This window comes from Phoca vitulina, unplaced genomic scaffold (assembly GCF_004348235.1).
Source record: "Phoca vitulina isolate PV1807 unplaced genomic scaffold, GSC_HSeal_1.0 scaffold22, whole genome shotgun sequence".
NCBI lineage: Eukaryota > Metazoa > Chordata > Mammalia > Carnivora > Phocidae > Phoca > Phoca vitulina.
In genome coordinates, this window is record NW_022589725.1 from 14,350,482 (window position 1) to 14,421,653 (window position 71,172).

General features: G+C 43.7%; 2 protein-coding genes across 6 annotated transcripts in view; both read left to right on the top strand.

The window, feature by feature from the left end:
- Positions 1–2,335: 2,335 nt before the first annotated feature.
- On the top strand, positions 2,336–43,137 carry KIF3B (kinesin family member 3B). Of its 2 annotated transcripts, none has more exons than XM_032419437.1 (9): positions 2,336–2,429; positions 23,809–25,276; positions 28,772–28,873; positions 29,084–29,206; positions 29,314–29,432; positions 34,829–34,942; positions 35,508–35,613; positions 37,962–38,140; positions 39,482–43,137. In XM_032419437.1, exons 2-9 carry the CDS (start codon positions 23,873–23,875, stop codon positions 39,576–39,578), a joined length of 2,244 nt encoding a protein of 747 aa, XP_032275328.1. In that variant the 5' UTR covers positions 2,336–2,429; positions 23,809–23,872; the 3' UTR covers positions 39,579–43,137. The 2 variants fall into 2 exon arrangements, with proteins under 2 accessions (XP_032275328.1, XP_032275329.1); XM_032419438.1 differs by lacking the exon at positions 2,336–2,429 and adding an exon at positions 21,267–21,413.
- A 17,676-nt stretch (positions 43,138–60,813) lies between these two features.
- Positions 60,814–71,172, top strand: part of ASXL1 (ASXL transcriptional regulator 1) — a 72,608-nt gene continuing 62,249 nt past the window's right edge. For 2 of the 4 annotated variants that reach the window (XM_032419294.1, XM_032419296.1), the window contains exons 1-4: positions 60,814–60,892; positions 66,576–66,658; positions 67,625–67,627; positions 68,943–69,051. In XM_032419294.1, coding sequence (XP_032275185.1) covers positions 60,836–60,892; positions 66,576–66,658; positions 67,625–67,627; positions 68,943–69,051 — 252 coding nt within the window. In that variant the 5' untranslated portion in view covers positions 60,814–60,835. The remainder of the gene's footprint in view (positions 60,893–66,575; positions 66,659–67,624; positions 67,628–68,942; positions 69,052–71,172) is intronic. The other 2 variants (XM_032419295.1, XM_032419297.1) reach the window with 1 other exon arrangement.

Genomic DNA, 71,172 nt, shown 5'->3' on the forward strand with positions numbered 1-71,172 from the left:
TGTGCTACACAGAAATGAAGGAGTAAATCCTGGAATTCCAGTAAAACTGGAAGACACTGGGTCCAGGGAACAGGGAATCCAATCCAGGAGAAAGACGTAGGAAAGAGCAAATGTGACAGTTGTGTGTTAGGTTTGGAGAGCACCAGTCCAGATTGGAGCTGAGGTCTTCAAGAGAAAAAAACAAAACAAAACTCATGGACTATTTGTTGTGCCTAAGCATCTGGAAAATTCACTGCTAAGCATTTGCCTGATTTATTGACCCTATATAAAAAAAATTAACAACAGCTACAAAGAAAACTAGTGAAAAAGAAAAAAAATCAAGGCAATTATTAATCTTAGAAAATACCAAAAGATGTGGAAGAAATGAAACGTAAACATAAACACATTATTTGATTCAATAGAAAATGTATTTTTCTTTTTCTTTTTTAAGATTTTATTTCTTAGAGAGAGAGTGAGCACGAGTGGGGGGGAGAGGCAGTGGGAGAGGGAGAAGCTGACTCCCAGCTGAGCAGGGAGCCTGATGCAGGGCTTGATCCCAGGACTGGGAGATCATGACCTGAGCCGAAGGCAGCCGCTTAACCATCTGAGCCACCCAGGTGCCCTAGAAAACAGTATTTGTAGTCATTATAGGGTAAACATGATTTACTGACTTAACTATATTGAATAATGGGTACGATAGTAGGGTAGGTTAATAGGAGAAGGGAAGTAAACTGGGGCCCAAAGGATGAGTCAGAGTTAGGTTTCTTAGCTGGGATCAGCTAACTACTGTGACAAAAAGCCTCCACATCTCAATCACTGAATCCAACAAAAGTTTCTTTTCTTGTCCATCTTAAATGATGGAAGTTGGCTGGCTTCCTGGCCAGCTGTCCTTTAAGGGGTGTCTTATTGATCTCCTAAGGCCTTGGAGTCCTTCGCTTTTTTTAAGTTTTTATTTTAATTCCAGTTAGTTAACATACAATGTTATGTTAGTTTCAGGTGTACAATGGAGTCCTTCACTTGAAAGCAGAGAAAGTGTGAACCAGTGTATGGGAAGTTTTTATGGGCCAGGCCTGAGAATGTACACATCATACTCAATTGGCCAGAAATTGGTCTTAAGTGCAAGGAAGGCTGAGAAGTGTAGTCTAGTTGTGTGTTCAGGAGGAAGGAAATAAGTTCTGGGGAGCAAGTAGCAATATCTGCTAGAATAGGCAAAAGTAGGGTGTGGGGTAAGGAAGAGCATCTCAGGTATCCATTCATGTAATACTCAACACATATTTATTGAGCAACTACTATAGACTACGCAAGGTTTTAGGCATGGCAGCTATAGTGGTAAACCGAGACTCTGCTCTCATGGAGCTTTCTGTTTGGTGGGGAATGGCATATGGATTTTATTCTTTTTTTTTTAAGAAGGCTCCACACCCAGCATGGAGCTGAACATGGGGCTTGAACTCATGAACCTGAGATCAAGACGAGCTGAGATCAAGAGTGAGAAGCTTAAGGTCGAGTCACCCTGGGGCCCCCAGCATATGGATTCTTATGGGGGCGAGTAGAACCTGGCCTGAGACCAATGTGGCTGGAACAGACTTAACAGCAATTTTGTAGGAAGCCATAAGGGTTTTGGATTTGATTCTAAGAGCAGTGAGATTCCATCAAAGGATGTTAAGCTAGGAACATGACATGTTTTGTTTTACCTTTTGAAGTGATCATTCTGGCAGCCTCAGGGAAAAATGGCTTGGCAGGGCAGGGCTGGACATGAGTAGAAGCAGATATTTCAGGCAATCTAGAGGTGAGGGGAGACCGGCCTGGCCTGGTATGGTGGCACTGAAGATGGAGAAATGTGGAGAGACGAGAGAAATATTTGAGAGGTAGATTAAGAGATATAGTGACTGAGTGGGTGAGGGGGTGAAAGAGAGTGAAGAGACAGGAATAATTCCTAAATTTTTTGGCTTGAGTGACTGAGTGACCCGAAACGGGAGCAGTCTCAGTAGCAGTTCGGGACTTAAGTCAGGTAATGTGAAAGCGCTTTAGGAAAGGTCAAACGGCGGCTGAAATCACGTGGCGCGACCAAGGCAGTGAGTTCCATTTTACAGATGGGGAAACTGAGGCACGAGAGTCTGGCAGATGGGGGCAGGCCACGACGCGCTCGCCTCACACCTCTTGGGTAGGTGAAAGGACTGAGGCGCGTTGGGGACCTACTAAGCGCCAGTACCGTGCCGGGCAAGGCTCCGCTCCGCGGGCTTCCCTGTTCACCGCTCGTGTTCCAATAAAGTTATTGAAATTGACACCGGTTGCTAAGGAAGTGGGTCGCTGAGCCGGGTTGCTAAGGAAGTGAGCGGCCGCCGTCTCTCCCCATCCGGGGCAGCGGGGAATGGCTGAGCCCGGGGCTTGCCGCCGCCCCCGCCGCCGCCGCCGCCGCCGCCGCCGCCGCCAGCTGTCGGCTCGCGCCGCAGGTGAGTCGGGGAGGGGCCGGGGCTCCCGCGGGGCAGGCCCATCCTGTCCGCCGCCCGCGATCTGCCCGGAGGCCCGCGCGGGCGCCGCCGCCTGGCTCTGCTGCTTCGCGAGCGGGAGCATCCTCTGCCCTGCCTCCCGGGCATCCTCCAGCGGTCCGGGCGGCCTCGCCCCTCGTCCTTCGGGCGGAGGTGCGGCCCGACCGTCAGACCTGGCCGCGAGGGGTCGGGGTCCATCCGGAGGGGTCTGCGGCGGTGGTCAGGGACCCAGCTCTGGAGAGAGGCAGGGAAGCGAGAGCCTGGGGTCCGAACCTCGCCGCTGCCCCAGGCTCACCGCGTGACCTTGGGCAAGTCCCTTCCCCTGTCAGGCTTCAGTCGACTGTTCAGGGATCTCCTAACACTTGCTGCTCGGAGTAGTTAAGATGATGAGGTGTGTACGTGGAAAGTGTCCTAAATGGGGAGAGGGAGAATTCTTAGGGCACCCTGACATGGGGACCAAGAGTCCAGTTTCAAGTCGAGAGTGTCTGAGTTGGAGACTCTGCATCTCCATTTAGTAATTGTGTGGCCTTGTCTTGGGCAAGTTAATCTCTGAGGCGCCTTTTCTTTATCTGTAAAATGAGTTAATGAACCACTGCGGAAAGCCAATGAAACAGGGTATGTCAGGTAGCTTGGCACATAGTAAGTGTCCAACAAGCTATTATGAGGCATATAGGGTGGTTTGGGCGAGGCTTCCAGGAGATGACTTTAAGACTGGTGGGATTTAAGTGTGCAGAGCACCAGCTCATATGTGTATCCTTTCGCTGTTGACATCCCACCGCCCCCAGTTTTCCTTCTCCATGCTGCTGGGAGCAGGGGAAGTGATGTGGACCGGCACAAGTAGCCCTGGTGGTGGAAACCCTGAGGTCAAGTTCATGTAGATGACTGAGGTTATGGTCTCATTTTCAAATACGTGGGCTTTGTTGACCCTTCCAGAGCCAAAGGGTATGTCTTATGTCTTTTGGAAAGTGCTTAAAGCTTAATCGCTATTTTCAAGTATGTGATTAAGAAGCACTTTTCGGTACATTATCTCACTTAATCTTCACGTAGACTTTGCCAGGTAGGTGGTGATGTTATCCCCATTTCACAGACGAGGAGACTGAGGCTCAGAAAAGCGAATGACTTGCCTAAGAATCTTATCTCTATAAAATGGTGGAGCTGGACACATTGCCAGGTAAATCCTGTATTTTCTCCCCTGTACCCTGATGTCTCTGCTTTCTCAACAATAGCTGTTACAAAGCCACCGGGTATTCTTGTTTCTTCTAACTGCTATGGCTAGAGCCTTTTTTCTCCAGTGGCAAGGAAATAAGATCTTATATAAAGCTTCATTTAAATAGATACCATCCAAAGTGTGGACTTCAAAAAAGAGCTGGCATATTTAAAAGGGGGCTTCTCTGTCCCTCAGTCCCCTCCTCTTTAAAACGAAAGAAGAGGGCTAAATGACATCTGAAGGCCCTTTCAGTGCTGTTGTGCAATTCTGATTGCAAGCTATGGAGTCGGGCTGTCTGGGTTCAAAGCTTGCCTCTGCCACCTCCAGATGCCACTGGGCAATTGACTTCATCTCTGTGCTGTGGCTTCCTCATCTGTAAAATGGGGATAATAATAGTATCTACCATGTATGGCTGTTGTGAGGATTCATTTGAGCCTAATACATGTAAAGTGCCTGGCATGTTTGATAAATGTTAGCCATTATTATTAGGGCTTAACATAGCACCTATACTATATTTTATATTCTATTTATGGTTGGTGAGTGACTAAATTAAAGTATGTGCTCATAGCACCAGGTTTGTCAACCTCAGAAGGTCACTACAAGCTTAAAACAGTAGCTGTCACAGTATAACATGAATGTTAGTGTTATTACAGGGTGGCTCCAGGAACCTGCAACGCCATGCCAGATTGGGTTGCTAAGAAAGATGAAAGCTGATGGTAGGAAGTCAGGTTTGGTAGCCCAACTCCCAGTTCAGTAAATGTGCACTAAATTCCTCTGTGCCAAGCACAACAGAAGATGTGGAAATCAGTCCCCACGCCATATATTTCAAGAGCCTCCAAACTTAATTTGCGTATTACTGGCTTTGGAAATAATTTGACTTTTTTTTTTTTAAAGATTTTATTTATTTATTTGACAGAGAGAGAGACAGCGAGAGAGGGAACACAAGCAAGGGGAGTGTGAGAGGGAGAAGCAGGCTTCCCGCGGAGCAGGGAGCCCGATGCGGGGCTCGATCCCAGGACCCTGGGATCATGACCTGAGCCGAAGGCAGACGCTTAATGACTGAGCCACCCAGGCGCCCCATGATTTGACTCTTTAAATGAATTCCTATCTTGTGTTTACCCCTACTGCAGGATAAAGCTGCTGGTTCACATCTCTTCTTTTGTGTCCCTAGGCTTCTGTTGGGTGCTTGAGTTAGAAGTTTCATTTTGACAACTGATGTGTGGGTCCCTGAGAAAGAGCCTTCTCTTGCGTTGGTTAATAATACGTGCTCTCTGTACGGTGCCTAGTGATTTACAAAAGTGTTTAAGTGTGCCTTCACTCATTTGGTATTATTAGTAGCCCTGCGAGGAAGATAAGGTGCAGATTTAAGATCCCCATTTTGCAGTCAAGGGACGTGAGGTAAGAGAAGCTGTGCTGCTAGTAAGTCGCCCATTTCACCTGGGCATTGGGTCTTCCAGCTCCAAGTTCAGTGCTCTTGCTCCATGCTGCCTCAGTTTTATTCATGCCGCATTTGCTGAGCATCTCATATGTGTCAGGCCCTGTTCCAGCCTGGAGATATGATGGTTAAGAGGTAGATGAGGTCCTTGCTTTCATGCAGTTTACATTCCAGTGGCAGCAACAGAAATAAACCAACAAATGAACAGGTAATTTGGATAGAAATAAGGACTGTGAAAACACTAAAACAATGATGTCAGAGTAACTTCTTATGGGGATTGGGGTGCTGCTACTTTGATTGGATGGTCAGAGAAGCCCTCTCCTAGGGGGTGACTTTTTTTTTTAAGATTTTTATTTATTTAATTTAGAGAGAGCGCGCAGAAGAGGGGGAGGGGCAGAGGGAGAGAGAATTTCCAAGCCGACTCCCCACTGAGCACGGAGCCTGACATGGGGCTTGATCCCAGGATCCTGAGATCATGACCTGAGCCCAAATCAAGAGTCGGACGCTTAACTCACTGAGCCACCAGGCACCCCTAAGGTGATGACATTTTGCGGAGATTTGCTGCCGGAAGGGGCCAGCCATGTGGAAATGTGGCCGAAGGAACCGCAAGGGTGAAGGCTCTGAGGGAACAAACTTGGTAAGTTCTGGGAACTGAAAGAAGGCTCAGAGTGGCTGGAGCAGGTGAGTTGGAGATGAAAGGAGAGGGAGAATGGAGAGGTGGACTGATGGGGAGGGGTGAGGTCTCAGATCATACAGGGCTTGTAGGCTAGAGTAACTGATTGTGATTTGATTTTAAAAGCGTGGGAAGCCATTGAAGGCTTTAAGAAGGGGAGTGACAATAGTTTATTTTTTGTTTTTTGTTTTTTTTTTTAAGATTTTTATTTATTTGAGAGAGTGTGAGAGAGAGAGAGAGAGCATGAGCTGAGGGGGGGGCAGCGGGAAAGGGAGAAGCAGACTCCCCGCTGAGCAGGGAGCCTAAAGCAACTCGATCCCAGGACCCTGGGATCTGATCTGAGCGGAAGGCAGACACTTAACCTGTTTTTTATTTTTTAAATCACTTTGGCCTCTGTGTGACCAATGAATTTTAAGGGGGATAAGCATGGCAGCCAGAAGGGTAGTTAGGAGGCCAGTAGAGAGGTGATGGTGGCCTGCTAGAGGGGTAGCAGTGGAGATGAGTACAAGAGGGTGAATTGGGGATGTGTTTTGGAGGCAGAACCAGCAGGAATGTGGTTGGGAGAAGAGCCGAAGGAATCAAGGATGACTCCTGGGTTTTTGGCCTGAGCAGTTAGGTAGATGGTGGTGGTGCCATCTGCCGCTAAAATGATGAAAGAATTTTTTGGTAAGGTGCCCTGTGAGGAAGAATTAGCAATGGCTTACTCAGAACTTGCTGGAGGGGCAGAAGGTACAAACATCATACCTTGTAGTCCTTGGGGAAGAGATCCCAGCTTATGCTGCAGGAAGACAGCCAGATGCGTCTCATTGAAGTCCCCACCTTGGACATCCACACGCCCTGCTTTTCTTACACTCTGGCTTTTGGCCAGCTTGTGGAGTGGCAGGCGTGGGCTTTGCCAGGGCAGTGCCCATCTGTCTCAGGCTGTTGGCGTCGATGTCCTGACTCGAGATCTTGGCCGATGAAGGCTGGAAGGAGGCTGGCCAGCTCTGGGAGAGAGAATGGAATCATTACTAGTGAAGCTCACTGTCGGTGCCTCACGTGGCCACGGTTTCCCTACCAGAGTGGTTCTTTCCTTGGCCATCAAATGACATTTCTAAAGTTTCAGGGCTTTTGATTTGGGGATCCCTTGAAAAGCTGTTGTGTTCTGCCAGAATTCCTAGAGGATCCTTAAATGGAGTGTCTCTTCTGAGCAAGAGAATTCAAGCCTTTTTTTCATATATGCTAATAATTGCTCTTGTAAATTTAGGCTTTACAATGTTGTAAGTTCCATACTAGGAATAGTAAGACTGATAATCCCACCACCTCCACTTATAGAGCAGTTCAGAATGCTCTTTCCTATGAATTCTTATTTACTAATGCCTGTCAGTGGAGATCACGTGGAATATGTACTGTCCTCAGTTTACAGATGAGGCATTGAGATGCTAAGAGGTCATTTGTTTTTGTCCATAGTGTTAGCACCTGCTAGGTGCTGGGTTAGGTAGATCCTTGCTGCTCAGAGTGTGTTTTGCGTGACAGAATACCCATGTCCCCTGGAAGCTTGTTCGAAATCTGGGCCTAGATCTAATACACCAGGCTGCATTTTACCAAGACCCCCTGGTGTGTCCTGTGCAAGCTAAAGCTTCAGGTGCACTCATTTGGTAGTAAGTGGCAAAACTAGGCCTTGCCCATGATAATGATAATAAAAGTAGTAGGAATAGCTACCGTTTTTTGAGCCAAGCACTGTCATTAAGTACTTGAGACAGGTTGTCTCATTTAGTCCTCAAGGCAACCCCGAACATGGGTACTGTTATGAATCCCACTTTCCAGAAGGGGAAAGTAGAGGCACACAAAAGTAAAATAACTTCCCCAGATCTGCTGAGTCTGAGGCCATTGCGCCTTCTACCACTGAGCTCATTCATCTTTCAGGCGGGCAATATATCCCTGCTGTGTTGTCGAGAGCCCTTCTCTTCTGTTCCTGGGTAACCAATGTCAAATGCTGATGAAAAAGTGACTTCAAAGAATGTTTGAGGAAATCAGGGTAAAAACCCTTGAGCTATTTTAACTGAACCTGGATGTCAATCACTTGACCGATAGTCAGTACACAGATACCCAATTTATAAGATAAGCCACCTCTCACACTTCTTAGCAGTCCAACACTCAAGGCCAAAACAGCTGACTTGGGGAGGAACTGTGAGCTTGTACTGAGTCATTCGGCCCTACACTGTTTCTTGATGGTGGTGGTAACATCTGTACGGCTGAGAAGAGGGCAGCCCAAGTCCCATACCACCCACTGACTGCCTGTGAAGGATTGTTTTGTGGTGCCTCAGTTTTCCCTCTCTGCCCCGTGAGCTCATTATTTTCCTTTCAACATCTCCTGATCTCCCCAGAGTCTTAGAAAGATTTCTTGGTCGGGGTGTGCCATCACAGGAAATTCTGGTGTGAAAAGAGGTAGGATCTGGGCGGTTGGGGCAAGAATTTTAGTAGCAATTCTGCCACTTGCTGTGTGATCTGGGGCAAGTAACTCAACCTCTCTGGCCCTCAGTTTCTGTATACACAAAATAAGGACCTGGGACAGCCTTCTAAGGCTCTTCCAGCCCTGCCTGGAAGACTGAGCGTGGAGTCGAGTGGTATTTTCTTCTTCCTTGGTGACTTCATGCTGGGCTTTCACCCAGACCTTCTAGGGTGGGGCTTTTCGAGCGTATTTCTTGGCAGCCAGAGATCATTGATTGCAATCAGCTCATCTTATCAGCGTCACACATCTGCACTGCAGCTCGGCATGTTCATTTTTTTTTTTTTTTTAAGATTTTATTTATTCATTTATTTGAAAGAGTGAGAGAGAGCACATGAGAGGGGGGGAAGGTCAGAGGGAGAAGCAGACTCCCTGCCGAGCAGGGAGCCCGATGCGGGACTCGATCCCGGGACTCCAGATCATGACCTGAGCCGAAGGCAGTATCTTAACCAACTGAGCCACCCAGGCGCCCTTGGCATGTTCATGTTTAAGGCTCAATTAGTCATGGTGACACATTGTGTCTCCTCACTGTCACACTGCAGGCGTTGAGCTCTTCACACACAGGCAGATCTATCTTTAGTGTGCTGATTTATTTAAATCAGGGTTTGCATTAGAGAGCACCCAGTGATAATTGTGGTGGGTGTGGTTTTATTTTTAAAGTTTTTGGCAGGATATTTGCAGCACTTGCATTTTGTCATATTTGAACACGGTGTATAAATGGAAGCGGGTCCAAGGGAACTAGAAATTGTAGGAGATTATTGGGAGTTGAGACATGACATGCTCTTACCTACTCTGGGGTCCTTCATATCACCTTCAGCAGTGGTTCCAGGAACTGCTTGCTTTGGGGCTTTTGTGTGGGAATAAAGTAAATAGAAACTAAAAGCTCATGGCATGGTTTCCAGCAGTATAGTGGATTGCAGTAATCATTACTTTATAACACATTTCAATAACCTAAGCAAAAAAATCTAGCTAGTAAATCACAAAAGATTCCATTCACGTGAGATGAAATATCACTTTGGGTTACTTAAGATAACCGCAAGAAGATAGTTCTTGGTGGAAATAGTTACTGGTTTTGCAAGATCTGCAGTAACGAGTCAGATTCTAGCCTAAGAAATATATCGTGTTTTTCCTTCCTTATTTCTTCAATTGCCAGCATTTTAAATTAATTATTTATGTATTTCCCAGCATTTTTTAATAGAATTTTTTTCCTCATTATAAAAATAATGAATTTCTGTTGAGGAAAAATGAGGAAAGTCCTGAAAAGATTAAATAAGAGGGGTGCCTGGGTGGCTCAGTCGTTAAGCCTTCGGCTCAGGTCATGATCCCAGGGTCCTGAGATCGAGCCCCGCATCGGCTCTCTGCTCCGCGGGAAGCCTGCTTCTCCCTCTCCCACTCCCCCTGCTTGTGTTCCCTCTCTCACTGTCTCTCTCTCTCTGTCAAATAAATAAATAAAATCTTAAAAAAAAAAAAAAAAGATTAAGATTCACTTTGGGACGCCTGGCTGGCTCAGTCAGTGGAGCGTGCAACTCTTGATCTCGGGGTTGTGAGTTTGAGCCCCATGTTGGGTATGGAGATCACTTAAAAATAAAATCTTTAAAAAAATGCTTTAAAAGATTCACTTTAAATCCTACCACCCAGAACTAATCACTGTAACATTTTACTATCCAAAGGCAAATATATCCTAAATATATTTTTTCTCCTGGATGTACAATTGTTACCTGTTTCCCCTATTGTTGTCATTTAGGCTAGTTTCAATATTAAATATTATAAATAATGCTACAGAGAACATCTTGATTGTTTTTGCATAAACCTTTGTCTGCATTTCTGACAATTTCTTTAAACAAGATGATTTAATTGTTAAAAAATTTTAATTATAAAGGCAGCCTCCTTCAATAATGTTTTTAACAAGGCAGTGTCTAAATAAAGTTGCAAAAGCAGACATTATTACAATTTGGTGGGGAGGGATTACCTGTGAAAATGTATCCTATCTCAATTTCAGCACACTTGTCTACTTGCAGGTATATTTTTAGATAAATGTACTCAAAGCAGACTTTTCATTTTCCATTTGGAAATGTTCATTTAACATTTCGTGACCCTGTTTTCCATGTTTATAGTAAACTCTCCCTAGCATTGGGCATTTGTTTCCAGCTTTTTATAATCACGTATAGTGCTCTAATGAACATCTCTGCTTCTCTCTCAGCCTCATAAGAGAACAATTCTAAATAAATGCTTTGGGGAAAGTTAGAACTTGAAAAAGTTCTAAAGGAGAAGTGTACATTTCCTTCTTAAAATTTTATTAGGAGCTTCTAAAATAATTTTTAAAAACTCCAGCTTTATTGACACATACCATAAGGATTTTTGAATAATTTTTCTCAGCCTTCTTTGCTGCTTCTCCTTAATCCACTTTTCTTTTTGATACAGAATTCCCAATGTTTAAGACCCAGAACATGGGCCTATTTCAACCCTCCATTCCCTGAACAGGCTGTTGTTGGTGACATTAACCAGAAATGCTCTACATACATTGTCAGGTTTGTGCACTGTGTGAGCTGTGAGAGCACGCATACCATTGTGGAACTGGACAGTGAACCATGACAGTACTGGTGGACTTTTGGAGAGGGTTTTTTAAAAAGTATTTCCCTCGTCATATTACTGCAATAAATCCTGTAATTTATAGGAAATTCTGCTTCATCGACTTTGGGAACTGTTTACTATAGAGGTAGCACATGTAGGCAAGAGCCTCTCCAACATTAATGTACACATGAATCACCAGAAATTTTGATAAAATGGGATTCTGATTTGGGGGATCTAGATGGGGTTAGATTCTGCAGAGTTAAAGTAGGTGGAACAGGAGAAGATTTTCGGTGGCACTCAAATACAACATCCTAAATTACATTGAATGGCATGGTGAGCGTTATTCCCCCCCCCTTTTTTAAAGATTTATTTATTTATTTGAGGGGAGGGAGGGGCAGAGGGAAAGGGAGAGAGAAACTCTAAGCCGACTCCACGCTCGGCATGGAGCACGGAGCCCAAGCAGGGCTCAATCTCAGGACCCTTAGATCATGACCTGAGGCAAAACCGAGTTGGATGGACGCTTAACCGACTGCACCCACCCAGGTGCGCCGAGCATTATTCCCTTTTAAGCTCATTTGTTTCTTCTTCTAAGTATGTCTAGAAGAATATTTGTTTGGTTCCTATCTGTTTCTTAACACTTGCTAAGCTGGCTTTCTAACCAAGAGAGATCAGACCTCAGCCCTTAGGGAAGCTGCAGAATCTAGCTAGAATTGAGTAACATTGTTGTGTGTCCTTGTATTTATTTTCATAGTTACCTTCTATTTACAGCAAGTGATACTGATTTTCTATTCATGTCAGTGATATAAAGTTTCTTTTAAAAAATAAATTTGGGTTAGCGGCGCCTGGGTGGCTCAGATGGTTAAGCGTCTGCCTTTGGCTCAGGTCATGATCCCAGGGTCCTGGGATCAAGCCCCACATTAGGCTCTCTGCTCAGTCGGGAGCCCCTTCTCCCTCTCCCTTTGCCTCCCCCCTGCTCATGCTCTCTCTCTCTCTCTGTGTGTGTATCTCTGTGTCTCAAATGAATAAATAAAATCTTGGGGAAAAAAATTGGGGTTAAAAGAAAGTAGACTTAAGGAAAAACCTTGAGTAAATAATAGTACAGGTGATGCCTGGAAATGGTAAAAAATGTGAAGAGACAACCCGATGACTGATATCTCGGGCTGGTGTGGAAAAAAGGCCATGAACTTTGGAGTCAGGTAGACCTGGTTTCTGCGTATTTTGCCACTTATTAACTTGGTGTGCCATGTTACTTCCCTCTCGCCGTCTCAGGACTTTTGTCCTCTAAATTGGGTCAGGGCAGAAGCACCTCCTGCGGGCCAGGCACTGTAATGCTTGTCTCTGATCCTCACACAGCCCCAAGCAGCAGGCAGGGTATTGGTGGTCTTCCCATTTTACAGACAGCAGATAGGCTGCAAGCGGTGAAGGAACCTGTGCGGAGCCCCAGAGCTGGGATGGTAGGACTGGGTTTCAATCTCAGGTGTGCCTGAATCTCTCTCTCCTTATTCCAGGCCACTTCCCTCTTTTAAATGTAGTTTTTTGCTGTGGCTCTCTACCCAGCTGAAAGGCAGTCTGATTAAAATGAAAAGTCATTGAGGGGCGCCTGGGTGGCTCCATCGGTTAAGCATCCGACTCTTAATTTCAGCTCAGATCGCGATCTCGGGGGTCCTGGTCTGCTTGAGATTTGCTCTCTCCCTCTCCCCCTCCCTCTGCTTGTGCACCACACTCTCTCTCTCAAATAAATAAACAAATCTTTTTTTTTTTTTAAACATTTTATTTATTTATTTGAGAGAGAGAGAGAGAGACAGCGAGAGAGGGAACACAAACAGGGGGAGTGGGAGAGGGAGAAGCAGGCCCCTGCTGAGCAGGGAGCCCGATGCGGGGCTCGATCCCAGGACCCTGGGATCATGACCTGAGCCGAAGGCAGACGCTTAACTGACTGAGCCAGCCAGGCACCCCAATAAACAAATCTTAAAAAAAAAAAAAAAGTCATTGAGCACACCCATGTTCGCTGCAGCATTATTCAGAATAGCCAGGAGGTGGAAGTAGTCCAAATGTCCATGGACAGATCAGTGGATTAAAAAAATGTGGCGTATACCGCACAATAGGATATTATTTAGCCTTAAAAAACAAGGCGGTCTTGTCACATGCTACAACACGGAGGTGGAGTGGTGGTTTCCAGGGGCTGGGGAAAGGGGAAAATGGGGAGTTTTTGTTTGATAGGTATAGAGTTTCAGTTTGGCAAGATGAAAAAGTTCTAGAGATCTGTTACACAACAATGTGGATGTAATTGACACCTACTGAACTGCGTACACTTAAAAATGGTTAAGAGGGTACATTTTATGTAAGTGGTTTTTTTTTTTTTTACCACAATTAATTTCTTTTCTTTCTTTTTTTTTTTTTTTAAAGATTTTATTTATTTGTTTGACAGAGAGAGAGCACACAAGCAGGGGGAGCGGCAGGCAGAGGGAGAGGAAGAAGCAGGCCTCCCACTGAGCGGGGACCTTGACCCAGGGCTTGATCCCAGGACGCTGGGATCATGACCTGAGGTGAAGGCAGATACTTAACTGACTGAGCTACCTAGGCACCCCCACAATTAAGAATTTCTTAAAAGTAGAAAAAAAAAAAAAAAAAAGAAAGAAAAGCCATTGGTCAGAAGGCATTTTTTTTTCATTTTGGAAAATTCCAACCGTACATAAAAATAGAATAGTACAATGAAGCATAAACCCATTACCCACCTCCAGCAGTTATCAGCACATGGCACTTTTGTTCTACCAATAACCTCCCATCCACCCCGCCCCACTCTGGTTTATTGTGATCCCAGACAGCACATAACTTTATCTGAAAACACTTTTGTGTGTATGCCTAAAAGTAAGAACTTTATTTAAAGAACACCATTTTCATACCTAAAAAAAGTAATAATTCTTCAACATCATCTAATATCCAGTGTTCAAATGTCCTTGATTGTCTCATACATTTTATAAGTTGATTCGTATGAATTGAGATCCAAAAAGGGCCCCAATCAAGAGCCAAATGTTGTATTTGGTTGATTTAAGTGTTTTACATCAACAGAGTATACATTTTTAGCAGGGAAACAACTTTGTTTCTTTCCTGGATTAGTACATGCAATGAGAAGTTCCTGGCAGGAAGGCTCTTCCCGCTTTGTAGCCTCATGGTGGTTGAGAGCGTAAGTTCTGTATGTTGGGCTGGAGTGGGCAACAGGGTGCACTGGTGGTGGGGGAATTAGTGAGACAGCGGGGGGGCGGGGGGTGGGGTAAGACGGCCCCCTCTGTCAAAAAAGGAACATGTATAGCTTTTACACCTCTAGGAATGGATCCTGCTCCTTACTCCTACCTGTAGTTACAAGTGTACGCTCAGGATATTCACTGCAGCATTGTTTGCGGTAGCAAAAGACCAGAAACCATGAGAAGATCCCTCAGTAGTTGAATAATCAAATACTTTATAAGTTTATCTTATTTTATTTTTTTAAGTGAACTCTATACCCACTGTGGGGTTAGAACTCATGACCCTGAGGTCAAGACTTGCATGCTCTACTGACTCAGCCAGTCAGGTGCCCCATCAAATACGTTATAAAGCAACCACACCATGACATCTGGGCAGCTGTTTAAAAGGGGAGATGGTGCAGAAATTGCCTCAAAGATCTATAAAGTAAGATGGAGAATGTACATAGTATACTTACGCTTGAGTTTAAAAAAAAAAGAAAGAAAGGTGGGAGAGCAATACAGATACATTAATGCTTGCATATGCACTGCATATCTCCCCAAGGGGTAGGAGGAAGATTACTTGTTTACTGTATACTTACCTATATAACTTGAATTGTTTTAATCTATGCATATATTGATACATACATGTACATATACATATGTGTGTGTGTTCAGAATAAGTTCATATTTAGGTCTTTAAATAAGATAAGCCTAGTTTTGAATCCTGACTGTTCCACTTAATTGCTGAGAGACCTTGAGCAAATTAATTTCTCTGAACCTCCCATTCTTATTTTTAAAATAAGGCTAATACCTATGCCTCCTAAGGTGATTTTGAGGATTAGAAGAGGAATATACATTAAACTTTTTAAAAAAAAAAATCTCTTTTTTTTAAGATTTTATTTATTTATTTGACAGAGAGAGAGAGACAGCGAGAGAGGGAACACAAGCAAGGGGAGTAGGAGAGGGAGAAGCAGACTCCCTGCTGAGCAAGGAGCCCGATGCGGGGCTCGATCTCAGGACCCTGGGATCATGACCTGAGCCAAAGGCAGATGCTTAACCAACTGAACCACCCAGGTGTCCCTACGTTAAACTCTTGATAAACTATGAGTTGTGACTATCGAATACAACAAAACCCCAGATCCACACTGATTCTAATGAGAAGTATCCTCTAGATTTGAATATATTTTTATGAATGTGTTTTATGAATGCTTCACAATTGGATACAAAAAAAAAAAAAAGATTTCTTTCCCTCTTTTTCCCCCTAGATAAATGCTTTCTTTGTTTGCCTGTTTGGGTTATCAAATGATAGGGCATGCCTGGCACCAATTTGAATTCAGGGCAGGAATTTATTTGTTCACGTTTCTTGTATGTGACCTTTGTAGGTTTCTTCCCAGATAAGTAGCCTGTCTTCCTAAGACACTTAACCTGAAATCAAGGTGCTAGACTTTTTTCCCCCAAAGAAGAAATAGCTTTATTGCCATCCTCCCACTTGATTATAAGAAACAAAATATATGCACCTATTGAAAAGGCCAAAGAAAGCAAAAAAAAATCGCTTGCAAGCTCACTTCCGAGATAAATGTTGCTTGCATTCCCTGAGTGTTCATTACACATCTTGCACTAAGCTAAGCATTGAACATTTTATTACTTTATGTAATCCATAGAACAGTTCTTTTTTTTTTTTTTTAATGATTTTTTATTTATTTATTTGAGAGAGAGAGAATGAGAGAGAGCAAGCACATGAGAGGGGGGAGGGTCAGAGGGAGAAGCAGACTCCCTGCTGAGCAGGGAGCCCGATGCGGGACTCGATCCAGGGACTCCAGGATCATGACCTGAGCCGAAGGCAGTCGCTTAACCAACTGAGCCACCCACGCGCCCCATAGAACAGTTCTTTAAGGTAGGTGTTATTAACTGCATTTTAGGTAAGAAACTATGACTTACGTAACTTTCTCAAGGTTTTGTAGCTAAGTGGCTGTGCAGAAATTCAAACCCTGTCGAACACTAAAGCTCATGCTTTTAACCATGACTTTACACTGTTTCCCTCACATCTTTCTCTGCACATGTGCACATACACATGTAAACATAAATCACATCATAATAACTCTTCTGTTTGGTAGCCTGCATCAGCAAAATGTCATGAACATCTTCCTATAAGTAAATACCTGGAGGGGTATTGCCATTTTAATGACTGCATAATTTCCTATTATAGAGATGTGTTATAACCAGTCCTTTATTGATGAGTATTTAGGTGGTCAGAGATGGTACTGTAATAATTATAAACATGTACATCTTGCACATATATTCAGTTACTGATGCCCTTAAATGATATCCTTAAAATAATTCCAAGAAATGGAGTTGCTGTTTCAAGGGATTATAACATTTTGAGTATTACATTTCAATGAAATGATTGATTGATTCAAGATATTGATTACTCAACTCTTGATTACTCGATGCCAGTTTGAGAAGCTGTGGCTCTCATATGTACTATAAGGAACAGTTTAAAAGTTTTTAGATAGTTCGTACAACTATCTGGCTATAAACATTGCCTGTAATAACAACAAACTATATTTTATTAGTCTGGTATTTTGACATCTTTGCGCTAAATGCCTTTAGGGCTGAAGCTACATGACAAGCTACAATGACATTAGAATGTTAAAGATGCCATTACCGCAGACCTCATGGAAGCTCTTTTATGACACTTCACCAGAAAGTTGAGATAAGTACTTTTACTCTTAGGGCCGTTTGTTCATCAATTAAAACATTTTTTTCCTTTTTTTAAAAAAAAATAGTTATTTATTTATTTTTATAAGTAATCTCTACACCCAGCGTGGGGCTCAGACTCACCACCCTGAGACCAAGAGTTGCACGCTCCACCGACTGAGCCAGCCAGGCATCCCAAAACATTTTTATTACCTTATATTCATGGTGGCCAGTGAAACTAGATAGATGAAAAGAAGAAAAGAATGAGTTTTAACACCTGGATATTAGTTTACTAATCAATTTCACAAAAATTCTCCATCTCCTTTTCCCCTAATTTTATTTTTCTGACCACACAATATACTTCCACGATTTAAAACTCAAGAGATCTAAAGGGCAGACGTGCAAAGTCTCCCTCCTACTCTTGGCTCTCATCATACAGCTCTTTCCCTACAGGCAACCAGTGTTGTTTTCTGACTCATGAATATCCCTTCAAATATATTTTATGCATATATAAGCAGATATAGAACTGTTCCCTCAACACAGATTCAGTGTCCTTTGAAAAGTTCTGCAGCGGGGCGCCTGGGTGGCTCAGTCGTTAAGCATCTGCCTTCGGCTCAGGTCATGGTCCCGGGGTCCTGGGATCGAGCCCCACATCGGGCTCCCTGCTCCACGGGAAGCCTGCTTCTCCCTTTCTCCTGCTTGTGTTCCCTCTCTCACTGTGTCTCTCTCTGTCAAATAAATAAATAAAATCTTAAAAAAATAAATAAATAAAAGTTCTGCAGGGCAGTGATGTTATTTTTCAACAGGAGCTGAATAATCCTGCTTTGAAAATTGTGTAACTCCCGTTGTGATCACTGGCCATTATGAGAACCAGAGGCCCAGAATTGGACTTGCTCTCTTGGGGTGGTTCAGGGATTGCAAACAAGGAGCCCTGGTACTTCAAAACACTTAGCAGTGGTTGTGAGAGAGTGGTGTTGATGGTGTTGAGGTGGATACAGAGTAGAAGCAGCCGCTTCCCCTGAGAGAAACTTGCACGGGCAGTTGTTTTGGGCTGCTTAATAGGGAGTTGCTTTATCTTCTTGCCTGAGAGTTGCATGTTTTTTCGGATAGCCCATGTGATCTGTGGCTTCAGCTGTCTTCCAGATACTCTTGAGTCCTTGAACTCCAGGCCAGGCAGTTGGCAGGTGGTTGCCTGGTCTGATCTCAGAAGACACTGCGTTGGAATGCATTGATTAAAGATGCATTAGTGTGCACTCTGTGTGCCCGCAGATTGCTCCTCCTTGCAGGCCTGTTTCTGGTAAATTGCCAGACCTTTATTTTTTTCCCATTTGAAGATACCACATACTCATTAAAGTATATTCGGAAAATATAGGAATGTTGAGGAAGCAGGGGAAATCACCTCTAGTCCCATCACCCAAAGTGGACCACTGTTGATGTTTTGATGTGTCTTATATAATTGTGATTGCATGCATTCAGTTTTGTAAACTGCTTTTTCATTTATGATAAACATTTTCCGTGTTATTACAGAACCTTGGTAAATGTCATTTAAAAAGATGGGCTAGCATGGCAGGCCTTTCTAATCAGATCATGTGTACGTGAATTTGATTATAGACAGAGATGCCTATAGGAGCCAGGCAGGAAGTACAAATGGGCAAAGCATGCTGGGAGTGAGACAGTAGGGAGCGGGGTTGGGGAGGATTGGAGAGGTCAGGTCCTCCAAAGAGGCAGCTTTCTCAGCTCCCATTGCTGCCAGTTAGGGCACAGGCCAGGGGCTGTCAGATACTCTCATTCTTCAAGAGAGGCAGAAGACCTGTTTTTTTTTTTTAAATGTGAAATTGGTGGTTTTGGGGGGTTTTTTTTTGAGAAGATTTTAAACATTCAGAGAATAATATGAGAAACAATCAGGATTTACAGCTGTTAACATTTTCTCTTATTTTCCTCAAGCCTCATTTCCCATTTTTGTTTTGTTTTTTGTTTTGTTTTAAGTATACTTAACTCCCAATGTGGGGCTCTAACTCACAACCCCTGAGATCAAGAGTTGCTCACTCCACCAACTGAGCCAGCCCAGTGCCCCTCCCTGCTTTTTTTTTTTTTTAAGAGAAATGATAAAGTATTACAGATAAAATTGAAATATCCTTCCCAGTTTTAATCCCATTCTCTACCTCTCACCCTGCCCAATTTGGGCAGCTGCTATCATAAGTTGTTGTGTATCTTTCTATCCCATTTTTTACTACTTACATATAAATAAATGCAACTCCATGAGCATCATATTTTTATAAATTTTTAATCATAATTATCGCTCTGCACTTGCTCTTTCACTCAACTTGTTTATTTATCCATGTAAATATATATAAGTCTGATTCGGGGTTGGCAGACTTTTTCTGTAAAAGATCAGGCAGTAAATATTTTAGGTTTTGTGAGCCAGCCTGTCTCTGTTACAGCTACTCAACCCTGCTATTCTATAGCTAATGCAGCCATACATAATATGTAAACAAGGGGGTACGGCTGTGTTCCAATAAAATTTTATTTACAAAAAACAGGTTGTGGGCTAGATTTGGCCCATGGGCTATAGTTTGCTGACCCCTGCTCTAATGCATTCCTTTTACCTACTGAATAGTATGGTGTCTATATGATTACACCATATGTTATATTTTCAGTTCCCCTGAAAATAGATGTGTAGGTTGTTTCCCATTTTTCTATTTTAACATGCTGCAGGAAGCATCCCTGTCCATGTCTCCTTGTGTACATGTGCAAAGGTTTTTCACTAGGACATACACATACATAGAAGTGGAATTGCTGAGGCTTTTTTTTTTTTTTTTAACAAATAACATGGTCCAAATAAAATGCTTCAGGTAGAATGTGACCAGTTTGTGACCTCTGTCCTAGAATCTCTATAGGAAGCCCGTAGTGAGAATCCAATCCACACCTAGTTCTATAATTTGAGGTAAGACTCCGTGACAACTAGCAAAGGTGAGGGTGCATTAATCCAAATAGAAGAGCTGGAGAACGATCTGGAAGAGAGTCATTGCCATGAGAAATGTGTAACTGACTTCCTCAGTGGACAAAAGAAGTTGGGGGAGAAACTCAGTTTTTCATGTGTAGTGGCCATTCAAACTGTGGTTGTTAATGTTAGAATGACAAGTTCTAACAGAAAAGGTATTCAGGATGAAGGTGACGAGCTGCTGACCTGTGGTTGCTTCTTTCCTGGCAATGCTGTGAGTTCCTTTAAAGATTTATCACTGTAATTAGACCGGCTAGAAGGAGAGTAAGGAAGGTAATAAAGTAAAGAAAGAGTGTCAGGGCATCCTTCCAAGAAAACCCTCTCCTTTGAGGAGGACCCAGAGCAAGTTTTTAAGCCCTGGTGGCAGGAAATTAAATTAGCCCATCTTCCTGAAGTACTACGTTAATAATACATGACTAGTTCAGTCGAGCTCAGTGGGTTCTGAAAAGAAATGGTGTTCTGTGTTCTGAGTTGAGATTTAATTAAGGGGATGCAGGCTTTGGGAATTCCTTCTTTTTAAAACATTTTAAACATTGTAGGCCATTATCATTCCTTTGTTTTTATTGTTTTGGAGCGCTCAAAAAATAGACGGTGCTCTAACACAAGCAGCTGAACATCAAGGTCACCCTGCCGCAGGCTTTTTTTTTTTTAAACAAGCTTGGGGCCACATTGTTTTGATAGGTAAAAGCTGGACGGCTCTGCCTCTTCAGGGATATGCAATGCAGAAAAATTGGTCTCTCCACTGACGCATTCTCCACTTAACCCCCCACGTTATTGTTGTTGTGGTTTTTTTTTTTTTAAGTTTTATTTAAGTAATCATCCAATGTGGGGCTCGAACTCATGACCCCGAGATCAAGAGAGTTGCAGGCTTCACTGGCTGAGCCAGCCAGGCGCCTCCCCACCCCCACCCCTTACGTTTCTTACTCCGAGTCTAGGACCTTGTGTAAACCATCCCACGAGCTGCAGCAGAGGCTTCCCCACAGGAGGCGCAGGGGGCGGGGGTTTGAGCTTGCACCTGGACAGCTTTTGCAGGTCTCTGCTGACATGGAGGTAGAGACCCGCACCGGTAACGGGTGCAGTGGTAGCTTGGGGGCCATTGCCCTGGAAGAGAGAGGGAGACGCAGTAAGCAGACTGGCCATTCTAACATCTAGTTCTTTCTTCTCATTAGGCAAAACTGTAGTAGCACATAGAAGGTGGGGAATGAGGGAGGGACTGTCTTTTACATGGTTTTCCTTAAATGGGTTGAGCTTCACTTTTTTTTTGTTTTTAAGATTTTATTTATTTATTTGAGAGAGAGAGAGAGTGAACGAGCACAACAAATAGGCGGAGCAGTAGAGGGAGAGGCAGAAGCAGGCTGAGCAGGGAGCCTGATGCGAGGCTCGATCCCAGGACCCTGGGATCATGACCTGAGTTGAAGGCAGAAGCTTCACCGACTGAGCCACCCAGGTGCCCCTTGAGCTTCACTACTAATTGAACATTGATTAGTTTAATCTGATTTTTTTTTTTAGGGTGACGACTCCAAACTGAACAAGAGTATAAAAGTTAGGGCTCACCAGTAATCTCTGGAATGACCCTTTGACGAGGGTTTTGGATGAATCTGCATCAGTTTATTTTAATCCAGCTTTATGTTAGTTCATGACGTACTTCCACCTTTGTAAGTACCCCTTAGTCTCACAATCATCCATAAAGAAGGAGAATTATCCCTGTTTTACCAATTTTATAGAAAATGGGTTAGAGGCCTTCTAGCTCTTCATTCTAGACATTATTTTATTACATGTAATGACTAGAAAGTATAAAAAATAACTTTTCATGTTTCCATGTACTTAGCAGCAGCAGAATTTTTTATAAAAGCTTAATGGGAGAACATATTGACTCTATATTTATTAACGTCCAGTCCATAAGCCATAGACTGGCCCACCACTGCCTCATGTTCTCCCGCTCCTTTGTTGGCAGGGAATAGGTCACCCTCACAACTAAAAAGAAATTGTTAGCACTGTCCTAAGTGTCTATTAAAATTACATATGCATATATCCTGTGAGCCAGCAGTACAGTTTTAGAAATTTATCTTACAGATACACTTTCCCACACGTGAAAGGATGTGGGCCTAGTTTTTTCACAGTAAAATATCAGAAACAGCTTAAGTGCTGGGATTGTGGTTAAATAAATTATGACGCTTCCATGCAGTGGGATATTTTGCTGCTGTCATAAAGAATAAGGCAGCTGTATATTTATTGAGGGAACAAATGCCAAGATATGTGGTTTAGTGAGGAAAAGCAAGGTGCAGGACACTGTGTTATTACTGTGTATAACATTCTACACTTGCGTTAAAAAAGGGGGGGTAAGTATGTATTATTACATATTTGCTTGCTATGCATAAACTAGCTCAGGAAGATTAAAAATCTAATAATACTTGCCTTGTGGGCAGGGACCTGGGCGGCTGGAGAACATGTGAGGGACAGGGACCTATCACTGAAGAGGTCACTGAATCAAGAAGCAGGAGAATCACCTACTTAAAAGAAAAGCCGGGGCGCCTGGGTGGCTCAGTCGTTAAGCGTCTGCCTTCGGCTCAGGTCATGATCCCAGGGTCCTGGGATCGAGCCCCGCATCGGGCTCCCTGCTCGGCAGGAAGCCTGCTTCTCCCTCTCCCACTCCCCCTGCTTGTGTTCCCTCTCTCGCTGTGTCTCTCTCTCTCAAATAAATAAATAAAATCTTTAAAAAAAAAAAAAAAAAAAAAAAAGAAAAGCCAAAACCACCCCACATTGAGGTTTTTAGGAATTTGGGGTCCTCGTATGTACTTCTTCACTCTGATCTGCTTGCTTGCTACCCCTTCCCAAAGGACCCATTTAATCATCCTTTCTTCTGCTCCCTGAGTTTTCTGGCACCAAATGAAGTTCTCTTTTTTGTTTTTACTTAAAAAAAATTTTTTTTAAAGGTTTATTTGTTTATTTTAGAGGTGGGGAGGGGCAGAGGGAGAAGAGAGAGAGTCTCAAGCAGACTCCGTGCTGAACATGGAGCCCCACGTGAGGCTTGATCTCACGACCCTGAGATCACAACCTGAGCTGAACCCAAGAGTCAGTCACTTAACCTACTGCACCACCCAGGCGCTCCTATTTAAAAAAAAATTTTAACACCTATTTTTTTATTTGCATTCAAATTGTATTCAATCTGTTGGTTGAATAAGTGCTTTCTATGTAATGTATTACACCACATCCTCATTTATTTGCATACGTTTTGCATAAGCCATAGTTTATGATTTTAGAATGGAAGAGTATTATTGGCACAAGATAGGAAATTCAAACAGTACAGACGAGCATGAAGTGAAGTTTTTTCTCTCTCTCTTGACCTGAGAGTCCTCTAGGCCCACAGTTCCCCTGCTGAGGCTGCCACTGTTACCACTTTGATATGCATACTTCTAAGAATATTGTTTTGCATATCAAACATAAACATGAGTGCATATATCCACCTGCTTACACACCGTGTTAACTGTACTATACACACGGTTCCTCATCTACTTTTTTCACTTAGCACTGCATCTCAGTATGGAGTTACATTTAGATTAGCACGTTCTTTTCAGTAACTGCTGTATATGTGTTATTACATATATATTTAATTTATTCCATCAGCCTCCTCAGTCTGTTGCTACCACAAATGATGCCACAACGAATATCCTTGTATCTGTGGGATAAGTTCTTAGAAATACAACTGCTACGTCAAAAGGTATTGATAGATAGTTCCAAATTGCTCTCTGCAGAGGTTTTAGTAGTTCAACAGGACAGAAGATTATCCAGGCTTTTAAAAGGTTTCTAGCTGCTGCAACCTGGGGTATAAGATAAAGTATCAGTCAGAGGGAAGACAGGCTCGTTCACACTACTGGGAGACTAAAGGTTGTACTGTTCCCACTGAAGCTCGTTAAGATCCTATGAAGAGGTATAGCGTGCATTACAGTTATTTAATGTAGCCATCAGAAGGTGACATGGGTGTGTCAGGTGCTATTGAGCAGCCTTCAGTGACAACTGTACTGTCCTTATTTACTTTTGCTTTTTTTCTAGGACCTTAGCATCCTGAGACATTTTGGATTCACAGCCCTCAAGGTTGACCCGGTCAGAGTTCATCATGTCAAAGTTAAAAAGCTCGGAGTCAGTCAGGGTGGTGGTTCGCTGTCGGCCCATGAATGGCAAGGAAAAGGCTGCTTCATATGATAAGGTGGTGGACGTGGACGTGAAGCTGGGGCAGGTGTCGGTGAAGAACCCCAGAGGAGTGGCCCATGAAATGCCCAAGACCTTCACCTTTGATGCAGTCTATGACTGGAATGCCAAGCAGTTTGAACTCTATGATGAGACATTCCGACCGCTCGTGGACTCCGTCTTGCAGGGTTTCAATGGGACAATTTTTGCCTATGGACAAACCGGGACTGGGAAAACCTACACGATGGAAGGAGTCCGTGGTGATCCTGAGAAAAGAGGGGTCATCCCTAACTCATTTGACCACATCTTCACCCATATCTCTCGATCCCAGAATCAACAGTACCTGGTCAGGGCTTCTTACTTGGAGATCTACCAGGAGGAGATCCGAGATCTGCTCTCAAAGGATCAGACCAAAAGGCTAGAGCTCAAAGAGAGGCCTGACACTGGCGTGTACGTGAAAGACCTGTCTTCTTTTGTCACCAAGAGCGTGAAGGAAATAGAGCATGTGATGAACGTGGGGAACCAGAACCGCTCTGTCGGCGCTACCAACATGAACGAGCACAGCTCACGCTCTCATGCAATTTTTGTAATCACCATTGAGTGCAGTGAGGTGGGCCTTGATGGAGAAAACCATATCCGTGTAGGGAAATTGAACCTTGTGGATCTTGCTGGCAGCGAACGGCAAGCCAAGACCGGTGCACAAGGAGAAAGACTGAAGGAGGCCACCAAGATCAACCTGTCCCTTTCAGCCTTAGGTAACGTCATCTCTGCCCTGGTGGATGGCAAAAGCACTCACATTCCATATCGGGACTCAAAGCTGACCAGGCTCCTCCAAGATTCTCTTGGTGGCAATGCTAAAACTGTGATGGTAGCCAACGTGGGACCTGCCTCGTACAATGTAGAAGAGACTCTGACCACTCTGAGATATGCCAACCGTGCCAAAAACATTAAGAACAAGCCAAGGGTCAACGAGGACCCTAAAGATGCCCTCCTTCGAGAATTCCAGGAAGAGATTGCTCGGCTCAAGGCCCAGCTGGAAAAACGGTCCATTGGCAGGAGGAAGAGGCGAGAGAAGCGGAGGGAAGGTGGTGGCAGTGGTGGGGGCGGGGAGGAGGAGGAGGAGGAGGGAGAAGAGGGTGAGGAGGAAGGGGATGATAAGGATGATTACTGGCGGGAACAGCAAGAAAAACTGGAGATTGAGAAGCGGGCCATTGTAGAGGACCACAGCTTGGTTGCAGAGGAGAAGATGAGGTTGCTGAAGGAGAAAGAGAAGAAGATGGAGGACCTGCGGCGGGAGAAGGACGCTGCCGAGATGCTGGGCGCCAAAATCAAGGTACCACAGCCTTCCTTGGGCCTTTGTTCTCTCAGTGCTTTCCATTTTATCCAAAAAATGATATGATGGATGATGTCCTTTTCAGTTTTACATTCCCAACAGCCCCATGGGATCTAGTGTCCAGTAAACATTTGTTGAATTGAAATAAAAACCATTTCTTCAAGTTTATATTGAACTCATAGGAAGAATAATTATTACATATGTGCAAGGTATGAAAAGCAGCAATAAAACGGACACCCAAGGGCCCCACAGCCAGTGTGAGAAATAGAACATAATCCATATCTTTACAAGCTTTGTGTCCTCCTCCCCCAGAGCTAACCCTTGTTTTGAATTTGGTGTTTATTGTTTCCTGAGTTTTCTTTACAGTTTTCTCATATACGTATATACCTCTAAAAAAAGATAGTTCCACATAATTTTGTACCTTTATATAAATGGAATCCCACTGCTGCAGTTTGCTTTTACTTGCCCAATCTTATGTAATGAGATTTGTCTAGGTTGATGCTTGTAGCTGTGGTTCATTCTTTATTACTGCTCTGAGAAGTGAGTGGTATTCCATTCTCCTGATAGTGGGTTGTTTCCATTTTTTGCTATGTACGTTTTTGTACTTGGCTCCAGGAGAACACGGATGAGCAAGAATTTCTTACCTGGCGCCATTAGGTCCTCGGGTATGTGCAGCCCCAATTTTACTAGATAATAACAAGTTGTTTTCGGAGGTGGCCATATGAAGTGAAGCTTCTACCCGCACATATGAACTCTGGTTGCTCCTCGTCCTTACCAGCGCTTATGACTATCCGATTTAATTATCATATGTCTGATGTATATAAAATGGTATCTCATTGTGGGATTTTTTTGTTTGTTTGTTTGTTTGTTTTTAAGTAGGCTCCATGTTTAGCGTGGAGCCCAACTCAGGGCTTGAACTCATGACCCTGAGATCAAGACCTGAGCTGAGATCAAGAGTCGGATGCTTAACCGACTGAGCCACCCAGGTGCCCCTCATTGTGGTTTTAATATGCAGTGCCCCGACCGTACAAGATACAGAATAGTTCCATTGCCCACAAATGCTCCCTTGTAGTCAGCCCCCTCCCTCAGCCTCCAACCCCTGTGAGTCAGTGGCTGACTAGCATTCTAGAGCGTGGAGACTCCTATGTATTTTCTTTCTGGTGCCAGTGTACTATCCCATCAGGTGCCTGGACTCTGGGCTGCCACAGGCCTTTACTGGCGGAGGAGAGGACAGGGCTAGCCCTGGCAATCGGATCCCTGCCCACCAGCCAGAACGGCTCTGAGGTGTTGAGTTCTTTCTTAGTGAATTTATGAAAACTGATTTCGATGCTCAAATGTATCCTTGTTTATTAATTTAAAAATGACCAGTCATCGCTTTCTCGCCTCCGCTTTCCCCACTGTATGAAGCTGTGCTTTATCTCTGGCTTCATGGTAGCCCTTTCACAGAGCTGGGTTCTGTTTTACTTCAGAGGCAGGGGTCCGTTCCAGAGCTTTCAAGACCTGAGGTGAAAATGGAGTCCTATACAACACAGTTAGGACGTCACTTTGTTTCAGGGAGGGGCTTACTCTGGGATTCCTGAATGTCAGACGCCACTTCACCCCTCCACATTCCTGCACTTAAAGTGTAACAGAGTGTGCCCCTGTGTGATGTGCATGCTGGTTTTTAGGATCACATCTATTATTCAAGCCCAGGAACACCTAGACTCTCTAAACGACCTGGGTTATTTGGGCAACTCTCAGAGGCCAGGTGTGGCAAGACTCAATATTACCTCAAGGTCACTGAATCTCTTAGAAGTTTTGTTTATGGGAGAATGATATTACTTCTGTCTCTCAAAATCTCGGATGCTGTAAAATCATAGGACAAAAGTATTTTACAGCTGGAAGGAGTGTGTGTGTGTGTGTGGGGGGGGAAGGGTGGTTAGTAATCCAGTCCAACCACTTCATTTTGAGAGAAGAGGAAATGGGCCTAAGGGCTCACTGAAAGATGGCAGCAGAGGGCTACTATTAATGTTCATAAGTTTCTTAAAAACAAGGTCGTGGAGTTTTTGGATTCTGTGCTTTTCAGGTGCAAATCATTCCCATGGCTTTAGCCACCATCTAAATGCTCAAGGTGTCCCATCTATTACAGCCAGCCCAGAGCTGTCTCCTAACATTCAAGCCTGATAGTTTCTGCCTACTGGACCATTTCCAGGGATGGCCATGGCCACCCAGAACCTGTTCCTGCCTTCCTTTTCTTTTCTTTCTTTCTTTTTTTTCCTGCCTTCCTTTTTGCAGTCAAGCCAGAGCCCTAGGCGTTATCCCTGCTAGCCGTGCCTCCCTCTCCCTTACCGCCCAGTCAGTCCCAAGGCCTCTGAATCCTGCGCCATCGGATCGGATCTCTTGGACCCATCCACTTTGCTCTGCCCCGCCATTACTGCCCTAGCCCAGGCCTGAATCCTCAAAACAGCCTCCTGGCTGGTCTCCTTCTGCCCGGCCTGCCCTTGTCCAGTCATCCTTCCTGTGGTGGGTGAAGAATGTTTCTAAAACACAAATCTGACTGTGTACCCTTATGCTCAAAGAACAGCCAGTGCGATTCCTGCGGTTCTCAGATCAACTTTAGTTTCCCTTAACAGGGCTTTGATGTTTTTGAACTGACCCCTGATTCCTTTGCCACCTTCATGTATCACCACTTCCTATCCTACCCTCTCACACACGATGTTTTTTTCTTTTAAGATTTTATTTATTTATTTATTTGAGAGAGAGCGGGAGGGCTTGTGTGAGCAGGGGGAGGGGCGGAGGGAGAAGGAGAGAGAGAATCTCAAGTAGACTGCACACTCAGCGCTGAGCCTGATGCGGGGCTCAGTCTCACGACCCCGAGATCATGACCTGCGCCGACATCATGAGTCGAACGCTTAACCGGCTGAGCCACCCAGGCACCGCTGCATTTCTTTTTTTTTTTTTTTCTTAGCTAATTCCTATTTTTACTTCAGCACTCTGGAGACAGGAAGCTTTCCTTGATTCCCTCCAAAAGCCTGAATCCTCCCCTCCCGTATGCCTCTCCCATTATTTCTCTGTCTTTTCCTTACGATGGTGGCTGACTCCGTAGCGTAAGAGCCTGCTTATTTGTCTGTGGGCCACAGCGGAGTCTTCAGCTTTGTGGTTCATATTCAGTTGCATTCCTAGTACCTAGCACATGGAGGTACTCAATATGTTTTAAGTAGGGTCAATACTTTGTACATACAAACAAAACAAAAAAAATTTTTTTTTTAAGAGAGCTGAAATTCCTATATGGCTGGGGCAGCTGTATCTTCAGTGTTTCTAAGGTAAAGCCCCAGTGGGGCCACCTCAGCCCCACCCTGGTGATGGTAAGGACACTGCTGTGCACAGTCTGTTTTCCCCCAGAGTTCACTCCTTTGGCTCAGTCCTGAGCTCATTATGTTTTACAGGCTTCCCTATGAGGAGATATGTTCTGAGGGAGATCATTCACGAGATGGATTCTACTTTTTTCTCACTCAGGCCATGGAGAGTAAGCTGCTTGTTGGAGGAAAAAATATAGTAGATCATACGAATGAACAACAGAAAATCCTGGAGCAGAAACGGCAGGAAATTGCAGAGCAGGTAACTTTTCATTCCCTTTTGAGAACAGGGTGGGATAAGGTGCACCAAAGCTACAGAGCAAATATCTCTTGTGTTAGATTCTTCAGAGGGAATGAAAACAAGGTGTTCAGCCCCTTCCTAGTGGGAGACTTTGGTCTGGAGCACCCAGCTCTGTATCCTTGTATAGACATTGTCTCTAGGCAAGCTGATGAATTATGTGATGTTGCTCAGAAACGTCGAGAAAGAGAGATCCAGCAACAGATGGAAAACAGAGATGAGGAGACCTTGGAACTTAAAGAGACGTACAGCTCATTGCAGCAAGAGGTGGACATCAAGACCAAAAAACTCAAGAAGGTATAAAGGAACGAGGCCAGGCAGAGGTGTCTTGAGACTTGGGGGAAGGGAAGAACTCTGTTGTTTGGAGGGCTCCCCTCCTCACCTGCCTTTCCCCTCGGTTCCAGCTCTTCTCCAAGCTTCAGGCGGTGAAGGCAGAGATCCATGACCTCCAAGAAGAGCACATCAAGGAGCGTCAGGAGCTGGAACAGACTCAGAACGAGCTCACAAGGGAGCTGAAACTCAAGTAAGTTCTGGACCTTTCATGGCACCGCCAGCCGCTTGCCAGGTGGTTGTTTGTTGAGTAAGAAACAGGTCTCTAAAGACAGGGCCCCTGCCTACTCCCCACCTTGTCTGTTTTTTGTTTATTCTTGAGAAAGTCACTTTCTGTCTCTGGGTCCCATCTGTTAGGTGAATGACTTCACCAGATGATCTCCAAATTTCCTTCCACCCTACCTGCTTGAAGTTTTTAAAGGCTCCAGCCTCTATTGATAAGAGGGAATCTATTATTAACTAGAATTTTCTGAATGGTATAATGAACATCCAAATGCCCACCACCCAGATTCACTGATAAACAACCTTTTGTCATTTATCTTTCATAGAAATATTCTAAAATCTCATGTAATGTTTTTGTTTTTTTTTTTTAAATATTTTATTTATTTATTTGACAGAGAGAGAGAGACACAGCGAGAGAGGGAACACAAGCAGGGGGAGTGGGAGAGGGAGAAGCAGGCTTCCCGCTGAGCAGGAAGCCCGATGTGGGGCTCGATCCCAGGACCCTGGGATCATGACCTGAGCCGAAGGCAGACGCTTAACGACTGAGCCACCCAGGCACCCAAATCTCATGTAATGTTAACGTCATGTTATCTCATTCCTGCATACTTACATACATGATCATAATGCTGTTTTAAAACGTGCTTTACTGAGGTATAATTTACATACCATACAATTCACCTATTTATTTATTTTTATTTATTTTTTTATTTTTTTAAAGATTTTATTCATCCATTTCAGACAGAGTCAGCGAGAGAGGGAACACAAGCAGGGGGAGTGGGAGAGGGAGAAGCAGGCTTCCTGTGGAGCAGGGAGCCCGATGTGGGGCTCGATCCCAGGACCCTGGGATCATGAACTGAGCCGAAGGCAGACGCTTAACGACTGAGCCACCCAGGTGCCCCACAATTCACCTATTTAAATTAGTATACAAGTCTGTGGGCACCTGGGTGGCTCAGTTGGTTAAGCATCCAACTCTTGCTTTCGGCTCAGGTCATAATCTCAGGGTTGTGAGCTCGAGCCCTGTGTCAGGCTCCCCATTGGGCATGGAGCCTGCTTAAGATTCTTTCTCCCTCTGCCTCTCCCTGCCCCCTAAATGAATAAATAAATAAATAAATAAAGTATACAAGTCAGTTTTAAAAATATGTATTTACAGGGTTATAAAACCATCACCACAATCTGATTTTTTTTTTAATTATTTTTTATTTTTTATTTTTTTAAAGATTTTATTTATTTGACAGAGAGAGCACAAGAGCACAAGCAGGGGGAGTGGCAGGCAGAGGGAAGGAGAAGCAGGCTCCCTGCTGAGCAAGGAGCTCAATGCAGGACTTGATCTCAGGACCCTGGAATCATGACCTGAGCTGAAGGCAGAGGTTTAACTGACTGAGCCACCCAGGCGCTGCTACTACAATCTGATTTTAGGACATTTTTTGTGTCTCCCTGCCCCCGCCGCAAGGAAACCCTGTACTAGTTAGCAGTCATTCCTTATTACCCGCCACCCTTAGCCCTAAGTACCTACTAACCTACTTTCTGTCTCTGTAAATTTGTCTGTTCTGGACATTTCATATAAATGGAATCTTATAATATGTGGCCCTCTGTGACTGGTTTCTTTCACTTAATATGATGCTTCCAAGGATCATCCATGCTGTAACATGTCAGGACTTCATTCTTTTTTATGGCTGAATGATACTGCATTTTATGGATATACCACACATTTTATTCATTTATCAGTTGATGGACATTTGGGTTGTTTCCAGTCCTTGGCTATTATGGATAATGCTGCTATGAACATTCAGGTACAAGTTTTTAGATGAATGTGTTTTCATTTCTCTGGGATACCTAGGAGTGGAATTGCTTAGGTCTTATGGTAACTCTGTGTTTGACTTTTGGAGGAATTGCCAAACTGTTTTCCAGAATGGCTGTATCATTTTACATTTCCACCACCAATTTTTCCACATCCCGTTGACACTTGTAACTGTCTGTCCTTTTTATTATAGCCATCCTAATGGGTGTGAAGTAGTGTCTCATTGTGGTTTTGATTTGCATTTCTCTAATGACTAATGATGGAATGTCTTTTTATGTGCTCTTTGACCATTTGCATATCTTCTTTGGAGAAATGTCTGTTCAAATCCTCTGCCCATTTTAAAATTGGGTAGTTTATTGGGTCTTTTTATTATTGAGTTGTAAGAGTTCTTTCTATATTCTGGAGACAAGTCTCTTATCAGATATATGATTTGCAGATATCTTCTCTAATGCTGTGGGTTTTCTTTTCACTTTCTTTATGGTATTTTGTTTGTAGCACAAAAGATTTTAATTCTGATATAGTCCAATTTATCTATATTTTCTTTTGTTGCTTAAACTTTTGGTATTGGATCTAAATTTTCCTATTCTGGATATTGCATATCAATTTATAATGGAATAATGTGGCCATTGGTGGCTGGCTTCTTTCACTTAGTATAGTGTTTTCAAGGGTAATACATGTAGCACATATCAATATTTCATTCTTTTTTTATGGTTGAATAATATTGTATCATATGACTATACCACATTTTATGTATCCATTCATCAGTTGATAGACCTTTGGGTTGTTTCTATTTTTTAGCTAATCTGAATAATACTGCTGTGAACATTTGTGTACAAGTTTTATTATGGACTTATGTTTTCAATTCTCTTAGGTCATCTTAGAGTCTTAAAGTTTGAGGTCTCACATTTAGGTCTATGATTCATTTTGAGTAAATTTTTGTATATAGCCTGTAGTAGGGTTCCAAGTGCATTCTTTTGCATGTGGATATCCAGTTGTCCCAGCACCATTTGTTGAAAGGGTCTTCTCTCATTGTCTTTGCACCCTTGTTGATCATAAATGGAAGGGTTTATTTCTGAACTCTCAATATTGTTCCATTGATCTATTTGCTTGTCTTTATGCCAATACCACACTGTCTTAACTACTATAGCTGTGTAGTAAGTCTTGAAATGAGGAAGTATGAGTCCTCCAACTTTGTTGTTCTTTTTCAAGATTGTTTTTGGCTATTTGGAGTTTCTTACATTTCTGTATACATTTTAAGATCAGCTTGTCAATTTCTGTGAAAAAGCCAGCTGGGATTTTGATAGGGACTGTGTTGAATCTATAGATCCATTTGGAGAGTACTGTCATCTTAACAGTTAAATGTTTTGATCCACGAACATGGAATGTCTTTTTATTTATTTAGATCTTTAATTTCTGTCAAGAATGTTTTGTGGTTTTCAATAGACAAGTCTTTGCACTTCTTTTGTTAAATGTATACCTAAGTTGTTGTTGTTGTTTTTTTACTATTGTATATGGAATTGTTTTTCTTAATTTTATTTTCGGAATGTTTATTGCTAGTGTATGGAATTACAATTGATTTTTGTATACACAATGATATCTTTCCACCTAACAAAACTAATGTTGTTTCTTAGTATTATCTCAGGCCTTACCCATATTCAAATTTTATGGGTTTGTTCATATTAATATCCATATAAAGACCACATATTGCATTTGGTTATTATTTCTCTTCAGCTTATTTTAATCTGGAGCAATCCCTTCTCCTTTTAAAAACTTTTTTTTGCAGTTGACTTACTGAAAAGCCAGGACAGCCTGTAGAAATATCTCACAGTCTGGAATTTAACTGAAAGCTTAACTGAAAGCTAGTTCTGAAGCACTAGTTCTCAACCTTGGCTGCACACTGAAATCATATAAGGAGTTTTAAAAAGGCCCCACCCCAAAGATTTTGACTTATTGGTCCTTCAACTTTAGCAGGCACCAAATCATCTGAAGGGCATGTTAAGTACAGATTGCTGGGTCTCATACCAGAGAGTCTGATTCAGTTCATCTGGGATGGAGCCTGAGAATTTACATTTCTAACAAATTCTAGTTGTTGCTCCTGTTGGTTCTGTGAACACATGGTCTCTCATGAGGTCTGGGCAAGATATTTTTCAGAACTCTGTAAGTAATATTAACGTGTGGCCTGGCTTAAGAACCCCTGAGTTAATGGTTTCAACCAACAATAATTTGTCTGAAATTATTATTTCATTAGGGGTTGCAAAATACTGTTTTTCTCTATCAGTCCTTCTACAACATTCACTGAGATTTTGCTTTTCTTTTTCTTTTAAGTAATCTCTACACCCAATGTGGGGCTTGCACTCACAACCCCAAGATCAAGAGTCTCATGCTCTACAGATTGAACCAGCCAGGCACCCCTAGCTGGAATTTTTCTTTAAAGAACTCTTCAGAGGGATTCTTTTAATGACCAAGTTTTAAATTTGGAAGGAGCCCTTATAATTAAATGTGTCCTCTTTCTAGGTGTGTACACCTAGAAAAAAAATCAAAACAAAATGTGTCAAAATATTAATAATAGCTATCTCTGGATAGTGAAATTATATGTAGTTCTATTTTTCACATTTCCTACTGTAAATAGGACTTTTAAAATCAGATAAAAACAAATATATGTCATAAAAATAATTTCTTAAATGTTTCAAATAAAATAAGTAGAAAATTTCATCTCTCTGAAATATTTTTTCCCTAGGGAAGCCATTTTCATTGTTATATCTCTTATTTATATCTTTTGAATAAACAGTGAGTCAGCCTCTTTCTCACGGTCAGTACCCTACACGTCCATGGTGTTTGTTGTGTGTCTTTCCCACGTTAACACCCTGTTGGCATTGTTCTGTCCTGAGGTTTCGAAAGCGTGAATGCAGAGATGTGGCAGGGGACAGTCGTCACCATGGAGAGACACAATCCAGTGGGTTCCAGTTTCATTGTTCGCCATGTTCCCCAGCACTTCTCAGACTGAGACTCTTCTCGGGAATGGTCTTTATTCTCAGTGCTCTAAGGGACTGAAATCCACTCAGTCTTGCTCTTTGTCCCGGTGATTAGAGTAGGAAGTTTTCTAGCTTGGGCATCAATCCATGGGAAGAAGACCGTTTAACTTCTAATCTGTTTTCAGCATTTTGGAAGTTAATGCACTGGGTTGGCAGTACCAGTGGTCCTCTAAGAGACACTTCAGTTAGCACATGTTCACTCTGGTACAGCCCAGGCATGGCCACTTTTCTTCAGTCCGTTCTCCTCAAGCTGCTCCTCCTTGGGCAGAAGTGACCTCCCTAGAGTCCTAGGGCAGCCCACTGTTGGCACCTGACATATCTAAGAGGGCACACCATTACCTCTCTGTCTCAGGCAGGGACCAAGTGTCATTCCTGTCTGTACCCCAACTCTCTGCCTGGTGGTCGGCCCGCAGTGCCTGCCCACTAAGTGTTTGCTGAGTGGCTTGACTCTTATCTAACGACCCCACGTGTAGGCTAGCCGGTACTCCAACTGTCTTCTTTGTCCGCCTGTGTTCACTCATGTGTGTGCCCTTACAGGCATCTTATTATAGAAAACTTTATCCCTCTGGAAGAAAAAAGTAAAATTATGAATAGATCCTTCTTTGATGAAGAGGAAGATCATTGGAAATTACATCCTATAACCAGACTGGAGTAAGTCACTATTGATTTTAAGGTGGGGAGGCGGGGAAAAATGTGGGTAAGCTGGACTTGGCCCAAGGGGTATGGTAGGAATTGGGGGACTATCACAGTGAATTCATGACCTTTCCCAAGTTCCTGCATTTGCGCTTCCTCAGCTGTCGAGTGAAGCATGCTAGGCCAAAGGAGGGGCAGTACCTAGATAGAGGTCATATTGTATGGCAGTCTGATGCAGCGCTGAGGAGGATTTCCAGTCTACGTCTGGGGTCTGCCAAGGATGTGGGGATGGGGAATATTGACAGTTGTGCTTCACGCCTGCCGTCTAAGAATCGGATGATGACTCCGATCCCTTCCAGCTTAAGAGCTGTATGATGTTCACATTTGAATCAGAACGCGACTCAAACAGAAAATATAAGCAGTTCCTGCCCCATTTGCACGGCAGCCCTCAGTCCAGGGAGTTACTAGGTTCAGGTTCTAGTTAAATAGGCTCAGTGTCTTCTGAGAGCTGGTTCCACAGGATGATCCTGGGACTGCGGAACACACTCCAGCCAGGGCTTTAACCACTGCAGTCCATTTCCAGGAATCAGCAGATGATGAAGCGGCCAGTCTCAGCTGTGGGATATAAGAGACCGTTGAGCCAGCACGCAAGAATGTCCATGATGATTCGTCCAGAGGCCCGATATAGGGTGAGAAGATCATCCTTGTGTTTCTCTCCTCTTTTCAAGGAGTTTAGGTTTATGTAAACCCTCAGGCACCATTCCACAAAGTCACAGAGTTTGTATACTGCCTCTTTCCAGAGGTTCCTGAGGACATTTATATTAACAATTATAACAAATAATAAATATACTAAGTAAATAACAATAGAAAGAACAAATAATTATGAATAAGAAGGTAAAATAGAATGAGATTTAGAAAATTAGGCCTAGGGAAGGAGGAGAGCACAAACACACTGTCAGTAATGGCCAAGAAACATCAACACAAAGCCTGAAAATGGCTCTGTGCGAAGGCTGGAGGGAAGGCAGGTGTGTAATGACAGGAGATGGAGATGAGTTAAAGAGCGGTCGGTACTTCCATTTAACGGGATGTGGGTCAGTCAGGTAGTTATTTATTTTTTAAAGATTTTATTTATTTATTTGAGAGAGAGCAAGTGAGAGAGAGAGAGAGAGAGCACAAGATGGGGGAGGGTCAGAGGGAGAAGCAGGCTCCCTGCTAAGCAGGGAGCCCAATGTGGGACCCGATCCCAGGACCCCGGGGTCATGACCTGAGCCGAAGGCAGTCGCTTAACCACCTGAGCCACCCAGGCGCCCAAGATAGTTATTTAAAGTGACATAATTGAGGACAATTTAATGACCCAAACATTTTACAACAATAATACTGTGCGAACTTCTACCCATAAGCACTTGCTGTATGCCAGGCATGTACTCAGCACTTTATTGCTTTCTCTGACGCACCCACCTCCTCTCTGCAGCAGGTCCTGTGGCTTAGTAGGTAGCTGGTAAGTGGATGGACCAGGAGATACAATGTATTGTTAAGTTATGGAACAGTTGGTACTAGAAGTTTACGTATGAATTAAGAAAGCTACTGTAAAATATAACAAAACGTGAACTGGTTATCTCTGGTTAATGGAAGTGCACTCAATTTAAATTGCCTTCTTTTTGCTTATCTGTATTTTATGTCAGCGGGGAACCTGTATTATTTTTTTTAAGGATAGATTCTCACTTGAAAAATTTAAACTGTTTTTGAGTCTCCCTTGGCCACCAGAGCAAAACAGATTGGGATTAATTAGTTCCTCAGGTACTGTTCTTCCTGGTGCTGAGTTATTTAAAATAAAGGAAACAAAAGCAAAAAAGCTGCATTAGGTGGGGTTTTCTTTCTTTTTTTTTTTTTTTTAAAGATTTTATTTATTTATTTGACAGAGAGAGACATAGTGAGAGAGGGAACACAAGTAGAAGAGGGAGAAGCAGGCTTCCTGCTGAGCAGGGAGCCCGATGTGGGGCTCGATCCCAGGACCCCGGGATCACGACCTGAGCCGAAGGCAGACGCTTAATGACTGAGCCCCCCAGGCGCCCTAGGTGGGGTTTTCTATAGTGGAAGGTGAATGATGTATCAGAGTCCTCAGAAGCATTTTCCTAGCAGTTTCAGAGGGTGCATCTCTTGCCCATTATTTCATGTCTCAAAACAAAAACATGATTTCAAAGCCTACAAATCAAAACACGTGGGTTTCCAGGGGACTAACCTGATCCAAAGGTAGAATTTAAAGCAGTGGCTTCAGATGTTTTTAGCAATGGACCCAGTCCATGAAGAGAAATTTTAAGCAGCATCTCAATATATAACATTGATTGATGGAGCCCCTCCATCTCCCCACCTTCTCCGTGCAGTGGCCCTCCTGCCCCCTCTGGGGCTTGAACTCTACGGGGTGGGAGGAGCTGAGGAGGAGCTATGTACCATAGGTGTTCTTCCCTCTACACACTCATCTCCGTATGTAGGAGCCAGGGAAAGGCCCACCCCAGGCTATCAGGTGAAGGAATCCAGCCACGAGGCCAGTTATGAGGCAGGGTCCGGTATGATTTATAAAATGTGGTTACAAGACACACACTGCCACATACCTTCCACATATGTACTCCCTACCTGCCTCCTTCCCTCAGCAACCAAAAGGTTCATCAGAGCTGCTGTGGGTGGTGAGATTATCAGTGATTACTATCTTCATCTTTATACCTTTTTGTATTTTCACATTGTCTGCAGTAAATGGGTTCTACATATTATTTTTCCCTGCTTATTCCCCTATAGGGTATAATATATGTTCATTGTTTAAAAAAAAATTTTTTTTAAGGAAATAGAGAAAAGCCCAGAGAAGAAGATAAAAACATCTGTATCCTCACCAGGAAAAACGTTATAAAACTACGTCACTACAGGCTCTTGGGAGGCTCTGAGTAGCCAGAAATGCGCAGTTCTGTTTTTTGGAGGGGGGCAGGTTTGCTTGTACTCTGTGTCTGAGCAGAGGCCAGCCTCGCTGGTTATGACTGTGCCTCTGCAGGCAGAGAACATCGTGCTGTTAGAGCTGGACATGCCCAGCCGGACCACCAGAGACTACGAGGGCCCCGCCATCGCTCCCAAAGTGCAGGCTGCACTGGATGCAGCTCTGCAGGACGAAGATGAGATACAGGTGGATGCGTCATCCTTTGAAAGCACGACAAATAAGAAATCGAAGGCCAGGTGAGTGGCTTTTGATGACCTGTGGTTAAACAGAACATGCTTGAACAAGGACAAATGAAGGTAGAGGTTTATCATGGAACGCTTTACAGAACACACCAGAAAATACTGCCATATTACTCCTATGTTTATTCATTTATTCCACAAATAATTATGGTTCAGGCATTATGTCAAGTCTAATGAACACCAGAACGGCTAATGTGCCCAAGTTCCTACCATAAGGAGCGTGTGTTCTCGTGAAATAGGGGACAGTTCTTTGGTCCCTGCCAGGTACTAGGCAGTTTTTTTTTTTTTTTTCCCAAGATTTTATTTGAGAGAGAGAGAATGAGAGAGAGAGAGCACATGAGAAGGGGGAGGGTTAGAGGGAGAAGCAGACTCCCCGCCAAGCAGGGAGCCCGATGCGGGACTCGATCCAGGGACTCCAGGATCATGACCTGAGCCAAAGGCAGTCGCTTAACCAACTGAGCCACCCAGGCGCCCCATGGTCCTAGGCAGTTTTAAGTGCTTTAAAAAAATTCTCTGATTTCCTGCAAAAACAAAATAAATGTTATCATTAATCCCATTTATAAAATCTCTAAGGTAAGAAAACTGAGTCTTAGAGAATTTGAGAAAGTAGCCAAGTTAAAGGAAGGAAGTCCAGAGTCAGGGTTCAAACCTAGGTGTGTCTAAATCCACAATCCAGGCTCTGAGCCTCACTGGTGAATTTACCTCATTTAAATAACCCATTAAATAACCAAGTACTTAATTTGGTGCTAAATTAGAAATTCTGTTTTATTAAATTTTGGATTAGAAGCTTAAGGACGGGGCACCTGGGTGGCTCAGTCGTTGAGCGTCTGCCTTCGGCTCAGGTCATGATCCCAGGGTCCTGGGATCGAGCCCCGCATCGGGCTCCCTGTTCAGCGGGAAGCCTGCTTCTCCCTCTCCCACTCCCCCTGCTTGTGTTCTCTCTCTTGCTGTGTCTCTCTCTGTCAAATAAATAAATAAAATCTTAAAAAAAAAAAAAAGCTTAAGGACAACAAATGGGTAAAAACGAAAAATGGAAGAAATTCTACCTGCAAACAGTATTTTTTACCAATTCGGAAAAGACAGTGAAGATCTGATTTAAATGGAAGAACAGTTGCCAAGAAGCCCGTCCCTTCCCTGAGGTGTCACGCCTCGGTTGGCAGGTCATGTTGGCCATGCACAGAGGGTCGGGCTGTGTCGGTCTGGCGGTTTTACAGTTGAAAGTATACTGGCGTTCAGGCCATTGAGGAAAGGCTGAGGATACTTGGTGAGAAAGGAATCTGAGCTGTGTTAGGGACAGAGACGGGACGTGACATGTAAACATGTGCTTGATTTTTGCAGGCCTAAAAGCGGAAGGAAGTCAGGATCCTCCTCCTCTTCCTCAGGAACCCCTGCATCTCAGCTTTATCCACAGTCTCGAGGACTGGTTCCCAAGTAAAGCCAGTTCCTCCTCTCCCAGGGTGTAAATAGCTTTTGCCTTCTGAGAGAAGAGACGAGCAAAAACCTGCAGAGAGGACTTCAAGCCCAAACTCAGAACCGTGCCCTTGGGGAGAAGCTATGGCCTCTTTGCAGATTAACCATCGTAATCTGGTTGAAACGTGCTGGTGCTCATCTAGCACGCAGCGACTCTGGGAAATGTCCTTTAATTAGCATCTCAGAAATGCATGGGTAAGGTAAAGTGTGATAGTCGAAGTGGAAAGCAAGAGAATGACCAGTGACCTTGCTTCCCTTCTCCCTTGCTTTCTCCACTCCCTTCCCTCGCCCGCCCTCCCTCACCCCTCTCCTTTTCTAGCCTGTTCTTTGTGCTGGGCTCCTTTCTTGTCGAACAACAGGGCAGAATCAGGAGTCACCTGAGCAGGACCAAGTCTGTGGAGCCTCAGGATAAAATGACAGTGAGGTTGAAAAGTAAAAGCCCTAGAACTTGAATAGGTGCTTGTTCCTGTAGGTAGAATGAGAATTCTCATTTGGATCCAAGCCCCCGATAGGCTCGATAGGCCTTTGGGATCTGCTGAATAAGGAAATGTTTTCCAAGAATGTTGTGAAGCAATAGAAACAACATTCCCTTTGCCTCCTTGGAGAGTTTAGGGAAACAGCTTCTTTAAAACCTTAAAACCTTGACCATCCTTGTCAATGACGTAAATCTGTAAGCTGATGCCATGTCCATACACTGTGTCACTTTACTCTTCATTTGTCACCATCTTTTCCCTTGCACACGTCCTCTGAGTGTCCCTGCCTAGGCCCATCCTCTGCCCGCAGAGCATGCTCAGCCGTGGGCCTATTTTATGGGAAAAGGGAGGTTGGCTCTGCTTTCTCTGATGGGACAAGAGTTGGGGGAATGAGACATACAGTGGCACTTTTGAATTCCCCATTTTGTTCCCTGTCTGCGTAAGGGTGATTAGGCAGTGCAGAGACAGAGACGTGGGACTTGGGGCGGTGGGAGAGGAAGGTATAATGGATGGGAGCGAAGGAGTCCTGCCTGCCTTCCGCAGAACACTCACCTGAAGCTAGAACTGTGGCTCCCTGCGGGCAGAGCTGAAGCTGGTGGCCAAGGGTGGCCGTGTGACTGAATAGGCTCAGAGGAGAGAGTTAGGAATTCCCGTTTACATATACTAGTTTGGTTTATAAGTTTTAGTTCTTTGTATTATTTGAAATTCAAAGCTTCATTTTATGTTGGTCATTAGGTGAATGTTATTCATTTTCCCCCCAAGAGAAGCTCATAAGTGTGTGTGGGTGTGCAAGCACAGTGGTGCCTGTGTTCTTTGAGTTTGTCCATGTGTGTCTGTAAGAGAGAGACAAAGGACTCGCCCAGTTGTAGAAATACGCTAATGGGCAGTTGTTGCCTTTGTCTGTATTAAAGGCCCATTGGATGACTAATCCAGGCTGGAAGTGCTCCCATGTGAGTGTCTGAGTCCACGAGCCAAGCCTGAGGGGACAATAGGCGTCCTCAGGTCTGCCACACTGGTGCACCTTGCTGGCACGGTGCCTCCGGAAGGTGGCGACTCAGGTGGGCCTTGAGTTATATTTTAACTCAGCTGCTGAGTTCCCAGGGCACATTTCTGGATCAGAACCCGTGGGAAAGAGGAGGTACCAAGTGCAATGTCTTTGCATTCTACAAATGGAGATCTGGCATCTGGCAGCTTATCTCCTTTTTAGTTACCATTCTTTCTGAAACCCAGGGCCCTTTTCAGCAATTCCCAGAGCATAATGGAGCCTTCCCTCATCTTTCTTGGGATCAAACCCTGCTTCTTATTTATTAAGAATTTACCTGTTTGAATAGGAACCAAATGATGAGGTGGATAGTCTAAGATGGTTATCTGCCAGTTACACCTTTCTCTTGCACCACATTCCCTCAAAGCTAGTCCGAATTCCATAGGCTGAAAATATTCATCTAGCATATCTGAGAACTGAACACTGCAGATAACACTGTACCTTAATACCGATGTCTTAAGGTGGCTATTCTGAGCAAGGGTGGTTGAGTGACCGTGGAACTTTTCTAAGAGGGCAAAAGAAGAAAGCCAAGTGGGGAGGCAGGATTATTAAAACAAGCTTGCCTTATACACAGCTGTGTTTGTCTGGCAGTCTGTGAGACCAGGTAGAACAGCTGTGAGGAGGAGAGTCCCTCCCCAAGCAGTCTCTGGTGCTTTTCTTCTCTCAAAATGGATCCGATAAATGTTTGAGTAGAGCAGAGAGGAGCATGTCTCACTGCTACCAGAAAGCTGCTGCTTTGGGCTCTGAGTTGAGCCAAATGTGTAGAGGACCCACCTGGTTTTCATGTCTGTAGTTACGCTATGTTCCAAGCCATCTGAGGGTCTTCATGCAGAAGCAGCTAGCGAAGTCTGGAAGCAAGTCTGAACAGGATCTAAGAAGATCATCTGGGAGAAGGAGTTTTGAGACTGTGTGTGCAACCCTCATCAAGCCCCATTTTTCTCTGATCAGTAAGAATGTATCTGGCTTCCTATTTGAAAGTCACATGTCTCCCAGATCCCTGGATTCAGAACCCAAGGCCATAAATCATAGGCATGAAGCACTTTTCTTAAGACTCTGACCTAACGTTGGATTGTTCCCCATCGAATGCCTGCATGCTGCTTGAATTGTACCACCCACACCTCCATGACCAAGGGCATCAGAGAGTTCTGCAGTTCAGGCCTGGGCCACTCTCTGCTTTTCCTGTCTGACTCTTGTAAGTCCTCCCTCACTGAATGTAGAATTGTTGCCAAGTTTTTGAGAAGTGTCGATTCCCCGCTAACATGGGATATCAGTTCTGCCTCACATTTCCCACTTACAGTCCAGGCTCATTGCAAACAACACCTTGGGCCATCTCAACACCATCAGTGGACGAAAATGGGGCTATTAATATACTCTAGAAGCCATAATCAAAATGCTCAGAGGGAACTGGATAAGGACAGTGGGTCTGGCTGTTGTCTACTGCACATGGTTTGGTCCGGTACTGTTTGGAAATCTGCCCCCTTTCTCCCTGCCCTTGTTTTCTTGAATGAAATGCTTTTGAGGTTATTTATGAAAGGAGTGATCCTGGGGCAGGCAGGGGGCAGTGGGCTTTATGGCTCTTTGGAGTTACTGTTGATCTTGACCTTCTCTTTGGCTACCTTTAGACAAAGAATATGCCAATACTTGGGGCTCTAAGTTTTACAATTGATATTTATTTGTATCATCTCTTTGTCTAGGAATGTAAAAGTGATTCTAAACTAAGATGTGTAATAAAAATCAATCAGATTTATTGTACCTACAAAAAGGTGTCCTCATAAATGACTAACGCTTTTGAAAATGACATGCCCGTGGCCGACACACTGCCACTTTCTTTCAACATTTAAATTTTTCTAGTGAAAGGAGGGTGGGAGTGGAAAATGAAGACTGAGTTGGAAGGCTGGCATTAAAAAAAAAAAAATAGCAAGGTAAAGGGACATAAAATGAAGAAAAAGTGACAAATAAGTGCTTTTCATGTTTTTCCATGGAGGTTCCTGAGGTAGGCCTGGGCAACAGGCATGGCATTTCTTTGAACTTCTGTGTTTTGGGTTCAAATTTCTTTTAAGTTCATTCCATATTATACTTTAAAATGTGTCCTTTTTTTTAACACAAAAATACGTTATTTACCATCAGGTAAAAAAAGAAATACCAGAAACGGGCCACATGTTGCTCTCGTGGTCCCTCATGTCCTCAGGCCTATTGGACTGTAGCCTGGGGGGGTTGAGAAGAAGGGGCACAGACCCTGGACTCTGAGCTGGGTTTGAGTTCTGATTGTGTTTACTTTCTAGCTATGTGACTGTGAGGAATTTAACTTCCCTCTCTGAACCTTGTTGTCCTTGTCTATAAAATAGGTTAGAAATCCCCACCTTACAGGGCAGTTGTGAAGATTAGCAATGCATTTAAAGCAACAGCACACAAGGATGTGGACTATAGCGGCCATTTAAACATGTGGTTATTGCTGTCACGTGGCCCTGTGTTCAGAAGACACCATGAATAGTTTGTATCCCAAGAAACTAGAAGCTACGACTGGGCATACCATGTTTAGAAAATCCTAGGCCTTTACAGAAAAGCTGCTAACCATTTAACAAATATATGTGCCACACTATTCTCGGCACCAGGTGTACAGATGTGAGCATCCCTGCCCATGCAGAGCTTGTCCTTAAATGAGGAGGAAGGCAGGATAAATGTTAACAGAATGCACAAAAGTGTACAATTACAAATTATGACAAATCCCATGAAGTGATATTATAGGAGACTAAGAGGGTCCTAACTGAGATTGGGTGGGTAAGTAAGGGAAGGGCTTTCTGAAGAAATGGCATTTACAGTGAGATCTAAAGAATGAGAGGTTTGGGGCGCTGGCTTGCTCAGTCGGTAGAGCGTGCGACTCTTAATCTCAGGGTTGTGAGTTCAAGCCGCACTTTGGGTGTAGAGCTCACTTAAAAAGGGGGGGGGCACCTGGGTGGCTTGGTTGGTTAAGCGTCTGCTTTGGCTCAGGGTGTGATCCTTAGGTCCTGAGATCGAGCCCTGCATCAGGCTCCCTGCTCAGTGGGGAGTCTGCCTCTCCCTCTGCCCCTCACCCCACTCTTGTGCTTACTCTCTCTTTCAAATAAATAAATAAAATCTTAAAAAATAAATAAATAAGCAAGAAGGATGAGAGGTTAGCTGGGTAAAAGGGTGGGTGTGGGGGAGGGGGGAGTCTGTGAAGGTCTTGAAGCAGAATTTCATAGGAAGGCATCTCTAGTCCTTTTTACCCTCACTATAGGGAAGCACGGAGAACTATTAGGGAAAAAACTACAGCATAGGACTTAAAAAAAAAAAAACCAACAAATTTAAAGAGCCTAGAAAGGATAGCATCCTATGTGACTTAGGCAAAGGATTCTTAATTGTGTTTCTTCATAAGATACCCTCAAGCTATGTGTAATGTTCCCATACCCCCCTTTCCTTCCAAAAAGAGTTAAAGAGCATAGTTTGGCTTAGCCTAAATAATTATCCGTTTAGAATAATTCAAAATCCATTAGCCAGAAAGCAAGAGTTCAAAATGTGATTTGAAGAATTATGAGTGTGTTCTTGAAAGTGACAGAATTCTGGATAGGCCAGGGGCTAATTCATAAGGGAGGTATAGGGCAGGGCGGCTGGGCAACTTGGCAATTCCTGTGACCACCAAGTTGTCTTCTCATCTGCTGGGTTCTTTAAAAAAAAAATCAAGAAACTACACAAGCCTTGTGTGATTCAGTAAGAAATATATGTTTGGTCTTTGTCCCTGAAGAGCTTCTACAACCCTTGGAATTTCTTGAGTGACAGAGGTGATAGGATTTTTTGGTATTCCTGACAAACCCCTTTCAACCTTGCCTGAACCTATGCTAATAAAGTGACTCTAGGTGGGTCCCTAGATAGCTTCCGAATGGGGGCTGGTTGCCAGAGGAACCAATCTTGTGACTAGAGGTTTGGAACTTTCAGCCCCACCTGCTGACCTCCTGGGAGGAGGGAGGAGCTGGATGGGGTTAATCACCAATTAGCCTCGGTAAAAGCCCCTCAATGATGGGGATTCCAAGAGCTTCCAGGTTGGTGAACACATGGAAGCTCTGGGAGACAGGAGGCTCCACACCCCTTCCCCCCATACCTTGCACTGTGCATCTCTTCCATTTGGCTGTTCCTGAGTTGCATCCTTTATAACAAATTGGTAATAGTAAACTAAAACACTCCCCTGAGTTCTGTGAGCTGTTCTAGCAATGATCGAACTCGAGGAGTGGGTCGTAGGAACCCCTAACTTATAGCCTGTTTACAGTTGGCTGGAAATACAAGTGGCAGCCTGAGACTTTGAACTGGCATCGGAAGCGGGGCAATCTTGTGGGACTGAGCCCTTAACTTGTGGAGTCTGTGCTGACTCCAGGAAGGGTCAGAATTCTTGGTGTCCAGAGAATCAAAGATTTGGGTGTTGAGTGGAAGAAGAAAACATGTATTTGGTTGTCAGGGTGTTGTGAATAATAACAGCTGACCTTGGAAACTGTATTTTGAACTTCACGCTAATGGCTTAAGTCTTGGGCATGTGATTTTGGCAAGCCCTCTTGTACTAGAGTTGCCATCTGATTGAAGTCTACCCTGAGAATCTGGTCTCCAAGGATCATGTGGTAGTCACATCTGTCAACTGGGTTGTCAGTAGCATTTGTCAAGGACGTAACTGTAGCTCCTGCAGCTGCTCCTGTTTTGACCTCTGTTTCCATCGCCAGAATTGTGGTTAACCATCGCCGGGTGCTTCGGTTAGGTGAGCCAACTGGGGACTTGCTTTCGGAGTGAGGGAATGGGCAGAGAGAGAGGTTGCTCACCCGCATCTCTAAGGGCAGTGTAGCCCTCAGGAACTTGTTGAATGCCTGTTTTGCTCCAGGTGTCTTGCTCTGCACTGGAGATGAGGAGAAGTAGAATGTTCTCATGCCCATCGAGGATACAGTGCAGAGCGATTAGGACCTGCAAGAATGCCTGCCTCCTCTCCTCACACCGCTCTCCCAGCCCTTCGAGGCTGGAGCCACACAGCCCTCCTTTTGGTTCCTTGGTTGTGCCAACTGCTTTCATTCCTTGGCACCTTCATATGTCCTGTGTCCTCTTTCTGGAAACTTCTCCCCACTCTTTGGTGGGCTACCTCCTACTCATCCATCAAGTATCAGTTTAACCTCTGCCAAGAAACCATCCATTCTGGTTTCTCCCCATCTCCACCTGACTGTATGGTATCCTATCATCTTGTTTCCCTCTTAGCCCTTTTCCCAACTTACGATTATGGTTGTTTTGTTTTGTTTTGTTTTGTTTGCTTTCCTCTCCCCTACCAGACTGTAAGTTCCCTGAGGGCATGTCCTATAGTGTTCTCCAAGTTTGACACTTATATGAGTTGGTTGGTTGGATGGGTGCTGACATCTACAGCTAACAGGGTTTTCTGGCAGAGGAAGGGGTGATGTGCCACTCCAGGAAGGAGAGGTGGAGCAAGGCTTTGCCGAGGAGACAGCATTTGAGCTGTGCTCTGTGAAATGGGTAGGGTTTTACCCACCTGGGAAGGAGGGAGGAGCATGCCAGACAAAGGGAACAACATGAAGGAGCTCTTGGGGATTAGGGAACCGGAGAGTGACGGGAATGAGAGTAACTGGGCTTGGGAAGGGTCTTGACTTCATGGCACAGCCTGAAGACAGAGAGTCCTTGAAGGCCTCTGTGTGTGTGTGTGTGTGTGTGGGTGTGGGTGTGTGTGTGTGAGAGAGAGAGAGAGAGAGAGAGAGAGAGAGAGAAACATGGCCCTATTTACACTTGAGCATTTTCTCCTTAAGCCAGACTCATATGCTATTATTTTTTTGAGATAACAGAAAACAATTTCACTAAGTGCTGCTTTAAGTTTGCCTGCTGTTCACACAGGTTTTTCTGGGCTCGGCTGGCAAATTCCATTCTGCAGGGAGCTTTCCCTGGCACAGCTCACTACCCAAGGAATTCCAAGAAGCACTTGAACTTGACTTCAAGGTCTTAGTTTCCTAGGAATGGGGCTGAGACATTTTTCAGTGCAGTGGGCTGGAAGTGGTCCCTTTGCTGCGTTTGAGAAGAGAGAAATTAAATTGCTGTTGGTTTGGAAATTTCTCTTCTTTATCCAGTCAACAAAGGATTTAAGTATGCTGTTCAAGTCTGAGCTAGGTGTCATGGGCTACAACTCAGGACCTTGCCCTTCTAGAGCTCCCAGTCTGGTAGGGAATGACTGCCATTCACAAATAAGTCCGAGTCCGGGTTGTCAGTGGTGCCTCTGATGGGATGCAGAGGGGGTCATAGATTTGAGTAAGGAGCGTGTTAAACGCAGTGATCAGTCTCTTTGCTGGATTATCTGAGAGGTGGCGAGAGAAGCCAAAGCTTTGGCATTAGATTAATTTATTCATTTTTTTTATTATCTACTATGTTCTAGCCATTGTTCTAGTCCTAGGGTTCCAGGATGAAGCTCTTGTGCCCAGGAATGTCACATTCTAGTGGTGGAGACAGATGGTTAACAAAGAAGTATGTGTTGGGGCACCTGGCTGGCTCAGTCGGGAGAGCATGTCTTGGTCTCGCGGTGGTGAGTTTGAACACCATATTGGGGGTAGAGTTTACTTAAAACAACAAAAAAGTATGTGTTATGTTGGGTGGTCAGAAGTGCTCTGAAGGAAAACAAGGCGGGTCTAATGAGAGTGCCAAACTGGGGGAGGTGGGAGCTGGGTTAGATCGGGAAGTCGGGGAAGGCTTCTGTGCAGCGGCGATATGCGACATTTGAGCAGAGCCCTGAGGGAAATTAGGGAGCAAGCATGTGGGTATCTGGGACCCGGAGGAAAAGTATTCCAGGGAAAAGAACCACGGTGCAGAGGCCCAGAGGTGGGAGTGTGGGGACAGCAAGGAGGCGAGAGGGGCTGTTGGGCAGTGAGTTTGGAAAGGTGGCCAGGGGCCAGCTCTGAATTGTAAGAATTTTATTTTTTTGGACCATTGGAGGCTTTTAAGCAAAAGAGGGAAATCTGACAGGAATGCTTTAAACAGATCTCTCTGGCAGCTTTGTGGAGAACAGAGGGAGTGAGCAAGGGGGCAAGGCGAGGGGACTGCTTGAAGGGGTGCAGTAGTTGGGGTGAGGGGCCATGACTCGGGCCAGGTGCTAGGAGAGGAGAGGAGAAGTAGGCGCCTCAGGGTGTGTGTTGATTTCTGGTAACTAGATGCGCGAAGCGAGAGAACAAGAAAAGGCCGCAGTGGTACCAGTGGTTCCAGGGTGTTTGATCTGAAGCCAGTGGAAATTCCACCACTGCCATTTCCTCCCCTGTGTCCTCCCTACTTTCAAAATAAAAGGCTTGATTAAGATATAACTCACCACACCGTTCACCCACTGAAAGTATCATTCACTGGTTTTGAGTGCGTTCACAGAGCTGTGCAACCATCACCACCATTAATTTTAAAACATTTTCATCGCCCTGATGCACCAAATGCAGCCACTCCGCATTTGCTCCCAACTGCAGAGCGTCAGGCAGCCACTGATCTATTTTCTGTCCAGGTCTGGCTCTTTTTGGGTCTCAGAACCCCAGTTTGCTCATCTATAACTTCACAGGGTGATTGCGAGGTTTAAAGGAAAACATGAAGAGACACATGAGGACATGCCTAACGGGCCAAGCAGACCGCCCTTGACCTTGGTGAGCGCTTCGGGGATGCCAGCCGTGCCCGCTGCCGGCTCTTGGTCCATCACCTTACTGAGGCAGCCCGGGCAGTGGTGAACAGCGTAGGCCCTGGACCCACACTGCTGAACTGTGAATTCTGAACTCATCATTTACTAGCTTTGTGATTATGGCAAAGTTTCTTAACCTCCCTAGGGCCTCAGATTCCTCAACTGTCCGAAAGGGGTTAGTTTCCAAATTGCTGTGAGTCGCTGGGAACGGTGCCTGGTACGGAGCAAGTGCTTAGCGACTGGTGATTGTTGCAGTGTTGTGATCATTGTTAGTCAGTTAAGGAGCTCTGCAGGCTGGAGGTGACTCCCAACTTCAAGGCTAGGAATGGATATTTCTGAATCCAGATGAGTGCAGAGGTAATGGAGAGAGAGTCCACGGATCTATTTTTAGCGTAGTCCTCTTACTGGATCTATACCTTTGCAAAAGTCGCTTGTTGCATCTAAGCCTCAAGTTGCTCATCTGTCAAGTGGAGGTAAAAGTCATCCTTTTTTTAAAAAGATTTATTTATTTATTTGAGAGAGAGAGAGAGAGAGAGCGCATGCGCACGAGCAGGGAGAGGGGGAGAGGGAGAGGGAGAAGCAGACTTCCCGCTGAGCACAGAGTCTGAGACGGGGCTCCATGCCACGACCCTGAGATCATGACCTGAGCAGAAAACCAAGAAACCAAGAGTCGGACCCCCAGCCAACTGAGCCACCCAGGCTCCTCGGTAAAAGTCATTCTTACTTCACAGGGCTCTGGAGAGGATTTGGTGACCTCCTGAACCACGTATTTGCCAGGCACTGTTGTGACCGCAACAGGGAGAAAACCTTGCCCTCCTAGAGCTTTATGGAACTAGTGGAGAGAGAAAGTAAAGAGTCATCATAAGGATAATAATCATCAAAATAAATAAAATACACACAAAGAAGAGTCTGTGTAAACCACCCGGGGCCTGGCCCATGGCAAGCACTCCGTAAGTGGTAGCTCTTACAGACACACTGTGACAGCACTTTGTAAAGCCAGGCCGCGCAGCACAGAGGTAGGACTCTAGGTGACAGACTGTGAGCATGTTGCCTTCATTCATTAACTCCTCTCTGCTCAAGCACGTATCATTCAGCCTCCAAGGCCCCTCTCGAATTGCCTGCTTGAAATCCGTGTCTCTTACGGTGTAGAGCTTTCTTCTTTCTTCTTTTCAGCCAGCATTTAGTGACTGCCACTTTTGGTGGGTGCTGGGGCTATTAAGCAGTCAGGGTGTGGTCAGGAGGGCAGAGGGAGGGAGCCCAGAGGCCAGGCAGAGGAGAGCCAGACTGGAGGAGTGGGCCGTCTTGGTTTTCCTCGGCCAAGGGAGACCCTGAAGGCTTCTAAGTTGGGTGATAAAGTTAGCAGATAAACTAAGACTTCACAGCATTCTTGCTTAACTACTACACAGTAAAAGTAAACATTTGCATTATGGTCAAATGAATAATCTGTATTTAAGCACAATCAAACTAAAGAGCTACATACAAGATGGAGATGTAAGGACATATGGAGGAGCAAAGACCTCAGGGCAAATAATGTCTCAAGGTGAAGACCGTATGCTACTAGATCAGCGAGAAATGTGGCAAAATGGAGCAGGGAGGTTTTGGAGCTGGATAAACCTGGGTTAGCACTTCTTACCCGTAGCAAGCTATTGCACCTTGGTGGGAGGGTTAACACCAACCCTGTTGCTTTGGGAATCCATCAAATGCCTGGCACTTACTAGGCATATAATAAGAGGCATATATTATTAAATAGCAATAGCAGTATTAGTTATCAGTAACAATGCAGCATTATCGAGAGAGTTCTGTGTCAACCAGAACTGTGTTCACATCCTGATGTCCAGCACAGGTTTCCTAACCTTTCTGAGCCTTGAGTTGTCTTCTTTCCTGTAAAATGATTGAATAATACCTTCCTTGTCGGGTTGAGGTAAGGAATAAATGTGATCAGAAACATTTCTAGGCCGTATAATAGATGTTCAGTTAAGTGCTATTTTTATTTTTATTTTTTATTTTTTTTAAAGATTTTATTTATTTATTTGTCAGAAAGGGGGGGAGAGAGAGAGAGAACATACAAGCAGGGGGAGCAGCAGGCAAAGGGAGAAGCAGGCTCCCCACTGAGCAGGGAGCCTGATGCAGGACTCGATCCCAGGACCCTGGGATCCTGACCTGAGCCGAAGGCAGACGCTTAACCGACTGAGCCACCCAGGTGTCCCAGTTAAGTGCTATTTTTAAACCAAAATGCAGTGAGCTTTATTGAATAGTCTGATTATAAGAATTATATATTCTGATGACAAAAAATTCAAGCAATATAGAAACATTTAAAGAAGTGATGACAAATCACTGGAAATTCCATTAACCATAGCTAGCTGATGGCCAATCTTTTAGATAACTCCTTATATAAACTTTTAGTTTGATCTTCATAATATACATGGGTTCATAGTACACACCTGTCCAGTTTTTACTCAATAACATGTTCTGGATATATGTCCGGTTCATAAATATAGACTTATATCATTTTTAAGGGTTGCCGGGTAAACTATTTTATGGAATATCAGAATTTATTTAACATTATTGATAGTCACTGAAGTCACTTCCAGATTTTTACTATCTTATACAATGCTGTATTAAGCAAGCTTGTACATAGATCATTGTGCTTGTGTATAAATTCACTTGTTTCATTTCCTCTCTGGGATAAATCTCTGTAAGTGAGATTACTAGATCAAAGACTTTTCCCATTATAATCTGTTTACATACTGCTAAACGGCCTCCCAAAATGACTGTGTGAATTTGCACTCCCACCAACACTGCAGAAACTGTGCTTGTCTTCCCATATCCTTCCTTGCTCACACTGGATTCTGCCAGGCTTTTTAACCTTGGTCAGTCTGGTCTATTGAAAAATGGTATCTAGGGGTGCCTGGGTGGCTCAGTTAAGTTGCTGACTCTTGATTTCTGCTCAGGTCATGATCTCGGGGTCGTGAGATTGAACCCTGCGGCAGGCTCTACGCTCAGCAGGGTGTCTGCTTGAGACTCTCTCTCCCTCTCCTTCTGCATCCCCCCACTCTCTTTCTCTCTCTCTCTCAGATAAATAAATTTTTTTTTTTAAGATTTTATTTATTTGACAGAGAGAGACACAGCGAGACAGGGAACACAAGCAGGGGGAGTGGGAGAGGGAGAAGCAGACTTCCTGCTGAGCAGGGAGCCCGATGCGGGGCTCGATCCCAGGACCGCGGGATCATGACCTGAGCGGAAGGCAGACGCTTAACGACTGAGCCACCCAGGCGCCCCTAAATAAATAAATCTTAAAAAAAAAAAGTGGTATCTCAGTCCTGTAGTTCCAGGATTACTAATGAGATTGACAATCTTTTCAAGTATTTACTTCCATTTGTCTTTCTTCTTTTGTTAATTGCCTGCTTAGCCCATTGTTATTTGACCATTTTCCTATTGAGGTGTTCCTATTGACCTTTAAGAATTCTGTTTATTAGGATTCTTAACTCTTTGTTGTATATGTGACAAATATTTCCCCCACTTCGTTGTTTGTCTTTAACCTTGTGTGTGGTGTTTTGTTGCTACATATGCACTTTTAATTGTAAGTAGTCAAATCTATCAATTTCACTTGATGCGTCTTTTTTAACTTTTATAGCATGTTTAGAAATACCTCCAGTTCCAGGATTATGAAAATATTCACTTGCTTTTTTCTTTCAATACTTTGTTTCTTTCATGACATACAAAACTTTGATCAAGGTGGATTTTTTCTCCAAATGGCTACCCAGTGGTCCTGTGCTGTTATTGCCTTCCATCTTCTCTCCACTAATTTGAAATGTTACCTTTATCGTACACTACAGTTCCTTATACACTCGGGTTCTATTTCTGTACTCTGTTCAGTTTAATTGGTCTGTTTTTTCTTTTGTCAAAATTGCACTGTTTTAGTTGGCATATCTACCTAATGCATTTTAATATCTGGTAGAACAAGTCCCAACTCACTAATCTTCAAACTTTTTTTCGGCAGTAGGGCAGAGTGGTTAAATTCATAGAGATTGGGTTCATTCAGCCAGTCCGAGCTTTAATCCCAGGTCAGCTGCTCACTAGCTGTGTGATCTTGGGCAAGTTATTTTTTTTCCCTCTGAACCTCTGCTTCCTCATCTGTGTAATGTTGATAGTAATGGTACCTTCCTTATGGTATTTTTGTGAAGATGAGCTGAAATGAGGCATAGCAAGTCTATGAGATAGGGTCTGGCCCATGGTAAATAGTAGATGTTGGACCCTTTTGTTATGAAAACAAACGATGCATCTGTTTTTCCAGTTGAATTTTAGGGTCACTGGGATCTTGACTGGGATGACATTTACTTGATAGGCTAATTTGGGACAATTAATATCCACGTGTTATAGGGTCTTCCAGTGTAAGGCCAGCTGTGATCTTTATTGGTTCAGACTTTATGCTCCTTTGTACAGAGTTTATAGCGTTCTCCATATAAGATGTGCACATTTTATGTTAACTTTATTTCCAAATGGTGGAAGTTTTTTATTGTTGTTACCGTTCTTGTGAATGGGCTCTTTTATCCACCATTATGTTCAAATGGGATTATTATTAGTCCATAAGAAAGTTATTCATTTTTCAAAATTGAGATATAATTGACACGTAACATTATAGTAGTTTCAGGTGTACAACAGAATGATTTGGTATTTGTACATATTGAGAAACAATCACCACAGTAAGTCCAGTTAACATCCATCACCACACAGTTACAAATGTTTTTCTTGTGATGAGAACTTTTATGATCCACTCTCTTAGCAACTCTGAAATATACACGACAGTATTGTTAACTATAGTCACCATGCTGTATACTTCGTCCCCACGTCTTGTTTTATAACTGGAAGTTTGTCACCTTTACCCATTTTGCCTACCTCTCAACCCCCACCTTTGGCAGCCACCAATCTGTTCTCTGTATCTAGTTGTTCATTTCTAAATGTTTATTTTGCACCCAAAGTAGCTGTAAGTGTTGAGTTAGGAAATAATTTCTCCTCTGTTTAGTGTCAGCTTTGGGGCATCCTCTTCTTTCAGCTCCAAGAGGATCCCCCTGCCCCAGGCTCCTATCTCTAGGGCCCTTACCACATTGGTTTGCCATCACTTGTAATCCAATCTATGTCATAGCAGAACTGTGTCTAATTGGGCCGTTAGTCCCCAGGGCTCAGCACAGAGCTTACCTCCCGGTAGGAGCTTATCCATGACAATGAAAGAAGGTGCTCGATGCTGTATTACTGTTTTCTCGGATAGAGGAGCCTCTCTTCTGGGACAGAGAGCAGGGCAGTAAATAGGCCTACAGTCCCTGACCTCATCTAGCTGACAGTCTAATTCAGAAGCAGACACTGAAGACATCATCATCAACGTCAAGGGTGAATTCTATTTTTCCTCATTATAGTTTGAAGGAAGCATTGGGTGCTATGGGAGTGTAAAAGACTCAATGAGTATAGGGCAGCAGGGAAAGCCTTGTTGAAGAAACAGTCAGGGAGGCATCCAGGATGACTCTGCACCCCTCTCTTGCTCCTCCTCCCCTGCAGACCAGCCTTAGCACCTCATCCTGCTTGAATGAATCCATTCAGCAACCTACGAGGCCCCACTCTGTGTCAGGCCCTGTGCTGTTGGGTCTGGGTAAAATTTATCTGGAAAGAGGGTCCTATGCTTTTTAGTAGACTTCGCAAAACGTAAGAACCACTCAGAAGGGAGGTACTATGGGGCGCCTGGGTGGCTCAGTCGTTAAGCGTCTGCCTTCGGCTCAGGTCATGATCCCAGAGTCCTGGGATCGAGTCCCGCATCGGGCTCCCTGCTTGGCAGGAAGCCTGCTTCTCCCTCTCCCACTCCCCCTGCTTGTGTTCCTGCTCTCGCTGTGTCTCTCTGTCAAATAAATAAAATATTAAAAAAAAAAGAAAATTATTAAAAAAAGAAGGGAGGTACTATGTCTGTGATAGTTACCTACTACTATGTAACAAATTACCTAAAAATGTGGTGCCTTAAAACAGTAAATATTAAAAAAACAAACAGTAAATATTTATTATCTCATACAGTTTCTGTGGGTCAGGAATCCAGAAGTACTGTATTTGGGTGATTCTGGCTCTGAATCTTTCATGAGGTTGCAGTCAAGATGTTGGCAAAGGCTGAAGTCATTTGAAAGCTTGTCTGGGGCTACCGCCACGTGGACCTCTCCATAAGGCTGCCTGAGTGTCCTCCTGACATGGTGACTGGCTTCCCCCAGAGAACAAGGCGGAAGCTGCCATGTCTTTTATTACCTAGCCCCAGAAGCCACCCACAGTTATTTCCAAAATATCCTTTTGGGTCTACAGTTCAGCCCTCTTCAAAGTGGGGACTAAAAAGGATGTGAATAATCAGGATTGGGAATCACTGTGGGCCGTTTGGGAGGCTGGCTACCGGTGCCTTAGGAGTTTGGAATGAGGAGTTTGGGTCTAAGTCTTGACTGCAGCACAACTGTGGGATCTTGGGAGAGTTCCTTTGCTCTACTGGCCCTGCCATTTTACTCACTCACCTCGCATGGCAGTTGTGATACAGCTAAGCCTGTGAAAGCCATTTATCTAAGCCTTTAACTTCACACACAGACATTAGCGATCCTTCAAGAAGGGGAGGAAGAAAAGCCATTTGGGGCAGGATGTAAGCTGTTTTCATTATAAAACATTGAAAAGGAAGAAATAACACATCTATCAATCATCACATTAGCACTAGCACTTTTAGAATTTTGTTGTTAAAATGCACTTTAAAGTTTCTTTTCCTTCTTTGCAAAGAAAGACAAAATGGCTTAAATTGAGCCCAGAAAGATTTATAGTAGGAAGGAGTACATCTCTCTGGCATTAAGAGAGATTAAAAATTGGGATGGGCTTCTTAGTGAGGTCTTGAAATCTCCATCTGAAAACCTTAAAGAATCTGGCAGGGGGCTGATATTTTCCACAATTTTGGTAAAAACTAGGTCAGGTCATCCTTTGAGGCCATTTTAGGGGGTCCCACAAATCTTTTTAAGTAAATGAAAGGAAGAATTATTGTTAAAGATGTCCTCACACTGTTGAGAATTAAAACTTTAATTTTTTCAACATACTTATATATGAATAGCACATACTCATTCTAGAAGATTTGGAAAATACAGACAGTATAAAGATGTGAAAAACATTACATCTGCCATCATAATCTAAATGCTCTGTTTTGTGGTTAAATGAAAAAAGATTTTTTTTCAATAAAAAAAATGTAATACTTTGTAGGAAAAAAAGAAAAAAAACAAAAACAAAAACAAAAACTGACTTCAGTCTTACAACCCAGAAGTAACTATTATTAACATTTTGGTGGGGTAAATGAAATTTAAACACCTTTTTTTAGTCTCAAGGGAGACTGAAAAACGGGTGGACTTAAATGATGGTGAAGGGCAGGTAAGGTGAGTTGGGGCTCCCCATCATGTGGGCCAATTCTGTGCCCCAATTCTGTGCCCAAAGACAACAGGGAGGTCATGAAGTCTTTATTCCTGAGCATCCTTATAATTTGCATAGATATGTTTGGGTGAAATCTTGCCTCAGTCTTTCCCAGTTCTGCTTGGGCACGTTCCAAATAACTATTTTGGGCTCTTCAGTGGGAAATAAATCCTCAGGGATTTTGCCCAATAAAGTAATTACTGAGTAAGGTCATTTATTCAACAGAGTGAGTGCCTGCCCTGTGCCGAGACTGTGCCAGATGTTGGGGGGGGCTGTTTGATGATGAACCCAAGATGCTAACACGAGCACAATTAAACCAAAAATCATACAAAGAAATGAAATGTGGGTGGGAGAGGAAAAAAACACATTTGGTGATCATCTGCTATTCTGGAAGTTTAGTAAATGTGATCTCATTTAATCATCTGGAACCTGGGGGAGGGAATTTGACATCTGAACCTCAACTTCATTTGAAAATGGAGACAGAATTATTGGAAGAGAACATTTGTTAGAGTGGCAAACTCTATTCCAGAGCTTAGTTTGCTGAAGTATAAAAATGAGGCATTTTTTAAAAAAAGATTTTATTTATTTATTTGACAGAGAGAGACACAGCGAAAGAGGGAACACAAGCAGCAGGCAGAGGGAGAGGGAGAAGCAGGCTTCCTGCAGAGCAGGGAGCCCGATGCGGGGCTCGATCCCAGACCCTGGGATCATGACCTGAGCCGAAGGCAGACACTTAACGACTGAGCCACTCAGGCGCCCCAAAATGAAGCATTTTTTATACTTCAGACTAAACCATCTCTGAGCCAAAGAGAGCTGGCATTTAGTGAGTCTACTGTGTGTTAGGCACTTTACAAAGATCCTACTTAATCCCAATTCCACACTTTGAGTTTATGTATCATGTTGTCCAAATGATGGCATTGAGTCAAAGAGAGGTTTCAGAACTTGACCAAGGCCAGTCAGCTAGAGAATGACTCCAAGAAGATTCAAACCTAGGACTGCTGAGGTCAAAAGCCCCTGGCAATCCATTAGCTCATAGTGAGGGTCAGAAGGTATATTTGTCCCTTTGGGAATTCCTGGGTTTGCTAGTGGTGTGTTATTCAAATTCCTGAATGTGTGCTTTGCTCATAACTGTGCAGTTTGAAAACAGTGACTCATCCCCAAACAGAGCAGGGTTGAATACAGTCCTGTTTATCTTAGACTGTCCTGTGGCACCTGTGTTGACTTCAAAGATAATTTGTAATAAGAACACTGTGATAAAAACAACACACACCAAAAAAAAAATGTATAGGTTTGTTTTTTGGTGCTTCTGACAACAGAATAAACTTGAGTCTCATTCACTTAAAAAAAATCAGAGCTACTTTAGGTTTAATGACTAAAATCAATTTTTCAACCATTTTGTACAGTCCTCTGAACATACTCTTTTCACACTTAGCTATGATGTCATTAGTTTCTGTTTGATTCTGTAAGGGCAGAGACCTTGAAATAGTCACATCTGGATTCCCCCATGGTTTGACCCAACTGTGAGAGCCAGTCACTACTGGCTGAAAGAATTAAACGCATTTCCAGTGTATTAGCTTTTTTTTTTTTTTTTTTTTTTTTTGCCACTGTAAGAAGTTACCACAGATTTAGTGCCTTAAAACAACATCCATTTATATCTTACACTTTCTGTGGGCCAGAAGTCCATATATAGTATGGTTCAGTTGGCTCTCTGATAAGGCTAAAATCAAGGTGTTGGCAGGATTGTATTCCTTTCTGCAGACTTGGCAGGAAGGGGGGGAATACCCTGCTTGCAAGCTCATTCAGGTTGTGAGAATTCCGTTCCATGAAGTTCTAGAACTGAGGTCGTATTACTTGCTGGCAGGGCTTGTTCTCAGCTTCTAGAGGCTGCCTACATTCCCTGGCTCCTTGCCCCCTTCAAAGCCAGCAACACTGGGTTGAGTTCCTCTCAAACTTCAAATCCGATTCTTCTGAATCTCTTCAGAGCATCTCTTCTGTGTTCTTCTTCTGCTTTTAAGGATGCATGTGATTATACAGGGCTCACCTAAATAATCCAGGATAATCTTGCTGCTTTATAGTCCTTAATTCTATCTTCAAAGTCAATTTCCCAATGGAATGTAACCTAGTCACAGGTTCCAGGGACTCCCAGGGCATAGATGGTTTGGGGGGGGGTGTGTTGGAGAGGACATTATTCTGTTCTCAAGGCCTGTACTAAACATGTAAGTTTTAGAGTGAATCTTTTCTAGTTACTCCTTGGAGGTCAGAGGAGGGTGAAGCTACTCAAGAAGAAAACAGTGGAAACAAGTCAAATGACTTGTCAAAGGTTACTGTGTCAGCTATAGATTAAAAAAACAACTTTTGTTTAAAAAAATGAGGTCAAAAAATTTTGTGGTGGTGGTGGTAGGGGGTTGTTCTTCCTTTCCTCCTTCTTAGGGTGAAGTAAGGGGAGAAAGATTTTATTTTATTTAAACTTCTACAGTCTGTTCACTTTGCAATATTTTGTTTATTGGGTGTGAACATCTGTGTGATGAGCACTGAAGCAGGAGCACTGGATTTCCTGGGGTTAGGATTAGGCAGCACAGTATGGGTCTTCCATGTGCTAACATCAGGGAGAAGGTTTTTCCTCACCCAGGGAAACCTTTCAAATGTGGCCTTTGACTCTGCCTCCCTTATTTTTTTTTTTAAAGATTTTATTTATTTATTTGACAGAGAGACAGTGAGAGAGGGAACACAAGCAGGGGGAGTGGGAGAGGGAGAAGCAGGCTTCCTGCTGTGCAGGGAGCCTGATGCGGGGCTCGATCCCAGGACCCCGGGATCATGACCTGAGCCGAAGGCAGACACTTAACGACTGAGCCACCCAGGCGCCCCTGCCTCCCTAATTTTTAAGAGCTCCATATTAATCCAGCTTAAAACTGATTTTAGGAATGTTTCTGGACAAGTAAGTACAGAAAACCTATGTGTTTGGTATTCTGAACCTCATTTCATTTCATACTCTGCAACCAAGGCTCAGAGAGCTAAGTCCATGTCCATTGTCTCTCAGCTTATATTAATTATTAAACACTTGTTCTATACCAGGAGCCAAATCACATGGACCTAATGTCAGGGTCCCCCTTCACACCCTCTTCCAATCTGCCAAGTGTTTTATGTTAACTTTAATCCCAATAGTGCTGTGAGATATTAGACTAATGTAGATTAAAAAATTGAGGCTCAGAGAAGTTGAGCCCCTAGTTTTAGGTACCCAGGGGGTGACTTAGCCAGGATTCCAGCGTAGGTCCACTTGACTCCAGGGCCTGTGTTCTCTTCAGGGTACCACCTTTAAAAAGGCCTCAAGTGCATTCTGGTCAGTATGGTCCCAAAGTTCAAGTTCTTTACCCCTCATTATCACGAAGTTCTCCATATGGTAAGAATGCTCAAGGCTGCGGGTGCAGCTTCTGCAAACATATAGCGGTATTAGTGTCATGAAAGCACAAGAGGAAATGGGGAACTGTTTAGGTCCATCAAACGTGGAATAACCGTTTTACTGGTATGAGTGTCTCATTGTCTCATTATTATGCGGCAGTGAGTCATTTAGGGCAGGACCAAAAGGGAAAGTCCTGTCCCTTGTCATCTTTGTGAAGTGTCGGTGAGAAGGGTTTAGGCGGGGAGAGGCACAAAGTGGTTTAGGTAGACACTGGGAGTCGAGCTACCACCAGTTCTCCATCTCCACCCTTAACAGCCCAGCTGCTGGGATGCCAGAAGCGCCGAAAGGGTTAAACGTGGCTGGGGAGCCCAGCCACCGCCCCTTCCCAGCATCGCCTCCCAGAATGCCTCAGGCTCCCAGCCAGTTCCCGCACCTCGCGATACTCCGCCCAGTCTCTTCCCCGAACGACTGCCCGGCCCCCTTCTTTACTGAGCTCTGCGCGAGGCGGAGGAAGGTAGGGGAGGGCGGAAAAGAGCCGTGAGGTACGCCGGGAAGTGTGGTCCAAGCGTTTCATGCAGCCATATTCTTCCGGAGCGGGGGAGGCCAGAAAGGCAGCCAGGACTACAATTCCCAGCCGCCCTTTCGGTTTGTTTTTGTTCAAAAAAAAAAAAAACCCCCACACTCCCCCTCCTCACTCTTCACACACACTCACACACACACACCCACGGCAGATACGCACACACCCGGGCGCCGAGGGGAAAGCTGCGTCTCGCCTTCCTGCCCCACCGCCAGTCCTCTCTCGGCCCCTCAGCAGAGCGGGAAAGCGGAGGCTGGAGCCGTGACCTCTGACCCCGTGGTTATGCGGAGCCGCCGCATTCCTTAGCGATCGCGGGGCTGCCGCCGCTGCCGCCGCCGCCGCGGGCGACTGACGCAGCGCGGGCGCGTGGAGCCGCCGCCACCCCTCCCCCACCGCCGCCCTCGCTCCGGTTCTCGCGCCAGCCGGTGCCCGGGCGCCCGCCCCCTCTCCCCGGCCGCACCCGAGCCCTCGCGCGCCGCCGCCGCCACGCGCCCCCCGCCGCCGCCGCCGCCACCGCTGCCCCAGCCCCGCGCCGCCGCCACCCGCCCCGCCCGGAGGTCCCGCGTGGAGCCGCCGCCGCCGCCGGGGAGGAGGATGAAGGACAAACAGAAGAGGAAGAAGGAGCGCACGTGGGCCGAGGCCGCGCGCCTGGTGAGGCGGGCCGCCGAGGGGGCTCAGTAGGGGCGTGGGGGGTGGGCTGGCCGAGCCCCCTCTACGGGGAGGGGGAGGGGAGAAGCCCTGCCCACTGGAGGAGGGGGCGGGGCCGCCATTTTTTTAGGAACGGGACACCCCCACCCCCCCTAGGCGTTGGGTGGGGGAGAGGTCCTTCGCTGGTTGGATGTGGCGCCTTTTTATGCAGCTCCCCCCACCCCCTAAATTCCTGCGGAGGGGCGAGCTGGGAGGCCGGCTCCTCCCCCTCTGGGCGGCGGGGCCCCAACCTCCCCTCCCCCACTATTTGGCAGCGTCTGGGGGTCTGGGGAAGCTTCGTTTATGCACTCGGGGGAGTTAGGTTTCCGGGAAGGGTCGGAAGCTCCTCCCTCGCTTCCTGGTGGGCAATGGGGTGGTGCGTTTGACTCCAGGGGTCGGAAAACACCCCCAATTTTAAGGACGCGAGTGACATTTTGAGCTTTCCCAATCTAAACCAGGTGTGTGGAGGGAAGCAAGTGCTTACTCCCAGGTGGAACCCTGAGCAGTGGTTTTCAAACTTTAGTGTCTTGTTGGGGACACCTGGGAGGTTCTTAGGAATGCTCGTCCTAGGGCCCTGCTTGAGATCTTCTGAGTCTGAAATTCAGACTGAGTAGAGCCTCAGTGTCTTCATTTTAACCAGCTTCCCATGTTGACTGTAATGCAGGTGGCCCGGGACCACACTTTGAGAAACGCTGACTAGAGGGTTTTACTTCATAAGCTAGACTGGAGATAGGGACTCTGCAGAGAACTGACTCTACTTTGCAGAGAATGTATGTGTGTGTCCTCCTCTCCTTAGTGTCCTGGTGCATGTTATACTTGAAGTGTTGGACAAAGACCAAGTACCTCTGAAGATACTGCTCATTGAGGACTTAGCAAAGGAGGGAGTAATTTGTTGAAACTGCCTAGTGAGGAGGGTTGTGTATTTTGTTCCCATAGCGTCAGAGGACTTGTAATCGAAATACCTTCCTTTTGGATTTGAACCCACAAAGCTAAGACACTGGGAGACATGTTCTTATAAATATATCTTGGCAGATGACAATTGTAACTTTTCCTAGAGATGTCACTTCCTCAAGAACTGTCACAGAGCAGGGTTATAGTGCAGATAGCATATGTCTCTTGACACCTTGTAGTTTAAATGTAATTGCTGTAATTCACTTTTAATGATGAATGAAGCTTCACTTTCTAATCTTTATTGGGAAGTGAGGTTCCTTCCTCAGAGGTGTTGTGTAGACAAAGAGATGATGACTATTGTGTTGGGGCTTGTTCCGGCTCTATGGTACACCTTTTTCTTTCTTAGAACATGTAAAACTCAGTTACTTACAAGAACTAAAGCAGTTTGGTTTAGGAGAGAATTTTCACTGGTGTTCCTGATTGTCTTCTCCAGGCACTTGTTGCCCAGTGAACAGAAATAGCAAGTGTTTGTGTGCTCAAGTTTCATGCTTCTGTTCATTTGTTTTGATTTGTCATGTGAAATTTGTAGATTTTGAAGTTCTAAATATTTTCTTGATTCAATCAAGATTGGAAGCTTTGGCTAGCTTTGAGATCTCTTGGGAATTTTAGGATTTCTCCAGTGTTGCCTCACCTGGAAACAAATTGAGGCCTGAGGGAGAGGAGGGGAGAGCCAAAGGATGTGCTTGCTCTTTTTCTCCTCAAGGTTGAGTCTTGGGTGTTCATTGAAATTCTCCTCTAAGTTCCTGTTATGCAGGTGTTTATGACTCTGGGCACCAAAAGGAAATTTGCTTGCCAGAGTTTTACTTGTTAGAGGTAGGTGAAAGTACCTTTAAATCCTGTGTTATTTATGTTCTGACAGAATTCTAAAGTTTATTTGTCTCAAAGCTCTGTTGGCTTTTACTAGTTGAAAGACTTTAGGAATTCAGGGTCCACTGTTCCGTTAAGCCTCTTTAGGTTCTTGAACTTACTCTGATCTGAACTCCAGTATCCAGGTTGTTAGTTTTGTTTTATCATTGGCTTAACTTCATGCCAGATTATCTGAATAAGTTATTTCTCTTTTTGTTTTATGGCTCTTCATTAAAAAGTAATATGAACAGGAATAATTTTGTAGTGCCCTTAAACATGTGAAAGACGACTTGTGGAAACATGGTGCGTAATTGTGCATATCTTTTATTTTTTATCAGAATTTTCAGTCCCTTTGGATGGGACCATTTGGTGGGTGAGGGGCAACTCTTCAGAGTCCTCTCCCCATTTAAAGAAAACTGCTGCAACACCGAGTGCTGGGGAGTTTGTGAGAGCTTATGCTGGACAGAGAGCAGCTAGCTTGACTAGAGAAAGCCCGTAATGGGAGGGCAGGTGATTAAATCTACTCTTTGGACAGGTGAATTTGAAGTGCTTGACATGGCAATCAGATGCAGTTGCTCTGGGGTGGTTTCATATTGCTCCTGACCTTGCTTAGATTGGTGGCTAGAGTGATACTGGGAATTCTTAAAAACTATTTTGGTAGGAAAGAAGAGGCTTCTGGAGAATTTTATTAGTGTAGTATACTTCAGGAGATTGACTTTTGCAGATGTTATGTTGTTGAGAAGTAGATACTCTTCTTTCAAACATTTTGTAGTATTGTCTTTTCTAGATATAAGAGGTAGACTTTAGAGGGTTGGATGGTATAAATCCTCCTGCTTGTTAGGAACAATTTGTTTGGGAGAAATAGACGAGGGGATTTCCCTTTAAATTGAATGTCCTTAAATGGATTCTCCCTGGCTTTGAGAAACTCTTCATTGTACGCTTTATCTTTCACTTTGATTCATGACTGACCATTCTTACATCAAACATTTTTTTTCTCTTTGAAGTAGGAGAAGAGATACTTTTTTTTTTAAGTGTGCCAGAAAGACCAGGGACTAGGAATAGAACACTGCTGAATTGTTCTTGTACTAAAAGCTGGAGGCATATACAATTATAATAAAAGTGAATACTTTGTATCTTTTGATGTAACTTCCTTTTAGAGAAGTTAGATTCTCAGGCTCGAAGGTTCTCTCTTAGATTCTCAGGCTCTTCCTGACTGCTGTTTAAATAATTGGTAACTAATTTTTCAGAGTCATGCTTCTTTTAAAAAAAAAATTACAGTACAAAAATTCGCTAACTCAGCTCTCAGTATCAAAAAAGTGGTATCTGTGGCAGTGAACGTTAGTAGCTTGTAACAGGGTTTGTTGTGGGTTTGTTCAAGTCAACACCGCTTAACTTGGCACTCAGGTTCTTAGAATACAAAGATGGATAAGGTTTGCCCTTGAGGAACTTAAGGGTCTTCTGGGAATGGAGAAGGTCTAGACCCATGAATAGAAATTTACTACGTGCATGATAAGTGCCATCATAGATGTACATATGATAAACAGACATCCTGGTTCAGGCTTATTGTCCAGGTGTCATCATGACTGGTTCCTCCTTTCACTCACAAGTGTCCCACTTTGGAAGGTAAATTACATGTGTTGTGGATTATGAGGACACTGAAAAGAGACATTTAACTCTGTCTGGCAGGGATCAGAGAAGGCTTTCTAGAGGCAGGTGCTTTCCAAACTGAATCTTGAAGGGCAAGAAGAAGTTAGGCCCATCATGGAGGAGGTTAGGAGCTGGTGACAAGGAGCTAGTGGTGTGTGTGTGCACACTTGTGCACAGGGTGGAGAGTGTGGGAATTAGGTAGAACTACACATAGTTACTGGAATGTGAAGTTGTGGAGTATCAGTTTGGCAGTCAGGTAGAGAGACAGGCAGAGCCCAGATTCTGAGGGCCTTGTGTGCCAGGCCTGCGAGCACATATTTGTGCCAGGCACTGTAGACACTTATTTCCATGATCTACAATCTGTAAAACAACTCTTAGGGCAAGACATCAATATCTTTCCATCACAAGTGGGGCAACCGAGGCTCAGGTTGGGTAGGTAACTTGCCCAAGTTTAGAAGGCTAGCATTTAAATCCAGGTCCATCTGGTTCTAAAGCCTGTGCTTTTCCAGTGAGCTGGTGAGCTCTTCTTCGGAAGCTTTGGCCTTTGCTGTATGTGATTAGGTTGCTGTTGAAGAATTTTAAAGCGGGGAAAGTGATGATTTATTTTGTTGGGTTGACCTCATATAGCAGGTAAGTTCTGCAAGAGCTGGGGTTTGGTCTTTTTTGCTGCTGAATTCTAGAATTGTCCCTGGCACAGGTAAGTATTTCGTGTATTTGTGGAGTGAAGGATGGTAGCGGAGGAAGGATGGATTTGAGGAAAGCAGAGCTGGTTGCAGGCATATTAGCGAAGGGGCTGTGTGTTGGGTGAGGGAAGGAACTGGGGGACAGGTGAGAGTGAGGGGTGCTGTCTAGGTTTCTGCATTAGGTGATGGAGGAAGAGGGGCGATGAATCGGAGTTGCCAGTTAGATGAATTAGAACAGATGATCAAGGGGGCGGATGTCAGTACAGAAGTGAATATTTGAGTCGGAAGCTGGGGAGAAACCCAGGCTAGAGGTGAGTATTTGGGAGTTAGCAGAGTATAGGTAGTAGTTGAAGCTATGAGAGGTGATAGAGCTACTTGAAGAGAATGTAAAAATTGAAAAGACAGAGGCTAACAATGGGACCATGGTAAATAGGGACTTTATTTCAGCACCTGCTTCTCCAAAGCTTGACTTCCTTTAGTGCTAAGGGCTCATGTTCTTCCACAGGGAGACCCTTTAGCAGCAATCCTGTCAGACTTCTTGCTTTACATTTTATTTGTGACAAAGCAGCACTTAGTTGTTAAGAGTTGTTAAGTGACCGCAAGGTGTATGGAGTAGCCTCGGCAGCTGCTGGTAGAGACCGTACAAAGATACTGACAGCCTTTTTCCTCCCTGAGAAGGATGGCATTTCTAAAACAGCTCCGCTCCTTCACATGAGAGAGCCACAGTTGCTCACTAGGAAACTGCTGCCATGACTTTGTTAGAGATGATGCTAACGTACATGGGATGTTCTGTTTCTTGTTGCTTTGCCTGCACCAGTCATACAGAATCAGAGCTTCACGTTGCCAAATGGCAAAATGTACTGTGGCAGTTCACACCAAAATTTCACAACACAGTGGCAAAAACCATCACTTAAAAATATGGGTACTGGGGCGCCTGGATGGCTCAGATGGTTAAGCATCTGCCTTCAGCTCAGGTCATGATCCCAGGGTCCTGGGATCGAGCCCCACATCGGGCTCCTGGCTCAGCGAGGAGCCTGCTTCTCCCTCTCCCTCTGCCTCTCTCCCTGCTCATGCTTTCTCTCTCTCTCTCTATCTCTGTGTCTCATATGAATAAATAAAATCTTTAAAAAAAAAATATGGGTGCTAATCAGACTTCCTCAGGAAAAAAAATCTGAATGCATTTCTGTCTTGTCATTATTTTGTAGCTCTATGTATTCTATGGTTTAGTCATGTGAACAATGTGAAGTTAAGCAATAACCAAGGTTGCTAAGGCCCCACTCATGTACCATAGCATGTATGCTAAGAAGGGTGTTTTTAGAATTAAGAATTAGAATATTTACGCTAATTTCAGTCACTTTTAGCAACATCTTAGATCCGTAATTTGGTTTCTGAAGCAGCGTTAACTGTGGAAAAACTAAGTTGTTAACAGTGCTACCTCAGCAGAACTGTAGCTCAGGATACAGACTGATGGATATAAATGGGAATTGCACACTAAAATCAGAACATTTATATTCCTTCAGGTACTAGAAAACTACTCGGATGCTCCAATGACACCAAAACAGATTCTGCAGGTCATAGAGGCAGAAGGATTAAAGGAAATGAGGTTCGTATTATTCTCGTTGTTCAAGAGGGTTTCATAGGACATATGTCTTTCTGTAGATACTTAGTGACATGATTAAGTGTATATATGCCTTCTCCCCCTTTCTCTCTCTCCATGTGTCTCTTTGCGCCCTCCCCCGCCCCCCCAGTCCGGTGTGGTATAGAACTATCTCCCAAGTTGTGTGTCTTCTGAGTGGCGGGTGGGAATGGGTGAGCATCCATTTGTTTTCATTAGAGATGCAGCAGCTTTCCCTATCCTTGCTCTCCCTTAAATCTTGACATGGAGTGTGTTCTTTGTGTAAGGAGTCCACGCATTTTCTTTTGTACTCTCTTTTGCACATATTAGTAGAGAAGGGGCAGACTCTGATAGGCTCTATCTTGTATAAAACTTCCCTTTCTATATCCCTGAAATTCTTTGTTTTAGGATCAAAAGAAGGGTTGTCTCATCACCATAACACCACTGGCCTTTTTTTCCTCCCTACTGATTCTAGCCATTCATCATAGGAATATACTAAAGTTTAGTGTGACCTTGATTTTATTCTCCTATGATCTAGTTTTGCTAGAGAAGCAACAAGTTAGGAACAAAAGGAATTGCAGGCACGAAAATCAGTGGTTGTTTAATTCTTTTCTCTCTGCACTCTAACCCTAACCCCCTTTTTCTTTAATTTAAATGAAAGAAGAGAGCACAACATAATGTCCCTTCTTGGAACTCAGAACAAACAGCATATGTTTTTGCTGGTTAAGCTTTAGCTGCTTGAAATTGACCTTTTAGGGTCAAAAGATCCTCACTTTCCAGTTCAGTCTCAAGCTGACAGTTTGTGGGGAGGGAAGATCAGGATTGTGTAGATCACATTCATTTAAATAGTACTTATGCACTGTGTAGTGTTATAATTGTGCTTTATTTTTGTTTTTATGGGCTATTTCCCATCATGCTGCTGTCTGCACTGCTGTTGGACCACTATACCTATAGAAGGTAAATTAGTCCCTTTGGGACAGATGAAATTGAGAACTTTAACTTGTTTCTGCTTCTTGCTCTTATAGGAATTAATGAAGCAGTCATGGTAGCTCATGATGAGTGAGCAGCTCTGTGATTTGTAGACAGAGGTATAGTGTGTAGGAGTCACACTGTTCTGCTGAAGGACTCTGCCAGCATGCCGTTCCCCCTTGTAGCAGAGATGTTAGCACACCCACTTGATACTCCACATTCTGCACAAGGTTTCTTGTAGAGATTGGTTCTTGGTGAAAATTTTTTTAGCATCCAGTGTGTTCCAAAGCAGAATAAGTAATAGGGTTTGTTTTTTTTTTTTAATGGCTTTTTTAGACTCAGAATTTATTTTTAACACTGCATAAATTAAGGCTTCTGGTTCTGAAAGATCTTAAGAGGCTTTATTTAAGATATTTATATATTTTTAACATACTGGGGAGAGGGACGAGAAGGTGCACAGGTGAATCCTAGCACTAACATGCTAGTGCCAAACTCAGTTAATATTAATAATGGACACTTGTCTGTGTTTTTGACAGCTGTTCTATTTTAAGATTCAGTAAATGGCCTCTAATTCACTGAGTTACTGTTTTGCAACCAACTACTGTAGCAGGGAGTGTGAAATAGCTTAATGATCCGCCTTTTTTCCATTATTGGGTACCAGATCCATTTGACTGACTTTTCTTTTTAAGTTTAAATTTAAGTGCTTGCTCCTGGGTAGATGTAGAATAAAACCCATTCTCTCCCCTTCCCAACAGAGAAAAAGCAAATGAAATATTCTTCTTTTGTGTGCTTATTAGCAAATATTTAACTGGGGATGAAAAGGTGTGCTTGTTTTCTTGGGACAGCACCATTGATTCTGTGGTCTTTGTGCTGATAATGTTTCTGAGCATGATATATGCAGGTCAAAATACAGAGGCTAGGAAGCACATTCTGTTTTTAATATTAAAATTTAACTTTTAAAATTTAATAAAAATACTGGGTAATGTGTTTTTTTAAAACTCCCTGAATTTGAACAGTCACTGTGTACTTTTTCTAAATCTCTTTGAGAACTTGGTTGATGTTGTCAAAAGGCACTAAGAAAGTGCCAGGTGTGGAACAAGGGAATCACATACCATGTCCTACCTGGGTGTGATTGATGGGGATTTCATTTGTTGCCCTGTACTACTTTCAAAGTGGAATTGTTGTCATGGGCTCTCTTCTGCTATATTTCTTGATTTAAGAATGAGTTGGAGGGTATTGGATCTTTGAGTAAGTAGGCATGTAGATTTCTATAACCCTCATCCATCCTTGTATGTTTTTACAGCGGGACATCCCCTCTCGCGTGTCTCAATGCCATGCTACATTCCAACTCAAGAGGAGGAGAGGGGCTGTTTTATAAACTGCCTGGCCGAATCAGCCTGTTCACACTCAAGGTAAGTAATATCAACTCTGTTCTTAAACTCGTAGTCTAAGAGTCACCTGGTATAAGTCTGGGATGAGATCCATGAATTTGCATTTCTAATAAGCAGGCAGGTGATGGTGATGTTGTTGGTCCTAAATGGTACTTTGAGATGTTCTAGGGTGAACGGGGTATTAGGAATTCTTCAGTCATATCAGCTATTCATCTTTTCTTTGTTTATATCTTTGCAGCTTGTATGCACTAGAAGGGTAAGGATGTGTGGGGGTAACTGCAAATGTGCTTTAATTAGGATTTTGTTTGTAATAGTATTGTGAAGATAAATTACTGGGCAGCTAAAACAAGACCTACTCTGTGGAATATAACTGACATATAAACATCCTTGTGGAAATTAAAAAATTCATTAGCTTTTTCTAAGTGGAGCTAATTACAAAGGAAGAGAACTTAAATCAAGTAGAGTTCACAGTAAAGCCTAAATAGAACTGAAATAAATAGGCTAATTATTTTTCTACTATTTGTGATATAAATGGTTATTATTTAAACCAGAGGTTGGCAAACTTTCTATAAAGGGCCAGATAATAAATATTTTAGGTTTTGTGGACCATACTATATCATAAGTATTCACCTCTGCCATTGTAGCAGGAAGGTAGGCATAGACAAATCATAAATGAGTGGGCAAGGTTGTCTTCCAGTAAAACCTTAAAAAGACAGTGAGAGGGCCAGATTTGGGTTGGGGCTGTGGTTTGCTGACCTGATTTAGACATAAGATGACCTGTTGATGAGGAAACTGAAAATTTGATGCCGACCCTTCTACTCATCCATATGTGGTTATAAATTTCAGTAGTCTGTATACAAACTTTTCCCTTTTATTTTCTTGATAGACTTATCTTCTTTAATTCAAAATTAAACACTTGAGCAAATACCAGTGATATAACTTGCAGTCATAAAACTTGATGTTTATGTATACTTCAAATGTATCTTATATTCAGATGTCTGTGCTGTTTTCTATATTGTTTTTGTTTCTAATATTTTGGACTTCTTTTGTTAAGAGGCTGTATAATGTAATGTCAGGAACTGAGCCTTGGGGAGAAATAGAGCCCTGAGTTCAAAACCTAGCTTTATAACCTGGGACAGATTTAACCTTTCTTTATGGTGGTGTATGCATCCCTGACACAGTGTCAGTCCTTAATAAATGGTAGCCTTTTTGGTATTCCTTTAGGTTCTTTATCATCAATTGCTTGTTAATGACATTTTTCTATTACATATTATACATTGTTGTATATAACATAATGGTACATAGTTATGTATAATTATAATTGTTTGTATTATATTACAAATATGCATGTTGATGGCATATTTCTCTTTTACATGGGAGGAGAAATCTTTTTCTGTGAACACATTGAGAGTAGGAACTGAGTTTCATTTGTTTATAACTTTGCCGCAATTTGCTTTATCCCTCTCTACATACTTTAGAATGTATGTTTTAAGAACAAGTACATTATCCTACATAACCATAATTTCATTATCAGATTCAAGAAAATTAACATTGATACAATAGTATATAATACATAGTCCATATTCAAATTGTCTCTGGTTCCACAAATATTCTTTATAGCTTATTTTTTCAGTCCAGCATCCAATCAAGATTCATGCATTTCAAAAAAAAGATAAAAACAGAGAGGGAGGCAAACCATAAGAGACTCTTAACTCTAGGAAACAAACTGAGGGTTCCTGGAGGGGAGGTGGGTTGGGGGATGGGGTAACTGGGTGATGGACATTAAGGAGGGCGCTTGATGTAATGTGCAGTGGGTGTTATATGCAACTGATGAATCACTAAACTCTACCTCTGAAACTAATACGGTATATGTTAATTAATTGAATTTAAATAAAAAATTTTTAAAAAATAATCCTGCATTTCATTTGGTTGTTATGTCTCTTTAATATTTGTTAATGTAGAACAGTTCCCTTGCTTTGTTTTGTCTTTTATGGCATTGATATTTTTGAACAGTTCAGGTCAGTTGTTTTGTGGAATTAAATACATTTTTAAAGGACTAATAAAAGTGTAGAAATCTTGGTTATTTCCAGACTTCTTTCTGTTTGCACTGCTAGATCATGTCCACTCCTCCAGGTTGTAGCA

Coding starts and splice junctions, on each gene's coding strand:
- KIF3B (XM_032419437.1), top strand. CDS start 23,873: ATGTCAAAGTTAAAAAGCTCGGAGTCAGTCAGGGTGGTGGTTCGCTGT. Junction 34,943..35,507: donor CATCCTATAACCAGACTGGA/GTAAGTCACTAT, acceptor GTCCATTTCCAG/GAATCAGCAGATGATGAAGC. Junction 35,614..37,961: donor GTCCAGAGGCCCGATATAGG/GTGAGAAGATCA, acceptor GTGCCTCTGCAG/GCAGAGAACATCGTGCTGTT.